This window comes from Ursus americanus, chromosome 18, assembly GCF_024610735.1.
Source record: "Ursus americanus isolate L20-20 chromosome 18, mUrsAme1.1.p, whole genome shotgun sequence".
Taxonomy (NCBI): Eukaryota; Metazoa; Chordata; class Mammalia; order Carnivora; family Ursidae; genus Ursus; species Ursus americanus.
In genome coordinates this window covers 15,636,166-15,708,254 of record NC_142144.1, presented here as the reverse complement: position 1 = coordinate 15,708,254, position 72,089 = coordinate 15,636,166, and the positions used below count along the sequence as shown (strand labels likewise).

Genomic DNA, 72,089 nt, shown 5'->3' with positions numbered 1-72,089 from the left:
ATACCTAATCTGATTATAGCTTGGCCCAGCCTACCTTCAGCATGCTCAGAACACTTATATTAGCTTATTGGACAAAATCAACCAACACAAAGCCTATTTTATGACAAAGTGTTGAATATCTCGTGTAATTTATTGAATAATGTACTGAAAGTGAAAAACAGAATGCTTGTATGGGTACATGTGGTTGTTAGTGTATCTATTTTTTACCCTCATAATTGCTTGGTTGACTGGTAGCCATGGCTTGCTACCACCACCCAGTATCACAGGAGAATATCTACCACATATCACTAGCCCGGGAAAAGATCAAATTATGATTTCTCCTGAATGCATATTGCTTTCGCATCCCTGTAAAGTCCAAAAATAATAAATTGGATTATCATAAGTTTGGGACCATCTGTACTAGAATTATTTATTCTGATGATGGCTATGTTGATAATTTCCAACTTGGGTCTATGATTGGTAATATTTAGATGAGTATTCTAGGACTTGTCTTATAGTGAAAATGTGAACGCAAGAGTTCAGCTAATGAATCACAGGTTAGGCATATATTCAGCTTTGATAGATACGGGTTGTATCCTGAAGTATCTGGTCTGGTTTATACTCCCACTGGCAGTGCATGAACATTTGTTGTTATTGTTGTTACTGTTCGTTATTATGGTAGCTGTGGTACACTAACGCTTTAATTTGCATTTTCCCAGATTACTAATGAGAACGATCCCCTTTTCTTATTTATTGGCTATATAGATATCTTCTTTCATAATGTACCGATTCAAGTCTTTTGTGCGTTCATCTATTGCCTGATCTGTCTCTTTTTTTCTCTTATTTATTTGTAGATGTTTTTATACATTTGTAGGACATCGTAGGAAATTCTTTATTGGATGTACACACCCCCAATCCCTTTTCCCACACTAGTATTGAGTTTGTACTTTTTTTTTATCGCTATCTTTTGATGAACAGAAGCACTTAATTTTATTGCAGATCAATCTATGTATTTTTTGATCATTGTTTTATCTTTCTGTTTAAAAAACCTTTGCCTATTCCAAGGTTTAAAAAAATGTCCTCCTATGATTTCCTCAAAATCTTTATTGTTTACTTTTCACTCTTAGGTCAGTAATCTATGTGGAATTTAATTTTGTATAAGATATGAGATAGGAACTCAATTGTTTTTTTCCATGATGATATCCAATTAATCCTCCGCCCTTTATTGACAAGATCGTATTTCCTCAACATTGTAATGACACCAATATAGTGAATTAGGTAATCATATTCTTGAAAAAAATATTCTCTTCTACTGGTCAACTTATCTAAGAATGAACATTATGTGGCATGTTTGAGGAAACCAAGTATTTGGAAAGGGGTGTTGGTGGTATTTGTTGTCCAAGAAAGTCCTCAATTTGCAACAAACCCTAAAGATTGGCTCTGCACACAATAGCAGACAGTTACAGCTTCTATGAGTTTAGCATTCTTGGAACGAGATCTGGTTTGAAAGCTCCATGCAAATAGCTGCAATTTTATTTGCCAAATGTGTGAAAAATATGTATCTTCTCATTTTCCTGAGAACACATAAGTTAGGCTCATTTTTTCCATGCATCATTAGGCATAATGTGTTTGTTCTCATGCTTCTTGGAAACCAGAGCTCAGCCTGGTCACAGAGAATAATGATCAAGGCTGTGGTTCTTGTGAAGAGCGGGATTCTAATCTCAGTGCTGCCCTGGTTCAGTATGAGATCAAGGGCTGAGGCATCTCAAGGCTTGAGGCCTTGTTTTCCTCAGAGTAAAATGAGGCTAGTACAATTTTATATACAAAATAGATAAATTAAATACCCAACCAATAATTCCCTCAAATAATTATAACTGTGAAGATGGAAAAAATGTGTGACAGCATATTAAGATGTTAAAAACTCCCTTACATAAGGATATTAATCTTGTGTGCTGCTTTCCTCCTAGGTCATATTTTGTCCTGGGTCTATAAAGCCTTTAACTATAGGTGACGTGCTATTAAAGAGTAATAAAGATTGTGACGCAGAGAAATTGACAACTGCCTTCACATCACATGTAAATTTCAAAGGACTTCATTCTAAACTTTCCAAACACAACCTCCTTGGCATAGACAGATTCCTCCTGGCTTCAGGCTACTCTCCTGTGGGATGTACCAAACTTGAAGACATGATTAAAATGATTATTTTTACATTTTAATCCTTTTTTTTTTTCTGTCTGTGATGTGTTTCTTCTCTCTCCCCAGAGTCAAAATTTTGAATTAGGAAAATGGAATTTTGCTAATGTATTAACAGAAGAAAAAGGCATGAGATTTCATATGGACACTTAGCCTCTGGTGTTTCCCCATCCCAATTCATCTTAATGCAGGAAGTCTCCAGTTCCTGGAGCACTAGCATTTAATTGACAGAGGGGCGGTGAGGTAATTTCTCTCCCACCCTCTCTCTCTCAACTTTTTTATTTTGAAATAATTAGAGATTCCAAGGGAGTTTCAAAAATAGTACATAGAATCCCAAGAATCCTTCACCCAGCTGCTCCCAAACTTGTATAACTCACTATTCCTATATCAAATCAGGAAATCACCATCAGTATAATCTTGTGAGCTGGACTCCAGACCTTATTCAGTATGCGATTTTTAAGCACATGTCTCTGTGTGTGGGTGTGTATGGAGGGGTGGGTCCATGTGATTTAATCTCATATCTAGATACATAGAACCATCACTACAATCAAGATACACTACTATTCCCTGGGCGCCTGGGTGGCTCAGTCAATTAAGCGTCTGACTCTTGGCTTCAGCTCGGGTCATGATCTCAGGGTCCTGGGACTGAGCCCTGCGTGGGGTTCCACGCTCAGCGTAGAGTCCACTTGAGATTCTCTCTCCCTCTCCCTCTCCGTCTGCCCCCTCTCCCTGTGCTCACTCTCTCTCCCTCCCAATCTCTCTCTCTCTCAAATAAATAAATCTTTTAAAAAAAGATACACTACCATTCCCTCATCACAAAGGAACTCCTTTGTGCTGCTCCTTTATTGTGATTGCCAATGTGAGTGTCCTAGCGCTCTTTTCCCTGCAGGATAAATTTCAAACTTCTTAACCTAGTAGTCAAAACCCTTCAAAAGGAAGGGATGACGGTAAACTGGCAGTGCTTAACATATTCATCAGACCTGATTTGCTTGTGGGCAGAGTCACTGAGTTCAAAGACTCATGCCCAGGTGTTCTCCCCCTAAACTTGCTCTAGGGATGTAGGTAAACTTTGGCAGAATACTTCCAGGCATCCTTACTGTCTCTAGACCACTTTATCTCCATGCAGGTGTGTGGCAAAAATATTTTACAAGGACCTGGAAAATTGGGGCAGGTCTGCCTCTTTCAGATTTCTTTATTCAGTTCTGTTACATGCCATTGGATAAGTAAGCCAAGCTGCAATTTTCTCCACAGAGGCCATTTAATTCAGAATTAGGAAGTGGGATTCCTGTTCTCCCATACAACCTGTTTCAAAAATTACATTGAACATTGTGTCATGTTTCCCTGAGTATTAATCAAAAAGCATTCTGTAAAAATCCAACTATTTCCCCTAACCTCTATAGCTTGTTCAGATGGGATCATAAAGAGATTTTATCTTGCCTCCACCAAAGGAAATACACGTAGTGTGATCATCAGATCCCCTCTAAATTCCTAATATCCAGCCATGTTCCAGATATGTTGCTAGGCTCTGGAGACTTAATAGTAGACAAAACACACAGTACCTACCTTCAGGGCAGTCTGGAGGAATAATTCTTTTCTCTCTCCCTCTCTCTCTCTCTCTTTTTTTTTTTTTTTTTTTTTGGAGAAGGCAGAGAGGGATAGGGGGAGAGAGAGAGAGAGAATTTTAAGCAGGCTCCACACCCAATGTGGAGCCCCATGCAAGGCTTTCTCTCACAACCCTGAGATCATGACCTGAGCTGAAATCAAGAGTGGAATACTTAACCAACTGAGCCACCCAGATGCCCCTGGAGGATAATTCTTAAGACAATATTCACATCTGATTATATCAATATAGTAGTGTCTGTTTCAATGTATTCCATGTCGTACAATATTCATTATATATTGGATGGATGGATAGATGGATGGATAGGTGGATGGGTGGATGGATGGATGGATGGATGGATGGATGGATGGATGGATGGATAGATGGATGGATGGGTGGATGGGTGGATGGGTGGATGGATGGATGGATGGATGGATGGATTCACCAGCAAGTGAGTGATTGAAGGAACAAATGCCAAATTGAGAGATATTAAGAAGTTTTTAGTCTGTTTGTCCCCCTAAATTCCATTTTGTACGATTTGGAATGAGCTGACGTTTCCACCATACAGTTCTTTGAATTGTATGTTGGAAAGTTACAGCCAAAGGCTGAAATTTCTCAGTGGTTTTTCGAAGCTGCTTTACAACCAACCTGCCTTCTTTTTGAAGGCTGCATCCAGTAGCAGATATTCGGCACTGCTCTCTTCCTCTTTCTAATTTACAGTGCAACCAATTCAAGTAGTATGCAAAAAGAAGCATTACTAAAAAATAAGTATTACAATTAGCATACAAAAGAGGAGCTGCAGAAGCTGTTTCTGGGTAAGAGGTCCTGAGAGAGCTCAGCAGCCCATAGGCGGCAACAGTGGTAAACATCCAAGTTTACAACCCCTTTGGGGTGCCTGAGCAAAGAAAGCAACTTCCTATTAGTGGTCCTAAAGCAAACTAATTTTACTTCCCTGGAAACTCATTTGGAGAACAGCACGATTTGGGGGAAAAAAACTCTATGGGCGCGGCTGAGAGAAAACTATCACCCATCCAGAGCTCTGTAGAGTGACCCTGACAAAATGTTAATTGTGGGTGGGTCATTTGTTCCAAGCTGAGACTGAATGCTCTGTTTAAAGCGAATGGAATTTGGTTATCTTGAGAGCAGTGCTTATGCCACCTAGCCTTCTGTGTGTGGACTTTCAACCCAAGGGCGCTTGAGCAACTGAGAGCGGCTCTGTTGTTGCAACTGCTTATTTTTTACCACATGCCATGCTCAGAATGCTGTCTCCTCTGCACGGTGTTCGCAGATCCTCATGGCCATCACTCATTCTCTTCTGGGCTTTCTCAGTGTACTTTGGACATTTGATAGGCCCTTAGCGTGGTCTGTACGGCCGTCCAAGATTGGAACCCTGTGCCCAGCAGCAGCTTCATCTCTCACCATGCACCTTTTACTCACTGTATTTCAACCAACTCGAAGGAGTCGTAATTTCCTAAACCTCCCATGCCAGATCATGCCACCGTGATCACGTTGCTTCCCTCTGCCTGGAACGTCTTACCTCACCACATTCTACCAGTAAACTTCCCATTTTCAAAACTGGCTTCAAAACTTACCTCCTATAGAATTGGCCGCTTCCCCTCTTGTGGCCTCCACATTCCCATGGATATACTTTGGTGATTACATCTAAGTCATCTCTGTTCCATTTTTTTTTTTTTTAATCTGTAACCTCAGTTCCTCAACCATGCATGCCCCACAGCACTCAACATTGACTATACGTGGAATAAAGGAATGAGTGTTGGTAAGGCAATCTTAAAACCTTGGGCAAGGAACATCAAAGTGCCAAGCCTCAGTTTCCTCATGTGGGAAACACTGACCACAGGGGAGAGGAGTAAGATCTAAAGGAGCTGGCTGGTATAGGTATTCGATACCTGCTAGTTGCCTTCCTTTTTCCTCACCTTGAGTTGTGATGATTGAAGCAGAAACTGCATTAAGTAAGGCTATGTGGCATTATTGACCAGGAGGAAACAGAGCAGTGTCTAAGGGGTACTAAGATGAACACTGCTCCTGTGTGTGTGTGTGTGTGTGTGTGTGTGTGTGTGTGTGTGTGTGATGATGGGAGATAAAAACCAATATCTACTTTTAGAGGAAACATTTTTAGTATAGATATATCCTGACTTCATTGTTGGAGAATGAAAATACCCAGACAAACAAAAAGTAGTCTTCTCAGGCTCTGCAGATCAGTAGGCTATGCCTTTTTGAAAGAATGATGTAGATATATTTGGGGGTGTGGCAAAGGCTAAGATGAGCTTCTGATGTTGAGCACATCCCCCCAACTCAAAGAATCTGTCTCAGCAGCCATGTTTCAAAGATGTGACCCCACCCCTATGGACATACTGGATCGAATCTGTTAAAAATCAAAATTCAGCTGAATAAATTTGAAAACCCAATTGGCTTTGTTCAATAATTCATGAATCAGGGAACATCCCATCTAGAAGAAAAAAAGGAGCTCCTGGGAGTTTTACAAAATGGGAGGTTTTCATAGAAAGGTGGGACAAGGAAGTTAAAATGGTAAATTAGTTCAGGCACAGTTTTCTTTCCTTAGAGAAAGCAGAGGGTCTTATCACGCAGATTTACCTCACTAGTAGATCAGGAAATGCCCTTCTGATTGGTTAGAATTCCACTCTCTGGGGGAGACTGAAACTACAAGTAGGTTAGGTATCAAGTCTTGGTGGGGTTTAGCAAAAGTGAGTCCTTTTTCGGCCTGCTGTTTCTTTTTTTTTAACAGACCCAACCCCAGCCAGGCTCAGTCAGGATCTCCCCCACCATCGCGGCACCTGGGCAGAGAGGATCCGGTCACTCCTCACTAGGAGCTTGACTGACCAAGACATGAACTCTGGAGCACTGGAGTGGTTCTCTTTTCAAGTCTGCTTACGGAAGTAGAGACATTCATTCTGGATTTCACAGGCCGTTATTTCCATGGGATACAGAGGGGTTATGAGAAAGGGGGAAAAAAAATTCTGCAGTGATACGGGTGGTAAATTCTCCTTTAAACAAAGTTGAGTTTAACTAGGTACCTCACTACAGTATTTCTCAAAGCCTATAAATTACTAACATGTTTTGTGATTCCCCAAGATATGTATAGTATAGTAAAGCATGGTAGAATTACCTCCATCTTTTAGATCATGGCATCTTTTAGAGCCTGGTGGTCCATGGAACACACTTGGGAATTATGTGTATGTAGATTCTGAAGAAGATAGGTTTTAGTCCTGGTTCCACCAGTAACTCTCCTTGTGATCTTGAGTAAAGCATTTGACCTGTCTAAGCCTCTACAACAGCTACGTAGATTTAAATCTACCTATGTATTTACTGTCATTTACTGTCTTCATATGACTGAAAGAATAGCCCCGATCCTCGTGTTTATTGGTCAGGGTACTTACTAATAGCAAACAAGTAGCACATTCCAAGGCTATTTAAGGAGAGCTCAGTCCAGGGACTATTAACAGTCAAGTGGGTAGGATGAAGGGACACAAAAGAGGATTGAGAAAGCACCCCAGTACGAGAAAGAGCAGGGTGTTCTCGATGCCCTTGGGTCTGAAAGGACAGGGAGATGAAGAAGTTACAGGAACCTACAGAGACATCAGTTGCTGCCATAGGAGAGGACTACTTAACAGGAGCAGTGGTTTCTGTAAAGGGAAGCAGTGAAGCCATACTGACCCAGAAGGAGAGACCTGAGGAACATATATCCCAACCTCATTTTTCCCCTGCCCTCCACATATGTTGCCAACAGTCCCATTGGCTGAACCCATCAGTATTCATGGGGCAAAGGAGCCCAATGATAGTCAATAACAGTTTCCTGGTGCACAAAGGAGGGTAGAACAGGGTATGGAGTAGGTCTGTAGGTGCATAGATATAAACAGTTGGCAAGCTGGCAACCAAACCGATTCACAGATAAATCGAAAGAAAGGGAATCAAGATGATGACACAGCTCTTTGGAGAAATTGTGAAATCATACCACCGAGGATGACATCAAAGCGAGCCTCCCTGGGTCTCTCAAAAGTACGGCCACATTGCTAAATGTTTCGGAGGGTTTTCCCTAATTTGCGGAAATCAGATATTTAAAAGCAGACCCACTTTGAAGTCTCCCAGCAAGCAGCAAATCTGGGACTTGATAGATCTGGTTATTAAGAGTCAGTCCATCTGAGCAATCTGTTTGCCTGCCTTTCTTGCTGTGTTGGTAATTTTGCAAAAACTGCTGAACTTGCTCTTCTCCTCACAGCAGATTGTAGACAGAATCAAGGATGTATGTTGGTTGTCTATCACCCTTTAGGAAGAATCCCTACCCACTTCTTTCAACTACTCTCAACCTTCTCATTCTGGACATTTAGAAAAGGGAATACAGGGAGAATCGTCATTAAGTAAGTAATTGTATATATTTGCATCTCACCCTGATGCAGGCAGAAAGTAATGTCATTTTCCCCAACTCTGTTATCATATACTGAGACAGGCTCCAGCTACAGTCTTGGATCATTCCAGATTGAGAAATTTTCAGTCAGAGACAGCTCAGTGGCCTATAAGATGAAAAAAGATGGTGGGGAGCTGAGAGGGAATCTCAAAGATGGATTAAAAAGTGGGGAAAAAAAAAAAAAGAGGAAAAGAGAGAGACAGAGAGTTAAAAGCCAAGGGTGGAAAAGGGAGGGGGACAGGCAAAGAGAAGAGGGAAAAAAAAAAAAGTACAGCACAGTTCCCAAAAGTGAAACTTAGTTTCTGGATATTGGTTGCCAAGAATACAGCCTCAGGAACTAAGAATCCTTTCGCATTTCTCTTTCCATCTGAATTATTATTGAACTGTTGGGCACAATTAATTGTGAATTACACCCAACAAGTGCCTACCACCACCAGCACCGAAGAGAATGTTCACCATATGCCAGATCATAAATGTCTCCTTCCCATAGGAGTGACTTACCTCCTCAGCAGGAATCTATTCATCTTATTCTTAATGATGCTTACCCCATTTTTTTTTTTAATAAAGCACCATTTGAAGCAGAGAATGTGAAAAACTACTGCCATAGTCTTGGGAAGACATATTAGAATTGCAAGCAACCTTGACCAATTTGAAAGACAAATTTATTCTGATATAAAAAACATTAATAATAAGGGAAATTGCAGAGCAGTTTGTACCGGTTGACCTACAAAATTCACCAAATTCCATGCTGGATGAGCCTGGCCATTCTAATGGAGAAAAAAAATTTAACAATCTAAATAGATTTCACAGTATTGAACAATCAGAAAGATGGAATTGGTATTGTGAATATGAAGAGACTATGGGTGGGGTAGAAAGGAAAGGGGAAGTTAATGCCTTTCAAGTTCAACACCTGATTCATGTATTATATTAAAGACTGTCTAATTCATAGCTGAACATTTGAACCATGTGATTAAGAATTTTGAAAAATTTCAAATTTCTTGAGAAAGATATAAACCCCAAACAGAGCACCAAGCGAATTGTTTTGTGCCAGGAATCAAAGTTCCCCAATGCTGCTTGCTCCTCTCATCCCACTGGCTCTCTGACCTCCACCAGATGGACACTGCCTATTTCCCTTTCTCTCTAAACTGACCTTCCGGACAACGTGCCATCACCTGCTTAAACTCATGTCCTGTGCTGGGCACATCCTACTCAACTGCTCCTGTCCCAGATCTGCTCCCATCTACAAGTGTGAGTGGCAATGAATCTCAGTAATTATATAGAGAAAAGGAAGGTAGATCACTACCATCAGTTTAATGCAACCACAGTTCACCTTGGAGCCTTAGATAGGTAAGGCCAGAGCTTGAACCAGTACAAACAGATGGAGTAGTAGGAAGGGTACAGGATCAGGGGACAGTAACTCCTATTCAGAGCATTTTTCTTAAATGCCAGAGGAGCTCTTTTGCCAAACTCATTTGTCTCAGTGGATAGGAGAATTTAAAAAGTACTTGTCATAAGAAAACACAGAAAATAGTAAGGTCACATGATCCATTGGCCAACACTTCTACATCTATTCCTAGGGTGTGTGCAGGAATTCCTGGCCAACAATGAGTTCTTCTTTAATGACCGTGCTCCTCTTTGTCCTAGTCCTGATTCCTGTTGAAGTATTCCATCTTTGAAAGTCCTTAACATCTCTGCACCTAGCACAGTGCCTCTGATGCAATCTATGTGCTCAGGATTTGCTTGATCAATGAAAGTTTTATCTTCTGTTAAAGGCAGGTATTTCAATGCAGAATAAGTATGACAGTTTTTACCCTTTCTCAGCATGTTGTCATAGCTATTATATCATAGCATTATTGCAAGAGTCAACTAAGTAAAGGTTCTTAAATTGCTTATAACAGTAACTGTATATTTCAAATTATTTTTATTTCAAAGCTTCACTTTCTATTCAATCCTTTCTAGACTTCCTCCATTCAAGACCACTATTTACCCGCTATTTATTTTGCAAGAACTGACGTTGTGCTTTGTTTGGGGTCACAGCTGATGCATTTTCTGCAATGTGGGAAGATCAGTAATAGCTAGAACACTTCCTTTGACAGACAGACTAGGAAGGCCAAAGACTGATCAAAGTTACGTTTCCCATATTACAGGCTGAATTGTGTCCCCCATTCATATGCTGAAGTCCTACCGCCAATACTTCACCAGAGTGTGACTGTATTTAGCGATGGGCTCTTTAAAGAGTTAATTAAGTTAAAATGAGGTCATTAGGGTGGGCCTGATCCAATACGATCAGTATCTTTATAAAAGAGATTAGGATACAGACACGTGCAGAGGAAAGACCATGCAAAGACCCAGAGAGGAGATGACCATCTACAAGCCACGGAAAGGGGTCCTCAGAAGAAACCAATATGACTGACACCTTGATCTCGGACTTCTAGCCTCCAGAATTGTGAGAAAATAAATTTCTGCTGTGTGAGCCACCCTGTCTGTGTTATTTTGCTATGGGAACCCTAGCCATTGAATATACCCCAAGACTCTGGGATGTCTAAGCAGAAAGAGGTGAGAAACCTAGATGCAAAATGAGGCATTGCCATTGGTTACTGTGTCACTTGGAGAAACATTCTTGGGCCTGAGAAGCTGGAACTCCAGACAGACTGACACCTGGATTCCAGCTTCACCCTTATCATCAGCAAGTGACTAATCTCTGTGAACTTCAGTTTCCTCACCCACAAAGGGGGAACAAACAATTTACATCATAGAGTTTATGTGAAAGTTCATTGTAAAAAATATATTTTAAGTAGATTGTATCATACTGCACATGTAGTGAATACTATTAAAGTAGCTATTTTATTATTATTGATAGTATTACTATCATTACTTGATCTGTCAATGCCTCAGTTTTAATATTTATAAAAGAAGACACTTCTGCCTGACTAGCAGGGTTGGTGTGAAGCAATGCGTGAATACTGATGAAAGTATTGATGAAAAAATATTTCCATGATGTACCATGATGTGAGTGGTCTGTCCCAAGTACAAAGGGTAGCTCGCGTCTTCTTTGCAGAGAATTTAAAGACAGTAATACAACTGAATAAAATGTGGGCTCCTTTAACAATGTCAGTGATGAAATATACTCAGGGTGCATCTCTCCCACCCACCTCCTGTGAGATATTGTAAACGAAAATGAGCCAAATGAAAATGAGATTAAAAAATGATTGTTATAATTATATGCTCTTCACATCTTCCGAACACTCTATTAAGTGCTAAGCTAAGCACTTCACAAATTATCTTGTTCAGTCTGTAGGCTCACCCTATAAAGTGGGTTTATAAAAGGGAAGTAAGGTATCTATAAGGTCACAAAGTACACAGGAGGACATGCCCTTGGAAGCCAGGGAGTCTGACTCTTTGAGCCAAACTGGTTTTATGATAGTCCTCATCATGATTTAGAGAACTGCCTTCCTCCCTCTTCTTTCCTGTGCAGTGTACAAACAAGGAAAAAGCATCTCAAATGTTTAGCAGGACCCCATATGTAGCCTGCATATCTCCAACTTGATCTTAGTGACTGTCATTCTTGATGTGACCTATTCATACTAGCCCACTGTCTGGATCTCACTCATTTGGTGATTTATGGACCATGTCAGTGTAATTTAGTGTCTTAATGCTCCTAGTCAAGGACCTTCAAATGTCTTCTAAAGCCTCTGATGTCCTTCAGAAAGAAAGAAGTAGAATTCACGTGTTCACAGCTTTAGTGATCTTTCGATGAAAGGAAAAGTAAATTGGGCTAAGAGTCAACAGACCTGAGCCCCTGGCTCTGAAACTTACTAGTTATGTGGTTCTGCCTCTGTCAGTAACTTCTTCTAGCCTCCCCATATTGCTACAGCTGCCAGTCTTCAGCTTTTGACTTATTTACATATTTACCTTTTTCTCTGGATTATGAGTCCCTAGGAAAATAAAATGCAATCCTATATAAAAATGATGTCTGTTTATTTGAGATCCTAGAATCTAGAGAGGCCATAGTTGAGAGTCTACAAACATTTGATTAATGAATGTAATAGAGGGTGAAGTTAGACAACATTCTTTTTATTTTTTTAAGCTTTTAGCTATTTATTTGAGAGAGAGAGAGAGAGCACAAGTGAGGGGAGTGGGGGGGAGAGGCAGAGAGAGAGGGAGAAGCAAACTCCCCACTGAGCAAGGAGCCTGATGTGGGGCTTGATCTCAGGACTATGAGATCATGACCTGAGCTGAAGGCAGTTGTTTAACAGACTGAGCCACCCAGTCGCCAGAAGACAAGTGTATGAATGGGCTAGCTGGTGTCTGTAGTTGTATGCACACCTGATTGCATATATGGATAATCCTGGGGAATGAGCTCAGAATTTTGCCTTATTTTAAGAACTACTGACCAAAAAATATGAATGTGATTCTATATTTTAGAATAAAGAGAATGATATCATGAAGCAAAGACAGACCATCTGTGGGACTGAAAGAAGCTCAATACAAAAGGGTATTTCAGAAGTGAAGAATTATATCAAAATTTCTCCTAGGAAGGGACACTCTCAAAAAGAAGTAGCTATACTTTTATGTTGCATTCCTATGGCTTTCAAGATAGATATACGAATCTTATCTAAAAGGAATACTAAAGTTTATCTGCTTTGGTCCTTAATATTCAGTTGAGGAAATCGTGGCTCAGAGAGGAGAAGGACTTTGTTAAAGATCAAACAGCTAATTAAATTTGAGTTTTCTGATTCTTTTTTCTTTCTATGAACCTATTCTTTCTGTGATTTTCCCCCAAACAGTGGAACTGTTTCTTTAATGAAATATATTACCTACGGAACCCCAATATGAAAACTGAAATAATGGAATTTTTCTCATTGAAGGAGTTCTTGGGGTTCTGGAACTGAACCATATTCCCTAAAGCCTGGGATCTGGAAGAAATCCTAGTTTGAAATCTACTGGGCTAATCCATGCTACCTTTCATACTATTGCCGGTGTAAATTAAAAATGCAAATCAGTTATGAAAACTTTTGCATGATCGTTAAATGAATAGATCCTTGAAGATGAGAAATTGAAGGGTGTCCCCAGTTTAGAGCTCACTTTTAAGGACACAGAGGCACAGAATATACCCCTCCTCCAAAGATTTCTAGCACTATGTCCTTGGTCCCTGCATAAGCTGTCAGAGCAGACAATTGCCTGGATGGATGATGGATGACATTTTTTAGATTTTTACTTACCCTCAGCGGTCTTTGGCATGACATATAAAATGTCTGTTTTTTGGTTCCTGTCTCAGTCTTTTCTTGCTTGCTTATGTAAGGGTTGGTGTATCTCATGGGGATTACTCTTGTTCAGGAGTGGTGCTTACTTGGTCTCCCCAGTCTTGTCACCTGAATGGTGATGGGAAAACTGTCCTGGGTCCAAAATCATTGCTCTTTAACAGTAGCCAAGGAGGAAAGCGAGTGGGCTAGCATTCAGTGTAGACCAGCCCCCTCCACAATGATACTTGCTTGGATCTGTTTCAATATTGCTCATTGCAGGATAGGAGAAATGGAAACCTTTTATTGTTTTTTTTAATTTTTTTTTTAAATTTATTTGACAGAGAGAGAGACAGCCAGCGAGAGAGGGAACACAAGCGGGGGAAGTGGGAGAGGAAGAAGGAGGCTCACAGCAGAGGAGCCTGATGTGGGGCTCAATCCCAGGACTCCGAGATCACGCCCTGAGCCGAAGGCAGACGCTTAACTGCTGTGCCACCCAGGCGCCCCGGAAACCTTTTATTCTTGTACACCACAAGAATAGTTTTTCAGATGCTTTTTCTCACCATCTTACCTGACTGCTAAAAATCCTTTTCACGGGCCCTCCTTGCCCTCAGAATAATCTTAATTTCATAGGATAGATCTCAAAGCCCTTCCAGATCTGTTCCCTACCCACATCTTTAGTATCCTTCTCAACCAGTTCTTTAACCAAAACTTTTTCCTTAGCCACACTGTGCGGTTTTCTTCTCAACCTTCAGACACTGGCTCCCTTTCACCTCCAGGCCTGAAGATGTGCTGTTTTCCCTACTTGGACACTTATTTCTGCTAACCCTACCTCTCTCTGTCCTCCACTCTCAGATTAAACTTCACCTTTCTCAAGGGTAGCTATATTTTTAACTTTCTGAGGAACCTCCATACTGTTTTCCAGAGGGTCTGCACCAGTTTGCCTTCGCACCAGGAGTGTAAGAGGGTTCCCCTTCCTCTGCATCCTTCCCAACATCTGTCATTTCCTGAGTTGTTCATTTTAGGCATTCTGACCATTGAGATGTGGTATCTCAGTGTGGTTGCGATTTGTATTTTCCTGATGCCAAGTGATGTTGAGCATTTTTTCATGTGTCTGTTGACCATTTGCATGTCTTCCTTGGAGAAATGTCTGTTCATGTCTTCGGAGGCAGACAATATTTCAATCTTGCTCACAGTGGTATTCGCACAGAGCCCTTCCAAGAGCCCCGATAAATACGCATACTTTAAAGAGTTAATTAATCAGTTATTGGATGTGAAGCCTAAGTAAAACAGAGGCAGAGATATTCAGGATCAAGACAGGAAAGAAATCTCTAGATGGTAGCTGCAGCCCATGACCTGAAAAGCAAGATGTTGTTAGTAGCCAGTTGAAGCCGTTAAAATGAAAAAGAAGTTGGGAACAATTCAGACCAGGAAATACCAAAGATTATTTGTGAAAGTGGGACCTTAGGCCAGGGAGTCAGGGGAGACAATGAAGATATGGGGACAAGAACTGCAACCAAACTGGCTAATTCTGCCACACTGCCTCTTTATTACCTGGAATTGCTTTTATTGGCTCGTGCAAGGTGATTGTTTTCTAGAGCACTTTAAAGGTCCCTCCTGATACCTGATAATAACTTTTAGGCCTTTGTTCAGGGACTGTGTGATAAAGATAAATCCAAGCCTGCATTGGTGTAACCCAAACTGGCCCAACAATGGATTCAACTCTTGCGTGTTCCACCTTTCCCAATTTAATAGGCCAGGAGTGATTGAGAACAATGTGCTGGTTCTGAATTATAATAAAATGAAAGGTTCTTTTCTCCTTCCAGAAGTCTGATAGCCACCAAATTCTTATCAAATATTCCTTTGAATGTGAAATAAATCTTGGAGAGTATCATCAATTTAACCTCGATTATTAATCATAGTATTAAGCTTGTGTTGCATTTCGGAGACACAGAAAAAGAAAATGCCACACATATAAAAATTGTATATAAATAATTGTATATGTATTATATATACTATGTATATAAATTATATATATGTAGTTGTATATGTGTTATATATGTGTATATATAATATACATAACTGATTGTATCTTTTTTGTATATCACACTGAGATATATTTTCATAAAATGGAAATTTTAAGGAAATAATCTGATTAAGTTTTGCCTTCATGTACCTAGGAGACACCTAGAAGGATTTTGTTTTATTAATCATATTTCACATAGTAAGTTCCTTCCAGACTTACACTCAAAGTTTCCATGATTCTGAGCTACATGCTTTCCCTGCTAATAGAAAGTTTATCAAACGACTGATTTCCTTAGTGTTGTGTCTGCAAAACCCTTCATAGCTATTAATCTAAGCCTTTTTCCTTTTCATTTTAAAAACTCACGTTTCTCCAAGGAAAATTCAATCCACTTAATCCTCATTGATTGGCAGTTAGTGCAGCAAGATGATGTTTTGTGAGAACTCTGGGTGTCTAACCAGCAGTTTGATCAATTTGTTATGCTTCTTGTCATGCTAATCATATTTTGCACCTGGAAACCATGTTTCCCCTCAAGTCTTCTAACTGCATTTAAAGCCTGTGTCATTTTTAATTTGACAATGGAGAAACTGAGGCATGAGCTATCGAGTATCCTAGCTTAGTCAGTTTTATTCACAGCTCTGTGCTCCTGGAATTCCTACACAACTCATTCTCATCTTTTCCTTTTAAAAGAAAAAGTGTCTCTCTCTCTCTCTCTCTTTTTTATCTTTATGACTTCAATATGTTATTGTGCCCTTGAAATACTTATTTAAGTTTTCAAGATCCCTGAACCTTGGTTCTGTCTCCTATAAAATGGGGGAAACAATATTTACCACGAGGAGTTTTTATAAAAATGTATTAAGTTGACTTATGACAAAGGACCTAGTGTAGTGCCAGGACTATAATAAATGTTCAGGAAATATGAAGGTGGGGGATACAGAAGGGAAAGGCATAAAAGTAGTGAAGGCACTCTAAGAACTTCCTAAGATAGGCCTCTCTAAGTCTAGTGCAGGTGAATCGATGTTATCTGCAATGTTTTTAAAAGTATAGACTCTTTTGGCCCATTGAAGACGAACCAAATCAAATCCTTAGAGGTGCAACTCAGGAATCTGCATTTTAACCTTCTCTCCCACACATGATGCCTGTATACACTTGGATAACTAGTGTTTGCAAGTCTGTAGGCAATGCTGTAACCTTTGCATGGAGGATTCTAAAAGTCCAAGGAGGTCCTAAGCAGAGGAAATTCATTGAGTAGACAGGACCTTTTAAAGGAGCTGGAATTGACTAGGTGGGAAGATACTGAGCAAATGGAACAGAAGGAAAACTTGCAAGTCTACCTAGTGGGACCCTGAGAGGCAGTTTCAGGGATGGGAAACATCTAATGGGGCAGGTACTTGTGAATGACTAATTCCAGGACTTGCTCCTGTCCTTGCTTCCAGATACACGGGTTTTCTTCTCAATGGTGGGGAAGGGTGTTGGTCCTTTCTCTAGAAAAGGGGATGATTTGAAGAGGTTGCAGCCTTCTTTGGGCTCTTTGGTTTGAGTCAGCCTTCATCTTCCTTCCTGTTGTTCTAGCCTAATATTATGTCCCACCCATTGTGTTTGTTGTTCTGTGTGTTTCATTGACATACTTCCAAATTCATTGCCTCTTTTTAACAAGGACCTAGGGAAGAAATTCATGTCTGCTTTTTATACCAAGAACATTTGTATTTCTAGATAATTTGCATTTGTCAATCATAAATGTGATTTACCTTCAATTGATTAAACTAGCTGCTCTTTTCTAGCTGACTAGTAGGAAATTTGGAAAAAAAAACTAATGGAACATCATGCTTGGTTTACTAGGGTCTAATGTTTATCTCCATTTCTTGTTCACCCAATTATACATGCCTTTTTGTGTTTTATATGCCTTTGAATGCAAATTTAAGGGTTTTTTTTTTTTTTGCAATAGTAGTATATAACTAAAAACTCAAAGATTAGTTAAATCCCCACCTTGTACACTAGTTTGTACCATTGGACCCTGTCTAGTTCCCTGTTTAGTGTTGGCAAAGTATATAATTCCCAAATTTCAACTTAGTCTTTTTCTTTTGCTTTTAAGTAAAATAAGTAAATTCAGGCAGCATAAGCAAAAAGAATGGAATTTATTATAAGGATGTTGGAATGGCTTATGTAACCCATGGTCAATTCTATAGATGGGGTCTCAAGAAGGACTAGGACAGTGGTTCCAAACATATCTGTACATTGGAATCACTCTGATTTAACAATACTGATGTCTGTGTCCCATCTCTGTAGATTATGAATTAATTGGGCTATAGCGTGGTCTAGACTTTGCAGATTTTAAGAGATTCCCATCTGAAATAATGGGCATACAGATTTTAAAAACCACTGGATTAGAAACAGATCCTGGAAAGTCTTCAGAACTCTTTTTTTTCTTATTTTATCACTGATTTCTGCTTGATTTTTTTTCTCTGTTTGGACAGAAGCCTTTTCAGCTCCGTGACCCACATAGTAGAAAATACGGTCATGCTTCAGCTCACAAATTTTCATGTTATAGGGTCAACCGCTAAGAGATCCTCAAGCTCAATTCCACATTTTAATGACAAAAGATTAGATTGGCTCATATAGACCTAATTGTTATCCCACAGACAAATAAATGTGAGGATGGTGAGTGGTGTAATTGTTCAAACATGGGTACTAGTTGCCTAACTCCATGGATTGGAGAAAGGGCCAGTTTCCAGAGAAGGTGGAGTTACTGTGAGCTGGAAGGACATTCAGGAAAAGTGTACACTTTTATAGAGTGGCCCTGCTAAGGCCTAAGAAATCATCCTGTGGTTGACTACATTCTTCATTCCCTAAATGTAGATTCCCCTGGGCTCCATCTATCTGTTGGGATGTCTCTAGATTAGAGCCACAGTCACTGAGAATCGAAATGATCATAACAAGCATTTACTCAGTGCTTATTAAGGACCAGGCAATGCACATGACATTTTCAGCAGCTGTACTTTACATTCTCACAAGACTCCTGTGGAATAGCACTATTATCTCCATTTTATGGATGAGGAAACTGAGTCACAGAGAGGTTAATACCTGGCTAAAGACTTTCAAATTAAACATAGTGGTGCCAAGTTTTGAAGGGGGCAGATAGCAGAGCTGTAGTTGTTAATTGCTTACAGTGATGTAGAAATAGTTGCTCCCTCCTCAGAGAATCTCTAGGAGAACTCAACCGTATACCAGTGGTTACTAAGTTCTCCTGATCATCACAGTTTAAAATACTCATGAGAGCCCAGACCAGTGTGTTGGACCAGATCTTTGGACGAATCTCTAATAGCCAATTGGTTTATCCAGTTTGAAACATCTCAGGTTGAGAAGATCATAGGCTTAAACTGTTAGGGCCTTGGTATATTTGAAACCATTCTTGTCAATTTCCACCCCCACTACCTACATTACCTCTGATATCCCCATTTTCCAAAAATGAAAGTCTAGAGACTCAGTAAAGCTAAGTGTCTTATCCATAGTCAAAGAGTGATTGGAAGATTTTAAAACTTTAACAAAAAGTCTCTATGAGTCAAGTTAGTTCTAGTTGATAAATTAACTCGATACAGATTTAGCACTGAGCTGTAAAGATAGATTTCATTTGCCCTCAAATTAAGACAAACAGGATTCTTACCCTCCCCCCCCCACACACACTGCCCTTGTTGTTTATAGTAACAAATCTCAAGATAGCTCCATGTGGCTAATTCCTGTCCTTGGAAGAGTTCACATTCAACTTTGCCCCCATTGGCTTGTTCAGCTGCAGCACTGTGCTTAGCTGCCTCTTGCAATGTTTGGTAATTAAATGCTAATTTGTTGGTGTGCTCTTTCATTTACTTTATAGTTGCTTTCTTATAAATATTTTCATTAGTTTCATTCATAATTAAAATTTACCACGCAGTTTCCAAAAAGTATGTCTTCACTGGAAATAAACAAGAAATAACACTGATTATTACCACTGTAGGATAGAGATACACTCATTTCATGTTTCTAAGACCTATTGGAGCCTCCCCCATGGCTCTATCCTATCAGCCTCATATCTCTGCTTATTGTTTTAAAGTCTTGTCTGAGAGGCATCTGGGTGGCACTGTCAGTTGAGTGTCCAACTCTTGGCTTTGGCTCGGGTCATGATCTAGGGGTCATGAGATCGAGCTCAGTGTTGGGCTCAGCAGTCAGTGTGGAGTCTGCTTGAGACTCTCTCTCCCTCTCTGTCTCTGTCTCTTTCAAATAAATGAATAAATCTTTTTAAAAAATAAAAATAAAAAATAAAGTCTTATTATATATGAGGTAACATGAGGTAGTCCCCTCAATTCTCCTGCTTCTATGTAGCGTTAAGAAATTATATACCTCGCAATAAGGAAGTGTTAGTATTTCTCACTACCTTTAAGAAGGGAGCTCTTTTTGGTATTTTTTATAGATTTTTTATAAATTTCTTCCCAGTGACAAATGCCACGTGAGTAATAGCTATCACTGGTCACTTAAATATGGAATTGGGCAGGGGCGCCTGGGTGGCTCAGCAGTTAAGCGTCTGCCTTCGGCTCAGGGCGTGATCCCAGGGTCCTGAGATTGAGCCCCTCATTGAGCTCCATGCTCCGTTGGGAGCCTGCTTCTTCCTCTCCCCCTCCCGCTGCTTGTGTTCCCTCTCTCGCTGGCTGTCTCTCTCTCTGTCAAATAAATAAATAAAATCTTTAAAAAATAAAAAATAAAAAAGGTAGGGGCCTTTAAAAAAAAACAAATATGAAACTGGGCAATATTGGGAATATCTCATCTCCTGAAGATTACTAAAGATATCAAGGTATTGAAAACTGTGTGGTATGATCTGCATTGGTTGCTTACTATAAGCTACAGATGTATGTCTTCACTGACAGTTTAAGCTCTGTTTGGGGGTGCCCACAATTAGGATATTCGGATAGTCTTATCTCTTGAAACTATTTAATTTCATTATGCATATTGAACCGAAAGGTTCTGTAAAATTTTTCTGCCTACATAAAACCTGCCTGTGAGGTCTACATTGGGTCTTCATACCTTAATGATTATTGATGCTTATAATAACATTTTATTTTATTTTTCTATATTCCCCTTGGCAGAAATTGCTTATTTTCCACCAAATCCATTCTCTTCAACCTTACAATAATTTAATGCAAGTTGAATCTATGGCCCCCAGCTAGAGGCTCCATTTTACAGTGACTTACAGCTAGGTATAGCAATGGAAACCAGGTTATTGACAATGGGATGAAAATGGTTGGCTTCGACTTCACATTTTCACTCTCCTGTCAGCTGGAGCATGGATGAACCTGTGACATAGCTGTAAATGTACAGATAGGACCAGCACTACTGAAGGAGCAGAAGACGCAAGCAACCCAGGTCCTGGTGTAACTTACTGGAATAGAGTCACTGCCAACCAGAAATGCTTGTCTGGTGTTACATGATAGCTTCCATGTTCTTAAGGCCTTTTTATTTTGTGGTCCCTTTCTCGTAGCAGCCAAACATATATCTTAATATAATACACTCCTTCAAACCTGATAAAAACACAAGATTTCTACCTATTCAACTAACCTGATTCTCACACTAATAGTGAGAGGAAGGGATTTGTCATTTATTAGCTGTGTTATTGGAATTAGGAAATTACGGCTCAGAGATGTTAATTGATTTGCATGGTGCCAGGTAATGTGGTAGATCTGGAACTTGCAGGAGCTCTGATATAAAGGCCAAAGGTCTTGTTCATATACTATCTGATCTCTGCTCTCGTATAAGTTGCAGTTTAAGATACAGTGAGGTTTGGAAAGCAAAAGAAGACTTTTCTGTCTCAGAGAAGAGATTGACATTTATATAATTAGCTATGGTACTGAATAGAAAATGAGATGATTGTAAGAAATGTAGATATAAAATCACATGAGGACCAAAGGTAGACGAGACTAGTAATTGGGGACATTTGGATACAGCTCTGTGGAGAAGGTGGACTTTGAAGCAAGTCTCAAAGGATGGGACGCGGTTGAGTAATTACAGTGTGGTATAGGAAATGTATTTCAGACAGAGGGGGAACGGTAGGCAAAGGCAAAAAGGCAGTCCAATAAATGAAGATGTTTTCATGTTGGGAGGCAGCCACATGTCATTGGATGTATTTGGGCTTTGTAGGCAGATATGGTTTTACATGCTTCCACTGTGGATACTAGCCGTGTGACTGTGGGCAAGTTGTTTGACTTTCCTCAAAGGCTCCATTCCTTCTGCAAAATGGAGGCAAAGAAATCTACCTAGGGAAAAAAAAAAAAATCTATATGAATACATCTTTTCCCTACTGGGGAAAACAACAACAACAACAACTATATTAATATGTCTTTTGATGATTCTTACTCTATTGGCATGGCTGAACCACATTATGAACTTTCTTTTGCAAACTCTGGCATGAGCGCCTGCTGCCCATTGCACTGACTTAAGGTTGCCTATAATAATAACATGCACAGGGGCGCCTGGATGGCTCAGTCGGTTAAGCAGCTGCCTTTGGCTCAGGTCCTGGGATCAAGCCTATCTCAAGGTCTTGGGATCAAGCCCTCTGTTGGGCTCCCTGCTCGGTGGAGAGTCTGCTTCTCCCCCTGTCCTTCCCCTGCTTGCTCTCTCTCTAAACAAAATCTATTAAAAAAAAATAACATGCATAGAATCTACTTGATACAAGGTAAGGATCCTGGAATTTTTTTCTATTTATTTATTTATCTATCTATTTATTTATTTAAGAGAGAGTGCACGAGTAGGGGGAGGGGCAGAGGGAGAGGGAGAGAATCTCAAGCAGGCTCTGCACTGGGGCAGGGCTCAATCCCACAACCCTGACATCCTGACCTGAGCGGACCCTTAACCAACTAAGCCACCCAGGCATCTCCCGGAATTTGTTTCTTAAAGAACTGAATTTATACAAATAAATAAATACATCAGGTGACACCTCGAACTCAGCTTCCTATATCATCATTCTCATTTTTGCATTTTCATATGTGAATCCCCAGTTTCTAGCTTCATTTCTTTACATCTTTGCACTGTCTCTGCTTGCACACATTTATTAGCAGTAGGAGTAGTAGAAGTAATCTGGTCTCTGAGTAAATCCATGAAGATGTTTTCCCCCACCCCCATGCTTTGCACAACACTCCCCAGGGAAAAGTGCTTCTATCCTTTCTTTGCAAGTTGGGTTTGAAGAGGATCCAGCAATCCTCTTCATTTGCAGTTATAAACATTGTTTTTTCTAGCTGCTGTTTTCTGTTGCAGTACCATTGAATTTTTTTTTTTTTTTTAGAAGAGCGATAACCCAGGTAAAACTTTGTTTCCCTTACCGCAGGCGGCCAGGAGTGATGTCATACTGTGGTGAGTGTGCAGTGGGTCTGAGAGCAGATGGTCCAGGTGCTTAAGCATTCAGAGCAGGAGATGCAGGGTAGTGGGATCATTTGCAACTAACTGCAGCATCAGCAACATTTTTTTTTTTTTTTGTCTATGTTGTTTTTAGTCCTACCACAGTATTGCTAGAAACTATATCTTTTCCAGTCAGTGGGCTGAAGGAACTAGAAGAGCATTATTTATTTTATTTTAGTTTGTTTCTGTCTCAGATTTCTTCTCTTATTATGGCTTTTAAATGAGTCAATGAAAATAATAATGTCCAAACGCAATTTACTTGCACTTCTTAAGTTCTTTGTGGAAAAACCCATAACCGTGGTCCTTAAAATATTTGATTCATGGTTTTCATTGAGAAAAACAAAGGGAGTTCCTGACATACAATGCAAACCATTTGAAGGTGTTCATTGATCCCCTTCCCTAAAAGAACCTAGCCCTGTTTGTGGCCCTGGTCTGCCCCTAGTAAACTGTGTGACCTTGGTTAACTTACTCATTTTCCATGTGTACACTAACTTGTGTTTCCTGGTGAATGAAGAATTGTGATGAGATGGATTTTTAAGGCTTGTTTTAGAGCTGTTATTCTGTGAAGCAAAACAAGATAAACCGTAAATACAGGGAAATTGGGCAGGTGGCAGATAAATGCACTGGATTTCAGCTTAGGAAAGTTAAAAGACTTGCCAGGTTAGACTAGCACCTGAGCCGCTAAGCCTTTCCACCCTCCGTTATGGTAATCTCGGTAATGTCTCATGTTTGAGAGAGCAATGCCTGCATCTCTCGGCAGAGTTTAGCATGGCGTTCAGTAATTCCACCCGTCCGTCTCTCACATTCCGCTTTCTGCAGTATCTGCAGTATAGGATGGCCCCAGTTGCTTCGTTCGATTCATGCCCCAGCAGAGAGTGCCTTCACACTTCAGTCCTGCTTTGTCCTCAAGCCCTTCCTTTGGCTGTACCATCTTACAAGCACTAAGCAGGCTTGCATCTTGTCAGGCAGGAAGGGGGAACCTTTTATGCATTTCCTAAATCCTCTGATTTTGCAGATTTCTCACTCCCATTGTTTGTGTGTTTGTTTTGGTTTGGGGGTTATATGTTTACTGCTTTTGTTATTGTTGCTGTTATGTTCTTGCATATTTTGCTCAGCAAAGAAGACAAGGTTTGAGTTGGAGAGCTGTGTCAAACTTGCGACAATAGAAAACTCTTACTTAGATATGGAGAGGACAGTGGGAGAGTTAACGAGGAGGTCAAAGGCTAGATAGGAAGTTAGAAGTCAAAGACAATGTTTGGTGTGGGAAATAAGTGCTGATAAGGGCACAGTTGGGGTTCACTATTTTTAGCGATAATGATGTTACCATTTCTTGAATTCCTCTTATACTAAAAATAGCTAGCTTAATATTTTACATCTATTATTAACTCTCCGGAACCAGTGTGCCTGTTTTATTCTGGTCCTACTATTGCTAGCTATGTGATCTTTGACAGATTACTTAACCTTTCTGTGCCTCGGTTGTTTTTTTGTTTTTTTTTTTTTAATGAAGTTTTTTCATAAGTGGAAAAAAATAACTCATAAGGTTGTTGTAAACAAAAGAGGAAGCTGAGCTGGAGTCACCCTTTGTCTTAGGCTTCATGGTCTTCAAAATGTTAAAGGTGGGGACGCCTTGGTGGCTCCGTCAGTTAAGCATCTGTCTTTTCTGCGTTCTGCCAGATCATAACCGAGGATCCTGAGATTGAGTCCCACATTGGGCTCCTTGCTCAGCAGGGACCCTGCTTCTCCCTCTGTCTGCTGCTCCCCCTAGTTGTGCTCTCTCTCTCTCTGACAAATAAATAAACGAAATCTTAAAAAAAAAAAAATGTTAGAAGAGGAGCATATCAAAATTGCTGGATTAATCATCATCATTCTCCCATTATTATTTTCACTGTTATTCTCTGTTACTCTTATGCGATAAGAATAGTTAGGGTAAAGTGAGTGAAAAAAGATAAAGGGAGGCATATTACAGATTTGAAGAGTTTATTGATCGGAATCAGACAGCACTAAACCAGATGTGTCTGGAAGCCCCTCTTGGACAGGAGCTTTGGGAAAGATACTTACAGAGAAAAGGTAGAAACAAAGTAAGGAAAATTATTGATTGGCTGTAGCTTAGAGCCTTGTTGGCTATTCATGATTAGTTGTCGTTAGGTTTCAATTTCATAACCTTGAAGCATTCACAGGCTTTGGTTTTGGTTTGCTTATGTAGCCAGCATAGGGCCACCTCAGTCTAACAGCCTCCTTGCTAATTAATTTAACACTGTCCACATTTTACGAAAAAATAAAACAAAACAGTAGTAACAACAAAAAACTTGATGACTAATGCACTAATTTTTTTCAGCAAATAAATTATGTGTTTCTGTGCAGATCACGGAAGGGGACAGGAGGCCAGAGCTTAGCAGCCTAGTCAGTAAGACTGCAAGTCATCCTCACCCAGTCCAGACCTGGCCATCTTTCCTGGAGCAAACCTGGAAAGATTCACTTCCCCCAGGCTTCAAGCTGAAACCAGCTTCCCAGGTCAGAAGCCTGGGACTCAACTTGGCCACTTAGCACCGAGGTTCTTTTCCTGCTGATCAATCCTGACCTTCTGTTTTGAAGTTTAAAAGCCTCCAAAGCCTTCTTGGACATCAAATAGCTCTTACCAAATGCCATTTGGGCAATTTAAATGCAAATGAATCGGCAATATTTGGACTGCTTCCAGTTAGCTTGCTTGTGCTTTCCCAAACAAAAGAGGAAGCTGGGTTGGAGTAACCCTGTGTCCTGGATGGCCTGGTGTGGAAGTAAAATTGCACCGGACATTTGTTAAAAATAGCAGTACAGATTTTATTCCGTCTACTGTAGCAGGTGAAAGAGACCTCATTACAGGACTGAGCTCAATTCTGCTGAAACAAAAGGCAGGGCCGTTTTTGTTTTTGTGTTTTTTATATTTATTAGTTCTTTATTTTTATTTTTTGCACTGGGGTGCGTTAGTGGAAAATTACTGGAGCACCTTGCTGGGAGGTTGGTCAAGGTGATTAGGCCATCTGTGTGCGTGTGTGTGTGTGTTTGTCCCTTGTCTTAGTTTGGTTCCTACCTTCCCATGGAGACTGGGAGAGGGGGGCGCTATCCTCCTTAAGGATTATGTTTCAAAGCAAAGGCTCCCTGGTCCTTGAGGGAAGACATTCCTGAATTATAAAATGGTAAGAAGCTGGGGGAAGATTTACATCTCAGAGGGGCACAGAAAGAATTTGTAATTGCAAGTTTTCTAATATAAATGCTCTAAGAAAAGGGAAGTCTGGGGTCTGTCCTCTGGAAGAAACCTGTCTGAATTTAATAACACTGAGGGAAAAGTTAAGGTTGTCTTATTCAGTGGTCTTCAAAAACCTTAAAAAATATAATTTAAGACATTGGACACCCTGCTCTGAATGTAGCTTGCTTTGATTTTGAAACAAGTGGAGATGTTTTTCATGCTAGAACGAGATATAATAAAGGTGCATAGCCAGAAAGAGACCTACATCTAAAGTAAGGGGAAAGAAATCAGGTCTCTAGTTTTGTCTTTGCCTCTAATTATATGGGTGGTCTTGGCAAATCACATTCGTCTTTCAGGGCCTCAGTTTCCCCATTTGTAAAATGAAGCAACTAACCTCTATGGATACCTCAGGGACATTTCAGATCTTTTATTCTCTATGATTATACGACTCTGTGGAACTCTGGCGAAGAGGAAAAAACGCTTAACGAAGATAGCTGCATTTCTTTTAGGGATAAAACTCTTTCTTTCTGAACAGTCTTAAATGGACCTTATGAAAGGTTTTGCAAGGGAAGGAGGACTGGTATCACCTAGTTGGGACTTGTTAAAACTGAGGGATCCAACGAGAAATAGCCCCACTCATACGTAGTCAGCTAATTTCCAACAGGGACACAAAACAATTCAGTGAAAAAAAGGAGAGTATTCTCCATAAACGGTTCTGGAACAACTGGATAGGCAAGTGAAAAATACAGTACCCATATTATACATATAGAAATTCCAGATGGACCAGGGACTTAAAGTACAAGCAATAATTATAAACTTCCAGGGGAAAAAAAAAGAGAGACTGTCTTAAAGAATATGGGGTGAGCAAATATTTCTCAGAATATAAAGGCATTTTTTAAAAAGATAAAAATTAAATGTAAAAACAACAACAAAAACCTGAGGGACCCGAATTCTGAGTACAAAAATTCTTTTCACAGGGAGTTTGGGGTCCTCTTGGTTTCCTAGGAAAAATATATCAGGGCATAGAAATCTGGTGAAGGTAATGATGTTAGTAGCTGTAGCCTTCTCACATGTTTGGAAGTGTTCCAAGCTCTAAGTGTTTTGCCTGTTCTAACTCAATTAATCCTTACTACAGTCCCCTGCAGTGGGTGCCACTATTCCCAGGTATAGATGAAGAAACTTGCTTAGAGCCTCACAACTGGAAAGCTATGTCCCCAAGGTGCAGCCCCAGGGAGCCTGACTCCAGGCAGTGTGGCAAAGACCATCTGTGGCACAGACGGTGACGGTAGGTCCCAGGCCAGGAATCACTGAGCCAGGAACCAAGAAGAGATTCCTGTGGAGAGGATAGGGAATGATCCTCTTCCTTCGTTTTAGCTGCGACAATTTCTGATGTCCAAAACGTTCCTCTTTCTTGGTATTTTCTTTTCCCTCCTTTGCCCCTAACCTTTTCTGGGGGGGGGGGGGGGGGGGAACCATAGGCTTGCCCAGAGGCATCGGGTTAGAGGTGTAGGAGGACCCAACATTCGAGGCCAAGCATCTGCATGGGCTGCAGGTAAGTCAGGAGAGGAGAGGGGAGGGGAGGGGAGGGTGAAGCTGAGTGAGGGGAGAGAGGCCATAGAGATGGTGGCAGGATCTAGGGCAGTCAGTGTGAAGTAGGGGACAGAGGCCATCCAGAGCAGGTGAAGACCAAGCAGTGAAGAGGAGTTTGGACTGGAAGGTGACAAGCAGCCCACAGGATCATTTCAGCATCACTATTTAGGGAATACTTAGGATGGTGAGAAGGTTTCCATAAACGTCTAGGTTCCCAGAAATTATGTGATGTGGGGTCCATCCCTCCCCACTGTGGGGAAGAATGGGTCCCTTTTGGCTGCTCTGAATTTCGGAATATTTAGGTTGTAGGCAATCTCTCCATCTCTGGAACTGTATTGCAAAATCACCTTTCTGAATCCTTCTTGGTCTTCAAAGATCAGTTCAGATCTATGGCTCATCATAAAGATTTTGTTATCCTTCCAGTCGGCATTGATTTCTGCCTTCTTTGAACTCCAAGAAGCACTTAGAGGCTAAACCGCCCAATCTAGCACTTGCTCTAACTTTGCATTGTAAATTAACCACTTTGTGTAAGGCAGTCATCTCTCCCAGACTGAAACAGGGAGCCGGTCTTGATCTCATTTTCCTTTTACAAATTGGCTAGCACCAGACTGGGCACACAGTGCGTACATCAAATCTGGTTCCTCAGGCAGTTAGTTGTCTATCTAGCATTGTAGCTAAATGCACATAGCACTTTACAGACGGGTTTCATAAACGTTTGTTGAATCTAATGGTCCCTACAATCTTAGTCTTAATCTAATAAAAGATTTCAGGTACATTTTTTCCCGCATGTGCCAAACTTCTCTCTCTCTCTCCTTCCCTCTCTCTTTCTCTCTCCCTCTCCCTCTCTCTCTGCCCATACCCCTGCACCTCAGCCACAAGATAGATACATGCCATCCAGGATGACAAGAGCGTGGATATAGGATCCATGTCCCGATGGCAGATCTGCCAGCGTTTTGAAGTTGAGCTTAAGGGGAAAATTGAAACACAATCTTTTCTCTATGCAAAGTGTGCTTTGGTTTTGCATAATGCATTGTGCTTCAGGTGCCAAGTTCCAGACACAAGGAGAATTAATGGAATAACATCGGTAAAGGGCTTTAGACTCCTCAGAGGAAGTTCCCCAGCCTCATTAAAGGTAATATTATTCCGTTTTAGAGTTTAGTTAAAAACAACAAAATAATATTTTCCTGTCTTTACTGCTAATTTCTCCATGTTTGGCATAGTAAGTTGTGCTCTGCGTTCACGAGCTCTATCACCCTTGTGATTCACAGATTTGTACTTAGGAACAGCCCACGCCAGGGTACCTGTGAGTGTGAACTGTGGGGATATACAGGAGCATGCATTTTTTAAATTAGTTCTGTGCCTATAGCTCTTGTCGCTGTGCACTTTACTACCTGTGACTATGCTTTTATTTCCTATTGAATTGCCAATGTCTTGGGGGTGAGGGACCCTCCTGCCTTCTTCATCATTTTGTTCCCAGCGACTAGCACAATGCCTGGCTCATAGTGGAAGTGTCATAAAGAATAAGTGAATGAGGGGCGCCTGGGTGGCTCAGTTGGTTAAGCATCTGACTTCAGCTCAGCTCATGATCTAAGGGTCCTGGGATCCAGCCCTGTGTGGAAACCAGTGTGGAGCCCAGAGTGGGGCTCTTCGCTCAGCAAGGAGTCTGCTTCCCTCTCCCTTTGCCCCTCCCCCTGCCTGTGCACTCTCTTTTTCTCTCATTCTCAAATAAGTAAATAAATAAATAAAATCTTTAGAAAGAAAAGAATAAGTGAATGAATGAATGAATGAATGAATGTACATTTATCCAATCAAAATTGGATGAATCCAAAAAAGACTGAGCAACTACAGGAATCCAGAGAGACCAATCAACCTCTCCGTTTGGATAGGAACATTCTATGAGCTTACGGGAAAGGTTTTCAGAATGTTAACTAAGATCTGCCATCTTCCACTGGAAGCAATCTAAATCTATTACAGTGTGCACATTTCAATGGAGGGCACCAAAGACCAGGCCTTGACCTATAAAGCCTCTATGATCTGGCTTCTATTTCTTTGATCTTATCTTCTATTACTATCCCCCCTCAGACTGCCTTCTGCTCCAGTTACTATGATCTCCTTGCACTTCTCAAATATACCAACGCTATCCCAGTTCAGGGCCTTCTCACTTACCATGCCCTCCATATGGACGGTTCATCCCAAGATGCCCTTTCTCTTCATGGAGTCACGTGAACAGTCTCCACAGAGAGGCCTTCAGGAAACACCATCATTCCACACTGTCTCCTTCCCAAAGGCCATCTCTTATTCTTCAGAGCACTTACACCACCCAACATTTATTATATACTTAGTCATTTGTTTTTAATATGCTAATTCTGCCATTCCCCACTCCAGTGTTTGCTCCATGAGAGAAAAGGTAGTTTTTGGCTTATTGCTACTACTGCATAATAACCTGCATGTAGTAGGTATCTAATACACGCTTGTTGAGGAGATGGATAAACAAATAAATGAATGAATAAACTTCAGCATGCACTATGGGCCTAACACTGGACTAGGAGTCAAAAGAACTTCTGGTTTTAGGTCACTCTTCTGTTCTTTCTAATCTAGGTCTCAGTCATGTGATTTCAATTTTCTGAGTCCTAAGTCCACCATTAAGGAAATATAGTTAATACTGTCTGTGATATTGGGTACCTGGGTGGCTTAGTCGGTTAAGCATCTGCCTTTGGTTCAGGTCATGATCCCAGGGTTCTGGGATTGAGTCCCGCATCAGGCTCCTTGCTCGGCAGGGCGTCCGCGTCTCCTTCTCCCTCTGCCCCTTCCCCCGCTCATGCTAGCTCAAGCTCTCTCTCAAATAAATAAATAAAATCTTATGGGGCGCCTGGGTGGCACAGCGGTTAAGCGTCTGCCTTCAGCTCAGGGCGTGATCCCGGCGTTCTGGGATCGAGCCCCACATCAGGCTCCTCCGCTATGAGCCTGCTTCTTCCTCTCCCACTCCCCCTGCTTGTGTTCCCTCTCTCGCTGGCTGTCTCTATCTCTGTCGAATAAATAAATAAAATCTTTAAAAATAAATAAATAAATAAATAAATAAATAAATAAATAAAATCTTAAAAAAAATACTATCTATGATGTCTAGGTTACAAAATTGTTTTGATACTACAATAATTGTTTCTAATAATAACAACAATGATAGCTAAAATTTACGGAGCACTTAATGTGTGCCCAGCATTCTGTTTAGTGTTTGCATAAATGCTCTCATTCATTCCTTTCAAAAATTCTATTATTTCCACAAGCTTTTCCTTGTTTGTAAAATAAAGATAACAATTATCTTCATTTTGCAAAGAAAAAAAGGCAAACAAGATAAATGTAAGGGGGCGCCTGGGTGGCTCAGTTGTTTAAGCCTCCAACTCTTGATTTGGCTCAGGTCATGATCTCAGGGTCATGAGATCGAGCCCTGAGTTGAGCTCTGCACTGGGTGTGGAGCTTGCTTAAGAGTCTCTCTCCTTCTGTCCCTTCCTGCTCACATGCTCTCTCAAAAAAAAAAAAAAAAAAAAAAAGATAAATATAAAGCTATCTTTGCAAATGGTAAAGCCCTTTAAGAGTGATAGGTATGCTCATCTGTGTTCAGTTCCATAGTGAAGCTCCTCTTTAGGATTTTATATCAGTGCCTTCACCCATACTCTGTGTAGACACAGAATAGGTGCTTGGCACAGATGTGGTGTGCGGACAAATGTTTAATAACCGGCTCTCTGAGGGGGAATATCTTTTTGCAGTATCTGCCAATTTCCATGGTGTAAGTGCTCCCCTCCAGTTGGTTACGTGCTACCAACTTGAAGTCTCTGAACTTGTAATTGGATATAGATGATGACAGTCATCTCTCTTCAGCCAGAAGGATGGTCCCAATGTGTCACTGCTACACAGTCTTCTAGTAGGTATATTCCCCTCCAGTCCTGGCCTCTCTCCTTTCTCCACAGTGCAGCCCAAGTGGTCTTTCTACATACAAGATACACTCTTTGGTTTGAAATTCTTCATGGCTTGCCACTCTCTCATTGTCAAGTTAAAGATCAAGTATCTAAATATGTCTTGTCCTACAAGACTCTACATGAGCTCACCTTGGCCTCCTCCTTAGCTTTGACTCTTATGTCCAAGCATAGTCCTCTGCTTCCTGCACTCGTCTTGGAGGAGCAAAAGTGCAGGGAGTGTGTCTGCTATGCTCATCATTGTTTTCTCAGTCCTTAGCATAGTGCCTGATGCTTGTTGGGTGAGTCTATGATTGTACGATGTTATATTCTGAGTACAAAGTCTTCAGCCTCATTATACTATGCGACTGTGCATTTGCCCAATATATGCACACATTTCCAACTTAAGGGGATTTAGCTTGGCAGAGAGCATTATTGAAGTTGCTTTATGTCTGGTGCATTATTATTCAATCGCGTTTCCCCTGGTGCAAAGCTGGCAGGCTGCTCCTCCGTGACAGATATGCTTACTTTGCTTGAGTCACCACCACAAGGTGCATTATCAGTTTTACTAATGTTTGCTCTTTTATACTCTAACAGGTAGTGTGATTCATCCAGTCAGTGCAAGTCAGGAGACGGATGCACACATAAATCTGTGCTGTGGGATGGTTTGCACACAAAATTTCATCCACAGGGGGAAAACATGGAAAACATGACAGCTGCATGCATGGGTAATACATGTGCATATAAACAAAGTTAAACACTCACACTTTTGTTCTTGATCATTTGATTCCAGAAGAATCACAGATCTGAAGGATTGGGATGGATCTTTTATTACTTGTTGCTAAGTACCAGTTTGCCAGACTGTGCTAGACTCAACACATCTGAGTCGGCTGGAGATAATTTTCATATTCAGATTCTTCAGTTCAGAACTTAGATACATGTTTTTTTCAGGAGAGCTAGGATGGAGTTTTTAAAAGCTCTGAAAGCTCCAGAGAAGATTCTTAGGGGCATCCAGGCTTGAGAACCTCAACCTGGCCTTGAGAGCAGGTAGACCTCATATGGGCAGAGGAACAGTGTTTTATTTCACAAACCAACTCTAACCAATTTGACATGGTTGCCTGGAGTTCTGTGTGTAGAAAGAATCTGAGGAAGCATCTTGAAAAGTGCCATGATTGATTAGTGATGTCTTTAATGAGCCTGCATGGGAGGGTAGTGGTATGTACTCCTTGTAGTTGATGACCCCTACACTGTCCAGCCACATAAGTTCAATCCCCTTTACAGTGACGTAAACTGTGGTCTCTCGGTGTCTCCTGGGACATTTGCATGGAAAAGAAATTCCAGTACTCTCAGGGTAACATACTCTATCTCTCCATGGCTCTTTCTCATTTGAACTAAAGCTCTCTTTCTGAGGATCCATTCAGATTGAATTGCTTTTCCTTGGGACCAGGCAAAACAAGTCTACAACTTCTGCCTTTGATGGCCCTTCAGCTATGGTGTGGTTGTGATCGTAATACCTTCATTCACATCTGCTCTACTCCAAGATAAACTGAGTCCCATTCTTTTTTTTTTTTAATGTTTTTTTATTATATTATGTTAGTCACCATACAGTACATCCCTGGTTTCCGATGTAAAGTTCAATGATTCATTGGTTGCGTGTAACACCCAGTGCACCATGCAATACATGCCCTCCTCACTACCCATCACCGGTCTATCCCATTCCCCCGCCCCCCCTCCCCTCTGAGGCCCTCAGTTTGTTTCTCATAGTCCATAGTCTCTCATGCTTCATTCCCCCTTCTGATTACCCCCCCCTTCTTTATCCCTTTCTTCCCCTACTGAGTCCCATTCTTTTTATGACAAGTTGTTGACCCCTTCCTAATGGTGGTCATTTTCTTCTAGGCGTGCTTCAGTTTGGTAATATTCCATTACGCGTGTGCTTCCCAGAACCAGACATTCTTCTCTAGTCTGGTCTAAGCATCTGTAGAAAGAGTAAGATAACCATCACAATCAGTTGGTTAGTTAATTAAATAATTACTTAATTATGGTAGCTTTTCTGGCAGGTATATTGTATTGCTGACTCAAATTCTGCTTACTTTTGACAATTTTTTTTCCATATGATTTTCTACCAGTCCTCCTTCTTACTTCTGCACTGGAGTACTGGAGTATCAAAACGTGAAGCTTACGTTTTTTTGTTTTGTTTTGTTTTGTTTTCTCTTTAAATTGCATCTTGTTACAGTAGGTTATTCTATATAGCTCAAGAATATTCAATATATTGATAAAGCTCTCAGTATTGGAAGTTAAGCAGATCTGAGTTTGAATCTTGGCTTTGCTTCTAAGTAGTATATGAACAGGGAGATTTCCTTGAAATCTTTATGTTTTAGTCCTTTAAAAAAAAACCCTATAAACCATACAACATTATCTTTTATTATGTATGGGTTTTTAAAAATTATTTCCTTAATCTCTCCAAACACAGGCAAAAATAAGTGTATTGTTTAACATATTAGAACTTGCAAACGTTGGTCATTGCCTAGAGAAGAGAAAATTATCCCTTAAAACATGCTTAACCAGGAGGCCAAGTCATCTGCCAACCTCCGAGAACATGGAGATGAACATGACAGACTGTGCCCCATCTGCACCTTCCTTCACCATCATTCGATAACCCTTCTTCAGGCCCAGATCTGCAGCACATTTCTTGCCAACCATCATTAAATGTCCAAGAAGACTTTCATCATCACCTTCTGATACAGGAATCTGGGGTATATGTTTCCTGGGTATCACCAGAAAATGTGTTGGTGCATGAGGCGAAAGGTCATGGAAAGCAAGACATTGGTCATCCTCAAAAATGATTTTGGCTGGGATTTCCTTGTGAATGGTCTTCCTGAAAACTGTGTCTTTGCCAGCCCACCTGGCCTGGGCCTTGGCAAACTCATCTGCCATCTTGGCCTTTCTTCTATGTGGCTGCCCCAGGAGAAGCTTAGTCTTTTTTTATTTTTCCCAAAAAGTCTACCCTCTAGAGTTATTAGGATACAATATTCCCAATGTGCCACAGTCTGGAATATGGCAAAGATTCAGGAAATGCTGGTTATTGTTTTCCTGTCATCAAGTCCATTTGCTGATTCCCAGAGCTTCCTATTAGTTAACCTGTGAACAACACCGTTCTGAATTGTGTGCATCTACTTTCACACAGTTCTACTCACATGCAGATTTTTTACATTACAGTGCTATAAATATCGTTTCTCTTATGATTTTTTTTCTTAACATTTTCTTGTTTTTGGCTTACTTTATTGTAAGACTACATATATAGTTCGTACAAAAGTATGTGTTAATTGACTGTTTATGTTATTACTAAGGCTTCTGGTCAACAGTAGGCTATTGGGAAAGTTTCTGAGGAGTGAAAAGTTATACATGAATTCTCATCTGTGCAGGATAGTCAGTGCCTCTAAGCCCCACATCATTCAAGGGTCAGCTCAACATGTAAGGTCAAGAAAATGTCTTCATGTCTACTTTTATTAGTTCAGCAGTACAATCAAAACTTATTATCTGCTTTATGCTAGACTGCTAGACACAGGGGGTTCCTTGGTGAATGGAAGAGACAAAATTCCTACAAACATGGAACCCGCAATCCAGTGGGGAGAAATATGATGAAATAAGTAGTTATAATAGCGTGTGCCAAGACTATGCTAAAAGATACATAGTATTTTATGAGAGACTTGTCTAAAATAAAATATATGTTGGAGTGAGGTAGGCTATTTCCCCTATCTCTGGGCTCCATATCTCCCTAAGTCTCTAGTCTGGAAGGTTGATGTCTATATCATGTTTGAAAGACTAGCACAAAAATCTGCCATATGGGAAATGCTATGGACTTCATGAATTGCAAGGCCCATGACGATAGAATGTCTTTTTTTTTTCTTCTTTGTATCTCTAGTGCTAAGCACAGTGAGTCACATGTAACAGGTCCTCAATAAATATTTGTTGAATGAATAAATGCACCCAGCTATGTGTTTCAAGTTCATGAAAGCATGCAAATGGCCATTCACTGACCTAAAGGTTATTCTCCAAGGTCCATGCTGAGTAAGAAAGAAAAGGAATTGTCAGCCCTGTTCTCCTTGCCTGACCCACTACATTCTACTCTGATATCCTTTTGTTCTCCATGAATAATAATGAAAGAGTGAACAGCTGAGATGTAACAGTTTAAGTTTTAGAGTTTGGAGCAGTTTTCACTCTGGATTTTTAATGGGAAAGTGTGTGCGTGTGTGTGTGTGTGTGTATGTGTGTGTGTGTGTTTAATCAGACTCTCAGCCTCTTCATTTGGGCAGAGGTGACAGATACCCTCTGCAGATCTCTTAGGCCATAACACCTTTCTGGTAAATGAGGCCATTGCAGACAGGAAGCATAGCATAAATGCTACACTGCCAAGCTGAACTACAGTGAGGTGCAATGAAAAGTAGTTTCGTTCATTACAATCTGATTCTCCATCTGTCTGGGGTGGTCCTTTATATCTCTCCATCACTGCACCTATTTTGCTGGCTCTGATGAAGAGGTGAATCGATTACATTCCTGAGCACAGACAAAAACACAGCCTACCTTGTCCCCCCCCAGCCCATCCCAATCCTGAGCTTAGCACCTAGAATCCTCCAGACACTGAAAGAAACTAAGGAACTCAGTAGCAGGAGGGAAACCCTATAAACTTACTAAGGCAGCTCACCTGTGAATATTTAATTACTGGAAAGGTGAGGGCTATTATTCAATGAGAATTGGCATTCGGGAGCAATGAGGACAGGTATTCAGGATATGGCCACTGCCCTTATGCCTTGCTCCAGTTATACTTAGGGGTGGGAGGGTGTGGACATCAGCAGGCAAAGGATCGGAACCTAGGATTGGATTCAGTTAATGTGGAAGGTGATCAGTGGGGGGTTAAACCCAGTTTTAGGGAGCAGTAGGAATCCAGTATATGTGATCAGCACAATATGTAAGGAGACAAGTATACCAAACATATTATGTGGTTGCCCCAATGTGTGTATGTGTGTGTGTGTGTGTGTGTGTGTGTGTGCGTGCACGCGTGTTTTCTAACACCACCAAGCAGTTCTCAGACACCAGCTGGGTGTCCCATAGTCCAACTCAATTCTGACACTATCCACTTGAAGATAGCATCAGTCCCACAGGTTAAGGCCTCAAGCCTATAAGCCTGCTACCCCAGGCCCCACTCAGATACAAACTGCAAGTCCAGGCTGTCACTTGTGCTTCTGACCCAGGGGCTGGAGATCAGAGGTTCCTGCAACCCTCTCCTTGGGTTTAATTCATTTGCTAGAATGACTCCCAGAACTCAGAAAAATATTTTGCTTCCTAGATTAATGGTTTATTATGAAAAAAGACAGCTCAGGAACAGCCCAATGAAAGACATGCATAGGCAAGGCATAGGGAAAGGGTATAGTGCCCTCTCCACACTGCCCCTCCCCAAGTCCCTCTCTGTGTTCTCTGAACCCTGTCCGTTGGGGTTTTTATGGAGCTTTCATTACATAGGCATGATTGATTAAATCATTGGCCATTGGTGATTGATTCAGCCTCTAGACGCTCTTTCCTCCCCAGAGGTCAGCCAGGTGGGGCCGACATTCCAATTCTCTAATCACAAGGTTGGTTCCCCTGGCAACCAGCTCCCAGCCTTGGGTGCTTTCCAAAAGTCTCTCATTAACATAAACTCAGGTGTGGTTGAAAGGGGTTTATATGAATATCAAGATACCTCTATCACTCTTACCACTTGGGAAATTCCAAAGGTTTTAGGAGCCAGAAACAGACATAAAGACCAAATACATATTTCTTATTATAAATCACTCTACCACAGTCACCAAACAGGGTTGTGACTCCAGGTTTACTACAGGAGATACAAGGTATTGATAGAGTTCATATTAAAGGTGTCTCTAAGAAGAACACTCCGTATAATCTAGAAGATAGCAAGAGCGTTTCAGTGACATAAATTAGCAGATTATAAGACCCATGAAGACCTGTAATCTTGGGCCCAGAAGGCAGGGAAATTGATACGGGTCAGACAAGATGCTAATTCAATAAAATTATTAGAAAAATTAATGTAATTTTAAAATACAATTTTTTATGCAAATAGTCCAAGATAATTCAATGTTAAGAGATCATTTTTAACTTAAAAAAAATAAGAAGTATTTCTATAAACCTGACAAGTGATTAATTACTAAGAATCCTTAAAACTCCTCATATGCACCATTATTTTAACATACTATTCAAAGCTGATATTAGGAGTGCCTAGGTGGCCCAGTTGGTGAAGCATCCAATTCTTGGTTTCTGCTGCGGTCATGATCTCAGGGTCGTGAGATTGAGCTCCGTGCTGGACTCCTGGCTCAGCGTGGAGTCTGCTTCAGATTCTTTCTCTCCCTCTCCCTCTCCCTCCTCCTCTGCCCCTCCCCTCTTTCTCTCAAATAAATAAATAAATAAATAAATAAATAAATAAAATCTTTAAATTTAAAAAAAAAATGTAAAGCATAATTAGGTACAATCAGGTTAATTGTAAACCATGATTTTTTGTTGTTTCTTAGTTTTTGTAGTTCTTGCTCTGGTGTCAGACTTCACATTTCCATTGAGAGCACCAACTTTCTCAGTGGAACAACTGAAGTTGTCTTGCTCATTTTCCAGCTAGAAAGGCAAATGGGAAGTTCATGGAAGGTCCCAAAAAGCTATGCCAAGGCACAAAGGTAAAACTCATTGAAATAAAGTTCCTAGCCCTTTACTTCCACTTAAAGTAGGAATGTTCAACTTTTATATGTTGAATGTGTTAGATTCTGTATAAAATCTTAATTAAATTTTTGATACTTTTGAAAGTTTGTAAAATGTTGAACTTCAAGGGCCCCACTCCTGCTCTATGACTCCCACTTCTAAAAAGATAGAAATATACACATTCAAGTGTGCATGATTTGAGAGGTCACCTATTACATGTTTCCACAAGAAGTTGATGTGATAGAGTGGTGGATAAGAGGGCTAGGAAATAGATCTAGCTTCAAATGGTAGTTCTAGAATTTCTGCATAATAATAGCTAATGTTCATGTGGAGTTTACCATGTGTCACACACTATTCAGAGCACCTAAAATAAACTCTTATCATCATCACACAGATTATAGAGTAGATATTATTATTTGATGTTACTAATATTTTCTATTTCACAAGTAAGAGAGGAGAGGCACAGGTTAAATATTGTTTCTAAAGTCGCATGGTTTAATAAGATGCAGAGCTGGTAATTTCAACTCCTGCAGGCTGCCTTCAGAAGCTGTGCTTTTAATTATGAGGTTATCCTGCCTGGAGTCTGTATGTCAGGAGCAGGGAATTCATCCCGTACCAGCAGCAGGATAAAGCCTCATTCACTTTTCTCTCTATGTGCACACCATTTACTTATTCATCTGTTCACTTGGCAACTATTTATTGAAGTCTTACTATGTGCTACAGCACCACTCAGATACCTTTCCTCATTCCTCAATATTTACTTAAATAAATTCATAAAAATCAGTTAATTTCAATAGAAACCATTTTCTCCTGCAGTTTTCACTTCCTTGGAGAGACACAAAGCACTAGGTAGTGTAAACCACTATGGACCTACATCTTCCATGGGTTTACTTACTGACAAACAAATGGGACCCAGCCTTTGTGAAACCCAAATATACATTATAGCTTGGGGCTATTCTTCCAGAGTCTTCTACTGATAGCTCCCATGGCCTCATCTACGGATGTGAGTGGCCTTAGAAATCCTATAGACTCAATTAAAAGACATAATCTTTTCAGTTTCTTGAGGGGGTAGTGGGGTAGAGGTGGTATTTTTTCATTTGTAACAATAAAATTGTGTTTGGAGAATGGACACCTCAAAATGCAATTACTCAAAGGGTCCTCTTTTTTAAAGTTAAATTCACAAAAGGGTAGTTTATGTCCTCAGAGAAATCAATTAATCCACCTTCTTGAAAATGGGTGTCCTTCTGGCTTTCGTATTGGGTGCAATCTCATTTTATTATTATATTAAACCAATAAAACCGTTCCAAGCATTCTCTTGGCAGGGAGCGAAAGAAAAAAAAAAAAAAGCATCCTGTGTTAGATAAAGTCTTTCATTATATACGACCAAAATGCCATGTATTTTGCAATGGTGAAATGTATTTGTTCATTTTACACATGTGATGTGAATCATTTTAAAAGCCATAATCACAGCACAGCAGATGCTAATAAATTTTCAATCTGTTAGGCTTTGTTTTCTGGAGAATGAATTTGATTTGCGATGCAAATGTTACATGGGTGATTGTGTTTAGCCATGGAGATTATTATGGGAGGTCTGGTATACTAACCTCTGGGGTATTTTTTTACTATCTGATAATGTTTGCAGAGAATCCACTTTCTAGGGTACCGTGCTTCACAGCACTGGTCTCATTCACCTGTCTTAACCCCTTTTAGGATTCTCTTCCCAGTTTTGTAGTATGCATTAGGACCTATTGATCAGGAATCTGAATCCTCTGTAGGACACCAAATGATTGGAATCTTAATCCTGAGCTATCTGCTTTTCTTTCCACTGTCTCATTCCTAACTGTGGACTCTGTGAGTCTTACAATTCTTACGTTGCTGCCTCCTTTAGCGACTTCAGTACTTAGGTAGTTCCTGCTACTCACTTTTCATCCTGATGTCCAAATCTTGACCTTGGCTCACATGGTGTTAATGGCCCCATAATTTGGGATTCCTAACACAATCCTCTTTATGCATGCTGAAGAAGGCCTGAGTTTGAAAGAGGATCAGTGATGAGAGTCCTTCAGAACTGAGGGCTACAGTGGAAGTAGGTAACTAGAAGTACCTGGGGCTGTTTGATTCTAGGGAGAGCAAGCCCAAGACAGAAACTAAAAGAAATCTGTGGATAAATGCAGAATCCAAAATTTAGATGCTTACCACAGTATAGAGAGGGACCCAGAAACTACAAGTGAAGTAATATGAGCCAAACTGGAATAGAATGCACTGTGGCCAAAAAAATCAGAAAATTGGAAAAGTGAAATGATACAACATCAAGATACCATCCCAAATTGTTTCAGAAGAATGTTGCTTGAAGATTTAATGTAGCACCAACAAATCTGTATCTCCACTTCTCCATAAGCCATTGTGTTCATTCTAAGAAGATTTTATTGTATTGTTTTGTATTATATTGTTTTGTATTGTATTTAAGATTTATTTATTTATTTATTTTGAGAGAGAGAGAGAGAGGTAGGAAGGGGTAGAGGAGGAGGGAAAGGGAATACCAAGCAGATTCCATGATGAGCATAGAGCCTGACATGGGGCTGGATCTCAAGACCCTTAGATCATGACCTGAGCTGAAACCAAGAGTCAGATGTTTAACCAACTACACCACCCAGGCATCCCTCAAAGAAGATTTTATTTTTTTTAAAGATTTTATTTACTTATTTGACAGAGAGAGACAGCCAGCGAGAGAGGGAACACAAGCAGGGGGAGTGGGAGAGGAAGAAGCAGGCTCATAGCGGCGGAGCCTGACGTGGGGCTCGATCCCATAACGCTGGGATCATGCCCTGAGCCGAAGGCAGACGCTTAACCGCTGTGCCACCCAGGCGCCCCTCAAAGAAGATTTTAAATGCACTAATTGATACCTGACAGTGAGTTCCAGCTAATGTGTTCATTCTAAGAAGATTTTATTGTATTGTTTTGTATTATATTGTTTTGTATTATATTTAAGATTTATTTATTTATTTATTTTGAGAGAGAGAGAGAGGTAGGAAGGGGTAGAGGAGGAGGGAAAGGGAATACCAAGCAGATTCCATGATGAGCATAGAGCCTGACATGGGGCTGGATCTCAAGACCCTTAGATCATGACCTGAGCTGAAACCAAGAGTCAGATGTTTAACCAACTACACCACCCAGGCATCCCTCAAAGAAGATTTTAAATGCACTAATTGATACCTGACAGTGAGTTCCAGCTAATGGTGAAAAAAAAAATCTTTGAAAATGGAAAGCAGAAGAGATTCTAATGTAAGTTAAAGTTTAGAAAGGTGGAGATAACTTACTTGAATTCCATGTGCTCACCTCCAAAATTTACATACAAGCATATTTATTTTTAATAACTTGTATTTATATACTTGTGATATTATGCCTTATACATATCCCGGATTGCAAGTCTGTAGCACATTTCATTAATGTTTTATAATTTAATCGACAGTTCTCCATTTAGGAGTCTTTAATGTTATATTCATATTTCCTTTATTATAAACAATGACACAATGAACATCTTTCAACAAATGCATAATTTATATAATTGACTCATTTCTTTTTTATTTTTTTAAGATTTTATTTTTTATTTGACAGAGAGTGAGAGAACATAAACAGGGGGAGCAGCAGAAGGACAGGGAGAAACAGGCTCCCTGATGAGCAGGGAGCCCAATAGGGGCTCGATCCCAGGACCCTGAAATCATGACCTGAGCCAAAGGCAGACGCTTCACCAACTGAGCCACCCAGGCGGCCCTAATTGACTCATTTCTTTAGATACAGTTCCCAGACGTGAATTCCTAGCAGTCTGTAACAGTGGTTTTATAGCTTTGGTCCATTGTATGGATGTGTTTCCCAAAGAGTTATAAACATTTACACTAGTGCCAGAATTGTGTATGTACCAAGTTCACTGTAACCTCTTCAGTATTAGCTAGTTATATATGTATTTTATGTATGTATGTATATATTCATTTATTTAAGTATTTTTAAGTAGCCTCTCCCCCTAATGTGGGTCTTGAACTCACAACCCCAAGATCAAGAGTCCCATGGTCTAGTGACTGAGCCAGCCAGGCACCCCTATAATTTAATTTAATAGATGAAACCCAGAGCACCCTACACCTAAGTTATAAAACGTAAGAGCTTTTCAGCATAATGCGGTATTAGAGTTGGAAATACTCAGAGGTAATTTAGCCCAATTCTCTTATTATTTTAATTTACATTTTTATTAATTTTTAAAAATTTTTAAAATTTTTTATAGACTTAATTTTTTTAGTAGGTTTAGGTTTACAGGAAAAAAAGGAGTGGAAAAAACAGAGAATTCCCATATATTCCCTCCCCCATACCTCCAGTTTTGTCTGTTGTTAACATCTTGCATTAACATGATACACTTGTTATAACTGGTGAGCCAAATTTGACACGTTAATTAACTGAAGTCTGTAGTTTATATGAAGGTTCCCTCTTGGTGTTGCACATTCTATGGATTTTGATACTTGTATAAAACATGCATCCATCATTTCAGTATCATTCAGAATAGTTTCATTACCTTAAAAATCTCTGTGCTTCACTTAGTCATCCTTCCCTCTGAATCCTGACAGTCTCTGATCTCTTTGTGGTCTCCATATTGTTGGTGGTGGTGTTTTTTCATCTGAAAAATCATATCACACAGTCGGAATCATATAGTCTGCAGACTTTTCAGATTGGTTTCTTTCATTTAGCCAAATGCATTTTAGTTTCCTCCATGCCTTTTTGTGGTGTGCTAGCTTATTTGTTTTCATTGCTGATTTATATTCTACTGGATGGCCATATCATGGTTTGTTTATCCAATTCACCTGTTGAGGGCATCTTAGTTGCTTCCAATTTGTGCAATTATGAATAAAACTTCTATAAACTTTCCTGTGCAGGTTTTATGTGGATATAAGTTTTCAACTCATGTGGGTAAACACCGAGGAGCATAATAGCCAGATCATATGTTAATAGTATATTTAGTTTTGTAAAAAACTGCCAAACTGTCCTCCAAAGTGGCTTTAGCATTTTCCACTTCTCTTAATGTTCAAGAAACAGCCTTAGAGAAAGCCAGTGATTTATTCAAGGTTATAGAGTGCATTACTATTCGAGCAGAGAATTGAATCCAGGTTACCTGACTCCTTGTTCACTGGTCCATTACATCACCACCAAGTAAGTCCCTTGGGCTTCTCATGGGTTAAATCACTTTGCATACCAACAAAAGAACAGTACTTATTAGTGTGTACGTTTTATTGTTGTTGTAAAACACATACCTGCATGTTTATGTTTTATACATCAATCAAAAACATATTGCCCTTTTAAAAATGAAGTGTAGATGGTATGGTAGATATTAATGTCTTTAATTGCGTGTTTGCTTTGGCTGTTCAGGAAATCTTCCTTCCTAAGAGAAATTCAGGATTCTTTGGCATCTTCTCATCACCATTGTATCCACTGTGAGTATGTGGTGGGCAGAATTCTAGATTGCCCCCCAGGTGCAATGGTCATGATTATGTTACCTTAGATGGCAATGGTTTTTTTGCTTATATAATTAAGGTACTAATCTATGGATTTTGAAATAGGAAAATAATCTAGGTGGGCCTATTTTAATCACAGGATTCCTTTAAAAGTTACCTTCTGCTACCCTCTACATTTGGTCAAAAAGTCAAAAGATTGAAAGTGTGAGAAGGATTGGATGTGTCTTTGCTGGCCTGAAAATGGAGGTGGGCACATGTAAGGGCTGGGGAGTAGATTCTCAGAGCTGAAAGTGACCCCTAGCTTAGAGACATCGAGAAAATGGTGACCTCATACATCCAACTTCAAGGAACAGAAGTCTGCCAACAGCCAGAATGAGTTTGGAAGCCGATTCTTCCCCAGAGACTCCAGATAAGAGTACAGCCTGGCAACAGCTTGATTTTGGCCTTGAGGGACCCTGAATTGAAAACCCAGTGAGCCTGCAGAGACTTCAAACCTACAGAACTGGATGTTGGTTTAAGCTGCTGAGTTGCAGTAACTTTTCACACAGTGATGGAAAATTAATATGGAGGATAATTCAGGATGACCATATTTCTCTGGACAAGCTCAAGAGGCTAGATACCCTCCCCCCCACCTAATACACAGAATAAACATAAGATTGAAACTCAACCAACTAGACATTCGCTCTTAGGATTTTGTATTTGAGCACTTGACTCCAGGATGGTAAGAAGAGTCAGAAGCCATGAATTACAGATGAAAAATTCTCATTAGACTATTCCTAATTCTGGATGACTGCTGTGCTCCCGATGGCTAGCCATTGTGGCAGGCTTCATCCTTGATTTTATTTTTTTAATTTTTAATTTTTTTTAAATATTTTATTTATTTATTTGACAGAAAGAGAGACAGCCAGTGAGAGAGGGAACGCAAGCAGAGGGAGTGGGAGAGGAAGAAGCAGGCTCCCAGCAGAGCAGGGAGCCTGACATGGGGCTCGATCCCAAGACCCTGGGACCACGCCCTGAGCTGAAGGTAGACGCTTAACGACTGAGCCACCCAGGCGCCCCTCATCCTTGATTTTGAAAGTGAACCTCCAGATATCCATGGGAATGATAAATTTCTGGATATACTTCCCAGTAATTCCATTTTGCTTAGATTACCAAGAGTTCTTTCCTGTTGCCTCTAAGAAATAAGCCAACTGATAGAAATGCTGAACAAAATATAAACCAATTATTTTCCAAATCTTATGGTCACATTCAGCAACCAAACCAATTTCTTTCCAACCTCATTTGCTTAATGGAATATTTCATGTCTTCATAATGCCAGTACAAATCTCTGTCAGGACAGCCCCATCTGCTTAGTTTTACCCATTAATTTCTGGGGCTAATATCTGATGCTCCAAGTCTTGGAGAAATGAGAGTCAGGTATAGTGGTAATGTTGGACATTTAGGAATTGTGAATTAGTCAATATTTATCATTTTGTTCATCAGGTAGAGTCTGAGAAGAATATTCCTGTTATTGTGAGGAAACATCTGCTATCCCAACAGTATAGTTCTACTAAAAGCTGTTAATCCTAGAATCTCTCAGTCCTATTCACACTGTAGGCATGTGACCAAGACTGAACCAATAATATAACTCAATTTTCTAGTTATAGGTTTGATTCAGAGATGGACACAATACCCCAAATGGGACAATCAGAATCATTCCCCAGCCCTTTTCTCAAAATGAAGCATGTTTAAACCTAAGTATTTCATCTTCTTTGAAATGATTGCAAATGGTATTATATTTTAAATTTTGGTTCTGTATGTTCATTGTTAGTATATAACAATGTGATTTATTGTTTTTGTGTGTTGCGTTTATTTATTCTAGAAGTTTTTGTAGATTCCTTGTGCTTTTCAGAATAATCATCTGCAAATAAGCAGAGTTTTATTTCTTCCTTTTAAATAAATATGCAGGCCTTTTTTTTTTCTTGCCCGATTGCAGTGGCTAGAATTAACAGTATTGTGTTGACTGAGAATGGTGAGAGTGGACATCCTCACCTTGATGCCAATCTGAGAGGGAAAACACTGACTCTTTCATCATCGCATATAATATTAGCTGTAGAATGTTTGTAGATGCTCTTTATCAAATTGAAATTGTTCCCTTTTTTTTTTCTTAATTTGCTAAGGAATTTATTTTTATTTTAATCATGAATGGGTATTGGCATAAGCAGATATTTTATTTATTTATTTATTTTTGAGAGAGAGAGGGCAGGGGATGGGGCAGAGAATCTTAATCAGGTTTCACACCCAGTGCAGAGCCAGCCGCCAGGCTCAATCTCACAACCCTGAGATCATGACCTGAGCAGAAATCAAGAGTTGGATGCTTAACTGACTGAGCCACCCAAGCACCCTCTGAATTAGTTTTTTAACCTGGTTCTAGGTTTCTTGCTGGAACTAGAACCTTTTCCTAAATTTTAGGGACATACTTCTCCACCCTTTATCTCTGCTTGCCCATTTTCCTGGACTAGGAGCTGGACTATGCTTCTAGTATCCATCATGCCTTCAAGAAGCAATCACGTGGTTGTCTTCCATGCCCTCTGGATACAAAGATGTATACGACATGAGGGCTGTTTTTAAGGGACTGATGGACTAATGGGGGAAATGAAAATGATATTAGAGTGTATGCTTTAGATAGCTGTCGTTAGAAAGTGTGCAATGGTCGACACTGCACAGTAATATGCTCTGAAAGATTAGGATAGGCTTTTTGGAGGCTTAGACACTTTCACTGAATTTTGAGCTTAAGTGTGATCTAGCCAGAAAAAATTATGGGAAGAAGATGGCAGGAAGCAATGGAAGGCATTTTATACATACACAACTGGCTTCAAGCCTTGCAGAACTAAGATTCAGATTTGAAAAGGGGCATGCAAATGTCTAGGTTGCAGCAAAAATAGGTTAAAGTAAAAATGAGGAAGTGCTTGGTGGCAAAGAATATTCAATAATGAAATTGTGCTATTATTGGAGTTAGAATTAAATAGATCCTGGAGACCTTTAAAAAGAAAAGAGATACCTTTTGAATGCTTTAACTCTAGGCCTACACTGAAAGCTGAGACAGAAATATAATGATGCAGTTAGTATTTTAAACAGCTCAAAGCACTTTCATGGACATTATTAGATTGCAGACATCCAAAATTACTGAGCCCTACCCAGTCTTTACACTTCCTCTCTCCAAATTCCCATCCTACCATAATCATGAACTCATTCTCAAGAAAAACAAAAGTGTCTGTAGGCAGCAGGTAAGCAACCTGAACTATTACATTCGGCTAAGGTAAATGAGAGGAGATGATATTTCCCACAAAACGGTATAACTCAACCTCCTGGGAGCTGTTTGGCCATTAGTTGTTAGGTTATTGGAATTTATTTCCTCAACCTAAATACAGGCATATAAAAAGGGATTTTTTTTTTAACTCAATAATTACTGGCAATAAAGACAGAAAAGAATGAAGCCCACAAAGCCAAACCTAATTTGGGTAATTCTACTGAAGAGAATCTTCAAAGTAGCAGGTAAATATGAGACCATAAAAAGGCATTATTATTTGGCTAATATACTCATTGATTGTCTACTATGTGGCAGTCATTGTGCTAAGAACTGTAAGGAGTACGGATTAAGTTGACCCTGTGCATTTCCTGCAGGAAATGGGAGGTGAAAAGCTAGTATGTATGAAAGGCCCAGGTACGATACTGGTGGAAAGAGGAAGGGAGGTGAGAAGTATTTTGTCAGGAAGTAAGGAGGTGATGGAGGACTGTTTTACTGCAGAGCCAAGAGGCTTGGGTAAATTCGTGGGCAGAGCAAACACAACATGTAGAGAAGGCAGTTTGGTTAGAATGTAATGTTTAAGAGATGAGTAGGGAGAATAATATTTTTAGTGCTGTACTGAAATATGCATACAGTACTCTGATGCCATAGGGGATTTATATCCTGTCGATCAAGCTTCAGAAAGCAGGTTATTCTACCCTACTCCCGAAGAAGTCAAGTCTTCAGTCTCTTGCCTTGATTACTCTGTTTGCAGATGTCCGTTTGGCCAATTGGTGACTATCATATTTTTATCTTATAATGCAAATACTTTGAAAAATATGTAGTTTATAAGACAATTTTACTTTGCAGTGCTAACAATCTCTATTTCCAGGGTCTATGATTCAGTTCCAATAATTAGAAGTGTCTTGATCAACCTTCAAGACATTGTTTCATTGTGTTGAGGTGAAGATGTTTATTTTATTTTTTAAAGATTTATAGTTATTTATTTGATATAGAAGAGAGAGAGCATGCACACCTGAGTGGAGGGAGAGTCAGAGGGAGGGGGAAAAGCAGACTCCTCACTGAGCAGGGAGTCTGACACTGGACTAAGTTTCAGGACTCTGAGATAATACCTGAGCCAAAGGCAGATGCTCAACCAACCAAGACACCCAGGTGCCCCAAGGTAAAGATATTTAGTAGGCATTGTACTAGGATGCCATTTATCAGTTTAGTAGCATTCTTCAGCATTTGTCATATACATACCAACCAATATATAGTCATTTTCTCAGTGATTCACTTTCCATTGCTTACAATTAATCTCTCCACCTAGATATAAGTAATAACTCAATGCCATTTTTGTATTTAAATCATAAGTATGCCTTTCTTAGACTTGTTCAGAGACAGTAGGGAGACGGAGATAAGTGAACCAATTACATTTCCTCCCTGATATTTTAAAATATGTGACCCAAGGAGAGTTAAACATTCTGGAAGGAGGCAGAACAGAGATATCATGAGTCGGTACTGCCTTAAAAAAGCGAAAGCCACGAGTGAATCAACGCCTAAGAGAGTCAATAGTACTGGACCTGCACGTTTTCCAGTGCCTAAACTATGTTTCCTCGTCCTAAGAAGCTTCACTTAATGGTTATTTCCTCATTTTCATAAATATTCTCCCCATAAAACATTGTTTCTTGAGGTAAAATGAATGATACCAAAATCTTAGTTAACACAGTTAGACTTGGAGTCACTGGGTAGAGAATGTGAATGTGGGCCCCTGGAGATGAGAGGATTTTTTCTTCCAGGTAAGGTGTTGGAGCAGGCTGGGATGGTGATCGTGTGTCCCTGGAAGAGAAATTAGTTCATGCAAAATAGGAAGATGCCTTGAATGGGGAGTAATTCAGAGGGTGTGAGGGCAGTGGAAGGGATCACCGTTGGTTTGTTCTCAAGCTGGAAGGCCACAGAAGTTCAGAGTCAAGTTGATCTCATTCCTAGTAGTCGCAGGAGTCTACAGAGAATGAGGAGTAAGCAGAGGAAGCCACAGGTGAGGGAGAAAAATGGGTGTAAAGCCAGACAAACCAACCAACCAACCAACCAACCAACCAACCAACCAACCAACCAACCAACCTGGGAAGAGCAAGAATAAATCAGAAAAGAAAAAGAAACAGGAAGAGAAAGAGAAGAGACAGATTCCCCAGTTCCAAAGCTTTGTCCTTACTGTGCATTGTATCCTATCTTTGGATACTCTAATTATGCTTAAAGCTCCCCTACCCTGCCTCCATGCCTCCATCCCCATTACCATGCACACACACCACTTGTGCTACCTCGAATGAATGGATCTTTCTTCTAACTACCACAGTACCACCGCCTGCGTAAGCGTGGACTGAATCCAGTTTAGCTCATTTAGGGTTATACATCATGCTAAGAGGTTTGGACTTTACCCTGCAAGCAGGCATCTAGGCTAGTGCTTACTTTTTCCCAACATTTTGTCATGAAAAATTTTAAGCATATAGTAAATGTGAAAGGATTTTCAGTAAATACCCATATACCTGACACCTAGATTACACCATTAACATATTATCATACTTGCTTTATCAAATATCTATCCATCCCTTTTTCCCTTTTCCCATCCATTAATCTGTCTTATTTTTGGTGCATTTCAAAATAAATTACAGATATCCATATGCTTCCACCTAAATGCTTCAGCATGCATATCATTATCTAGAGTTTGATATCTGTTTATAATTTCGATGTAAAATGTACATAAAACAAAGTACACATTTTATATACCTCTGTAATCAAACCCTTATCCAGATGAAAGAATTGTGTTATCCCTCAGAAAGTTCTCTCATGCCACTTACCAGGCAATCCCTTTCCCCACCCTATAGAAACAACCAATGTCTTCATTATTTTTCTCTCTAGATTTGTTTGCCTTCATTACAATTTCATAAGAATGAAATCACACAGGGGTGCCTGGGTGGTGCAGTCATTAAGCATCTGCCTTCAGCTCAGGGCATGATCCCGGCATTATGGGATCGAGCCCCGCATCAGGCTCCTCCGCTGGGAGCCTGCTTCTTCTTCTCCCACTCCCCCTGCTTGTGTTCCTTCTCTCTCTGGCTCTCTCTCTCTCTCTGTGTCAAATAAATAAATAAAATCTTTTAAAAAAAATGAAATCACACAATATATGCTCTTTTGTATAAAGCTTTCTTCATGCAGAAAGATGTTTTTGAGAATCATCCATATCGTTACACGGTAATTCATTCCATTTTACTGGTGAATGACTAGATTTTTTTTTAAATAACTGTACCATTTATATTCCTATGAAAAAATATATATGACAATTCCACTTGCTCTGCAACATCACCAGCCTTTGATGTTGTCACTCTTTCTGATTATAGCTGTTCTAGTGGATGTATAATAGTATCTTAATGTTTTTCTAGGGATGTACTGTATGCTGACTAACATAATATAATAAAAACATATTATTGTTAAAAAAATAGTATCTTAGTGTTTTTAATTTTCAGTCCTTGATTACTAATGTTGTTGAGAAGTTTTTCCTGTGCTTATCGGCCAATTGTATATTTTCTTTCATTAAATATCTATTTATAATTTTTGCCCACTTTTGTCCATTTTTATTGGATTCGTTATTCATTTTTATAATGAAGTCTGGTAATGTGTAGAAGTTTTATTTTATTTTTTTTAAGATTTATTTTAGAGAGAGTGCGTGTGCATGGGTCAGGGGGCAGCAGGGAGGAGCGGGGTGGAGGGGGAATCTCAAGCGTACTCCCCACTGAGCCTGGAGCCCGACTCAGGGCTTAATTTCACAACCCTGAGATCACGACCTGAGCTGAAACCAAGAGTCCAAGAGTCAGATGCTTAACGGACTTTACCACCCAGGTACCCCTGTTTTGAAGTATTAAATGATGATATCTAATTGATCATTTTCATCATTTATGGTTATTTCTTGTTGCTGTCTAAAAGACCTTTGTTCACCTGCAAGTCTTAAAGATATTCTCCTATGTTTCTCTATAAAAGCTTTATTGTATTTTTGCCCTTATGTTTAGGTCTGTGATTCTTTATAAGTTAAGTTCTGTGTATAGTGCGAAGTAGGAATTGATGTATATATATATATATATATATATATATATATATATATATATATTTTTTTTTTTTTTTTTTTTTTTTTAATGAGTTCCTTATTATACCAACACCATTTCTTGGGAGAAAATACCTGTCTGTCTGTCTGTCTCTTTCTTCTACATTGGACTCCCCTGTTGCCTTTGTTGGAATGGTTCAGGTTCTTTATTGTTCCACTGACCCATATGCTAATCCTAATTTTACCACTGTACCATCCTGATTACTACAACATTATAGTAAGTTTTGAAATTAAGTAGTGTAAGTCTTGCAACTCTATTCTTTTTCAAGATTGTATTTTATATTCCTGATCCTTCATAAATTTTAGAATCAGCTTGTCAACTTCTATGAAACAATCTTCTGGAATTATTTGGGGAGAATTGACATCTTAACAATATTGAGTTTTCCCATGCATGAACATGTTATATCTTGTTTATATCTTATTATAGGTGTCCTTTAATTATCCTCAGCAATGTTGTGTAGGTTCCTGTACATAGCTTCTACATAACTCTTATTGAAAGTATTCTCAATTTTTCTTTAAATGATGCTATTGTAAATATAATTGTTTTATTTTAAATTGCATTTTTGCTGTAATGTATAAAAATTCAATTGATTTTTGGATTACTCTTTATCCTAAAATCTTGCTTAATTCATTTACTAATTCTAATAGCTATTTTTCAATTCCTTGGGATTTTTTTATATAAATAATCATGTCATCTGGCTCATTTGTTACAATGAAGCACCATCTTTTTCTGCCCTCAATAGAAATGCATTGTTGGAAAGAGAAGAAAGAATATGGTAAGAAATGGAGTTCATAATCATTGGATAGATGTTCTAGTTCTTTTTCTATTTAATTCTGAATTGGATAACGGTAGAAAAAATCCAGAATTAGATGGAAGAAATTCAAATATCTACTCACTCTTCATCTAAAGAATCAGACTTCTTATTCACATTTTATAACTTAGTAAAGGGAGAAACAGCACCTTTCAAAGCTCCTTTTTCTCTTTCATTTCTGAACTCCTGAAAGCCAGTCATGTTCCCAGACTCCCTCTTCAAGAGCAGAATTTCCGGCTATATCATGTTGGGTAAACAGCTTTATTTCCCATTGAATGAGATTTCTTCCAGATAGGACAGCAAGAGAAAGTGAACTGCAGACATGGGAAATATAACAACCACCCATTAGGTGGTATAGAGTTCAAAAGTAAAGACATCAGAGGAGCTCAGCTGGCAAAGGTCAGTTGCTTGGTCATACAAGTCCCCATGGGGTGCCACAACCTTTGTAGGTCCAGATCCATTCGAGGGCTGTCCCTTGGTTTGCCTGTCTCAGATACTCATTGTTAAAAGTGTTTCAGAGTTTATCAGATTCAAGAATGCTGGTTCACACTAAGGAAGCTCAGAAGAGACCTATGACTAAAACCAGAATAACAATGCATTAATTTACACTGAGAAATAGAAATCTAATGTAAATTGAGTTTTATGTCACCCTGGGCAGTGCATTCTCTCCCGATAGACCAGATAAGTAGAAAGATAAATTAGCAGAAAGTATGCCTGAACAGCACAGAATTGAAACAAGGCAGATGAGTCTGTATGATGCAAATACTTAATTGGTTTAGTTTAATAGACCCTGAGTATCCATCTCCGTAACTGGCATACTCCAGCAACTACAACCAGACAGATGATATTTTTAGGCCAGAGAATGTTGTTTCCTGCACAGAGCAAGTGTAATGACTTCTCTGTACTTCCACTGAAGAGCACTTCCAACCTATTTTTATGTATCCTTTCTGTAGTTAGGTTTTTACCTTCCATTAGATTACTAAGCTGATTTGGAACAATTCTATATTTTTAGTTACTTGGCATTTTCTTGCTCATACCCATCAGGGGTTGATTTCATGGCCTACACATTAGTAAATAATTTGATCTACCTTCTTTCAAAGTTCTTATTCTCCTTGGAGTGTTTTGATTTGCGTCCAGATTAAAGCAAGGCACAGTTCTAAGAATGTCCCGTAAATTCTTACTCAGTCTTCAGAATGGTCCTGAGAGGGAGACATGATTACTATATTTTCCTTTTACAGACATGAAGACTGAGAGTTAGAGAATGTAGCTGATTTTTCCGTTGTTAGTTGAGACATATGTATATACACGCACATACAAGTATGTGTACATATTGGACATCTCTTATGGGTCAGGCATGGCAGAAGTGATGGTGTAATAAACAACCTATCCTTATTGTCTGTCTTACAACAATTAGTGAGACTTAAACAGTAACACTGTGAAATTTAAACATGTGAGACATTTTGCAAACTCCATTATGCTATGTCAATGTTGGGAAACTTTGTTCCGTCTGAGGCTCATTTTGTGTAATGACTTAATGAATGTGTGAATGAATGAATGACTCTGCACTATCGTTAGCAGTGCTTCTTTCTATAAATAAAGGAAAAGCAAAGTTGAATAAGTATGTTCAAATCTTTAGAAATTTCAAATGACCAGGGTCCCAGTTGTTGCAACTTTTAATGAATTCCAGCAGTGTTCTGGCATTGTGCAGGAGACAGAGGAGACATGACCCAGACTAACAGACACACCATCAAAGTGGGACAAAGGCCATCAAGATAACAGAAGGAGAAGGTGAATAACTTGTTCCAAGAGGAAACAGCTGGAGCTGGTTTCTGAATGCTAAACAGTTTTGAGTTTCTCTTTGATTCAAGAAAGCCAAATCCTCACAACTTCAACTTTGAGATGTGTTCTGAACATCCATAAGACCCCCAAACTGAGTTGGGAATCTCCTGTGGAGAGGTTTCCTTGGGTTATTTTCTTAACTCCTCTCTTCTGCATTGGCTTGTCGATGTAAGAGAAATGGCCTTTGTCTGATATTTTCTTCTCTGATCCCAGCACAATGCTGGAGGGGCAAAGGTCTTGCAACATATAAAGGGAAAATATAAGACAGACTGACTGGTAAGATGTTTCAGTTTAAAACAACATCAGTAGGTTCCATTTATTTGGTTCTTAATATATACTAGATATTGTGATAAGCACTTAATATAGTGTCTTACTTTACCATTAAGTCCACTGTGAGTGGGTGGGCTATCCTAGGCTACATGGTATGGGTGAGGACATGGAGATCCAGAAAGGAATAGTGACTTACCCAAAGCTGGTAACCTCTGAGCAAGAAGTGAAATGCACTCATGGAAAGTTCTTAGGAGTCCAAGAACGTAACCGCTCCCCACACTGACCCTTTCAGGTAAGGGCTCATGAACTGCATTTGCCACAAAAATTTCCTTCCTGGCTCTGGCTTAATATAAGTGTCCTTTTTTCCTGTATCTTCTAAAGTATCTCTTTTGACTTTATTAGAGCATTAAACATTTATTGTTATTTTAGGTGTCAAAATATGTATTTCTGCCCTAGATTCTCTTCTCTTTGAAGGCAAGGATAATCTTTAAACCAGTTCATTCCACCACAGTGGCCTAAGACCTTCTTCAAGACAATCTTTAGTGAGCATTGGCTGAATTGACGTGATTGACGAAGGTTAAGTAGTACATAAGCTAACATGAAAATGTCATAAGTTACCTGTTTCATGAATTTTGCTAAGATTATCAATCAGAGATGTGTCCTAATTCATAAGCAGGGACACCTTACCAATCTCTGTTATAAACAAAAAACACACATCCACTATACCCTTGTTATTTTGTCATACACTGTGGGAAGATACAATTCCTCTCCTAAAAGAATCCATAGCTTTATGGAAAAGAGCAGAAAACCACACTTCTTGAGGAATAGGAATGTGTGCCTTTGTATTTTCAGGGCCTATCAAAGGGTCTGTCCCAGGCAAATGCTCAGTATAAGTTGGTAGACTGACATTTAAAAACAGAGGAATTTGATGTCAGTAGGATGACCAAATAAGATGTCCTTCTCTCTCTCTCTCTTTTTTTTAATGCAAAACACATTTACCTTTTGTAATGCAAATTCACCTTCCACAACCAAAATTTAGCGTCCATTGACAGACAAAAGTTACCTTGTGGGAGCTTTGGGATTCAGGTGGGGGATTTTGCAGTCCACAGGGAGGAGAGGTTTTTTGAGAAGGCAGAATCATACCCAAGTGACTGACTTGCTACCAGTGATCACAGCTACAGCTCTGTACTCCTGAAGTCTCAACTACAGCCCATATGCCAAGGGACTCAGAAGGAGTCATGCCCACCCATGTATCAGGTAGTAGGCACATAGGCGTCCAACTTGGCTGTGGACCCTGAAGAGGCTTGCAAAGTGCCCAGCCTTTTTCAGCCACCGTCCAGAAACCTGGAAATAAGCCCTCCAAACTTGGTCAGACTGTGGATCCAGAAAGGTCCTGTAACTGGGCTCCGGCCTGTTATAGCCACAGTCTATGAACAGTCCTGCAGCACAGGGACCAGGACGAACTCCTATCTGTACCCTTGGAGACCCTGTAAGGGCCTTATCTGCACATCCGGCCCATTACAGTCACACTTTGCCAGCAGCCCTGGGGGTCCTCCCCAAGGGAGACACTCATGTCTGCGATCCCCAAAATTCTGAAAGGGTTCTATATTTGTATCTAACGCTCTCCAAGCTGTGGTGCACTGACAGATCTGCCAGCCCAGGGACCAAGCAGGAGACACCCCAGCCTGCAAGTCTGCCCTCTAGGAGACCTTGAAAGGGCCCTATGCTTAGCTCCAGCCCTCCCATCAACAGTCTATGACTAGTATTGCTGGCACAGGGAACTAACAGGAAATACTCCATCTACACACCCAGAGATCTAGAAAATGCCTTACACTTAGTTCTAATTCCTCCCAGCTGCAGTCTGTGAACAGCCCTACCAGCACAGAGACCAAATGGAAGACACCCACATCTACACCTCAGGTGATCTGAAAATGGTTCTATACTCAGCTCCAGCCCCTACAGCCATGGAAAGGGGCCAGTCCAGCCCACTCAGGGACCCAACGGATGACACACCATGTCATCCATGCCTCCAGAGCCTCATCTGCAGACTTCAAGGTTGGTTGCGGAACCTGAAACAGCCCTGGAGCTCTATTTCAGCCCCTCTTGGATCACAGTCCAAAGCCAGTCCTATCCACCTGAATATGCATCTGGTGATCAAGGAGCAGCCCTCCCAGGAAATTGGTGGGAGCCACACCCATCTGCACATTGGGTCAGAGGCTGTCTGAAGACCCAACTGAGGACCCTGAAGCAGACACTTGTCTCAGTGTCACCCTACCAAACAAAGTACCAGAGTCTCATCACCCAGGGACCAGACCGGATCCACACTCACCTGAACCCCTGGTAACAAGCCCACCAACCACGGACCCCAGTGTAGACCCAGTGACAGATTTGTAACCAGTTCTGACCCAGTACAACTGCAATTCTGGCTGTAATCCCGTAAACCTGGAGACAGGCAAGAGAAGGTCTTGACCCGCTGAAACTACCCAGTAAATACTGGAAGCGGTGCTTGAATATAGATGGAAAAAAAAAAAAAAAAAAAGTCCTGCAGCTGAAGAATATTAATGATAAAACTGAAAAGTGTGTGTGTGTGTGTGTGTGTGTGTGTGTGTGTGTGTGTCAAGTTATCATGTTGTAGCACTTAAAATCTTAAATTTACACAATATTATATTTCAATTATATCTCAATAAAGCTAGGAAGAAAAAGAGTATGAGTCATAAACTACACACAACAAAGCTCAATTCCAGGTCCTTAAAAGACCCTTTATAAGCTTGACTTTCTTCGTTTGCCACAGAAAATCCAGCTCAATCTTCTGTCTGAAGCTGTCCTTATCTCCCTCTCAATCCCATCTGAATTAAGCTACTTTACATCTCTCTAAATCCAGAGGGTGCATTTCCTTTAAATTGAAAGGTCCTAGTTTCCTAGAATCAGATTTTGTTACAGAAGACCGGTGCCTTCTGAGGAATTCACATGTAAGAAACAGGACTACAGAGAAAGTCAACTGACATAAAAATGTCACTCTACAAAATGGGCTGATTAAATAGTAAAATGTCATTAATTCAGATTCTGTTAGAATTCAGTCTAAGCTGAGTGAAATTTACTTTCCTATGCCTATGAACACATGATTTGGCAAGAGAAATAGTCTGGTAATATTAGAGGAATATATATTTTAAAAATTGACAAGATGCTTCCAATTATACTTTACCTGCAATAATCATAATGCCACCAGCAATTCATTCATATGTTTTTATTGAATCATATTCCCTAAAAACCTTCAAAAGCCAGCACCTTACTTATCTAGTTATTTATTTATACACTGTCTAGTTCCAAAAGGAATTTGAAGTGGCCAACATAATTTTTTTAGCCCAATTCAATTGAGGCACCATGTATTTGTAGATTTCGTTACAAAGAAGACCTGCATATCTGTCTCAATTCACAGAGCACAGTCCTCTGAAGTAGGTAGGAGAGAGTTTATAGAGCCTTTTCATAAGTGAAGAAACTGAGGGTCATATACCTTGATGACTTGTCTAAGCTAATCATATGGGTGGTCATTGGGAGATGTAGGCAAGAGCCTTGTGAGGGCCACAGTCTGGAAACATCTCCATTGCACTGGCTACATCCCATAATTAGTATACATGCTTGAAAATAAAGGTCTACTTTACAAAAAAACCAAAATAGCACCTTTCATTCGGATGCCTCATTATTCCATCTAATTTCTAGGACCCCAGCCTTGAGTGTGAGTAGCACTGAATCACAGAGATGGGACAGGAAACCCAAGCTCAGGATATTCAGGCATGGGAATCAGTGAAGATCAGACCCAGACCTTGTCAGAAACATCTCTCCTTTCAGTTCCCTTCTCCCCACCAGCCCATGCGCTGCTGCCATCCAAACTCTTCTTAAACTCGTCTTACCTATGAAAGGAACAGCTTCAACAGCCCATCAGCTGGACCCTCCCTGGATCCAGGGCTTATCCCCTGGAATTAACCCTTCATCCTTCCAATCAAAGTTGGGTTTTTTTCTTCCTTTTTCCATAGAGATTTAATCAAATCACCTGCTCCTGCTTAAATACCTCTACTTTCTCTTTGTATTAGGTTATAGAACATAATGAAATTTCCTTAGCTTGGAATGTAAAATCCTTGAGGGTCTGGTCCCATATTAACTTCCTTTCCCACGCTGCTCTCGGATGCCATGTGCTTATTTAATGTGGTCATTCTTAGGGCATTTTACATTCGTTCCTCATGCCGTATTCGTTCCTGTGATGTTTCCTGTTACCTTGGATGTGCTTTCCCTTTATCACACTTTTCAAGTGCAAAATTTCTTTGCAGCCTTTAGGATACTGTTGAAATGATCTCTCCTTATCCTTATGGAAAAATGTACTGACTGTCCAGGCAACATCATGAATTACTCATTGTGTTCTCAGGGAGGAAAAAAATGATGAAGCATCATTCACCATTTATTTAGATTTGTTTACAGGTGTCTCTTATCAAGCAGCTATGCATGAAGAAGATTGACTTAAGGAAAAAAAAATTGGAAACATATTCAAAATGTGTGCATAACCATTTTTCCATTCTTTATATAAGTGAAAAGTGAAACAATATGTCCAAAAATTGGACAGTGGTATAATTAAATCTTTCTTTTTAACCATAACTTCATCTTTAGGATTCTTATCTAGTCTCATACCTTTTAAATCCATGTAAATGTTGGTGACCCCTAAACGTATGCCTCCAGCTTGGATCTTTCCTCTCAGTCCAACTGCTGATTTGAGATCTCTCCTCAGATGTGCCACATAGATCTCAAACTGAACATGATCAAGAGTGAATTCCTGATGTCCCCTCCCAACCCAGTCCCGCCCCAGTATTCTCCCCCATCTCAGTTGATGGTACCTGTCTCCTACTGGCTCAGTCACACACCTTGGGCCCTTGACGCCTCTCATTCTCCTACTCATCCTATCTAACCCATTGGCAAATCTTTCACCAATACCTTCAAAATACATACCTAATCTGATCCTTCCTTACCACTTCCATGACTGTCACACTCACCCAAGATATTTCTTACCTAGAGAACTTCAGTAATCTCTAAAAATGGTTTTCCAAATTTTGCCCCTGCTCCCTTCTATCTGTTCTCAACCCACTGTGACATCCCTTACAAATAAAAATCCAGATCTTTCCCGTTTCTGCTCCAAATTCTCAAAAACTTCCCATGTCACTTACAGGGAAATCTAAAGTCCTTCTGATGGCCTTCCAGGCCTACATAATCTGACCATGGATTCCATCTCATATACCCTTGTGTTCTCCCCTTTGTTTAATTGGCTCCAGCCATGCTGGCTTCCTTTCTGTTACAGAAACGTGCCAGACCCGCTTTTGCACCCTGTTTGCACTTTGACATCCCCTCTGCCTGGTGTTCGTCCCCTAGGCATCTGCATGGCTCACTCCCCCACCTACTCACTCTGCCATGCGTGGTGGCAACCATTCTGCATTCCCAGCCAGCCCATCTAAATCTGTACTCTTCAGCTCTTGATGTGTTCTTATCTCTTTATGGGACTCAGTTTTCATCTTACTATGTAATATCCTATCAATTTTACTTTTTATCTTATTCATTGCCTTTACGTCCACTAGAAACTATGCTTCCTAATTCAGGGATTTTTGTCCAATTTCTCTCTACATTCCTAGGATTTTGAATAGTGCTGGAAAAAATAAATAATTGTCAGAAGAAGAAAAAGAAAGGAAGGAGGAAGGGAAGGAAGGAAGGGAGAAAAATTCATCTATTATTGTTATTAGGTCACTCATAAGAATGAGGCTGATTTATACTAATGATAAGGAAATATTTTCAAAATATACTATAGGGAGAAACTAGATTTCAGAATGGCATGCATAGTATTATTCCAGTTTTTTTATGTAGATAATTTTATAAAGTTGTAGATATATAAAATGACGGCCGAGAAGGGCATATGCCAGTAAATAGTGGTTGTCTCTGGAGGCGGTATAAAATGGCACTTACCATCTTTGTTTTGCATTTCTGTATAATTTGCATTTAAAATACGTATGTATTAAAATTTTAACAGTGGAAATTTGATATTCAGTGATGGCGTAGATACATATTTTTTGCACATTGAAAGCTGTTTATAATATACTCGTCATGCTGAAGAGCTGTTTAGAGAATAGTTAATAACGTAAGCGTAAATGTTCAATTTGGAAATCCACACACCCCTCAAATTAAATGTATTTTTTTTTTCGTATTTGTTGCCAAAACACATTTGGTCACAAAACCTAACCTGAGCTGACATGAGTTTATTTTTAGACTTTAGCACCATATCATGTGAATATTCATGATTTTTACTAATTCTGCCCTAGACCTGCTGTGGGTGATATGTCATATAATAAATATGCTCCAAATCAACTTTCTAAAATCTAAACAAATTTTGAAACACATCTAGCCTCAAGGCTTTTTACATAACGCTTTTTGGATATATTTTATGTATCTTCACACCAAAACTACTATTTCTGGTTGGTATGATTTTGATTAACATTTTTTTTTTCCGTGCTTGCTCAGTTGAATCTTGTACTTTGCTTTGCTTTCTACAAGAAACTTCTTGTGCAATAAGTCTGCAATAGGACTTCTTGTGTAATAAATAAAATAACATATAATTTAAATTAAATTAAAACTTTAGGTAGTGCCTCACAGACATGGAACAAAGTGTTTTAAAATTGAGAGAGCTCTTGCCTTAGCTAAGTGGGGCTTTGTACATTGCCTCATGAAACTAACGAACCCTAAGATTTGGTTGACTCAGTCTCCAGGTTAGAGGAAGGTAACTTAGTAGATTATACAAAAATGGGTAAATTTGGATGAGATGGGGATATAGAAGAGGCCAGATTCCAAGAACAGTCTGGGACAGGTTCTGCCGCAGGGACAATACTGTAGTGTTGACAGATGCACAATCACAGCTGGGTTGTAGCGGTTAAGCATAGGGCAGTAGCATTTCCCCCATCCCAACACTGAGGGCTGGTTTCCACTAAAGACAGGAGGGACTGCTGCTGATATTAATAGAAGGAGCATGTTCTTTTCCTGTTCAGCTATTTAAAGAAATGTTCAGCTGCAAGGTGTGCTGATTTATGCAGCTTATCTTCTTCAACCCAGATAGAGCTCACTGCGTCTCCCTCCCATTACATCTCCCCCTTAATGGATCTGTAACTGACTTTCATTTTGTGATATAAAATTTACAAGAAAGAGGGTGTGTGTGTGGGAGGGGGGCTGTTATTGTTTCTAGGTGCTGCTGATCACACTTGTGTGGGGTAGGAACACCCTTAATTGGGTTCTTGGCTATAAATGCCTCGTAAACAAATTTAGAAGACAATCAGGCAGTGTTAAAGGAGAGGTGGGAAATTATTGTCACCAACTAGGTGACCTTAGATTGTAATAAAAATGATTCTTCATGGGGATTAGAAATGCACCCAGCTCCTCAGGAACGGTTAGACATGTGGCCAGCTAAAACGTAACAGAATTAGACCCCAAAATGAATGCAGCATGCAACTTGGACTTCAGATTTTTAAAGAATAGTCTCACATCTGTTTCTTGACACCCTTTGCAGCCTTCAAGGCAGAGTTCAATAATTGTTTCCTCCTTAAAGCCTTCCTAAATTCCCACCACTTGGAATTAATTTCCCCTTTCTCTCAGTAACTGCTGTTCATGTTTTCTGCATCTATTAGACTATTTATGATACTCTTCCCACTGTTTGACTCTAGAATGATAATGTTGATTATGGAGCTTCTCAAACTCTACTTATCTGTGCATTTGTTTGAGATATTTAGCCAAATCTGCATGCTGTCCATATTTCATTAACTTAATATTCTCTTTATATTTACTAACTTTTTAAAAGATTTTTATTTATTTATTTACTTGAGAGAGAGAGACAGAGACAGAGACAGAGAGCACAAGCAGGGGGAGGGGCAGAGAGAGAAGCAGGCTCCCTGCTGAGCAGGGAGCCTGAGGCCAGAGGGCTCCATCCCAGGACCCTGGGATCATAACCTGATCCTGAGCTGAAGGCAAACGCTTAACTGACTAAACCACCCAGGTGCCCCCATAGTTACTCAGTTTTAAAAACATTTTTTCTTTAACCTCATCCTAAGTAATCACATCTATGAAATTAAAATGGTACTGTAATTATACATGTGAATATGCATGTACATATATTTGAAAGCAATTGAATTTAAATAAAAAAATCAACTAAAAAATAAAAATATAACTATCAAAATTTTGAAGTATTTTTAATGTATCACCTCAAATCATTTAGAATATCATCAGTAGTTCACATACTACATATTAAGTTCATACCAATTTTTTGCAAAACACTGCCCCATTTTGCACTGCTAGGTCCTAGGGTATAGGAACCATGTTTTACACAATGCAGTGTCTTCAGTATTTATTGCTGAGCACCTGCTCTATGCAAGATAGTATGCTAGAGCACACAATTCTCAGTATTCAAGACAAATAGTATTTTAATATTATAACATTTTGATATAGTTCTAAAATATAAAATATCAAAAGTCAAAATGAATGCCAAGCTTCCATGACAAACAAAACATAAAGACAGCATCAATTATAAACAGAAATGATGATGTCTGGCTTAGGGACTTGTTTAGGAAATCATAGAGGGTAACATATTAAGTACCTGGTCTATTTCCCTCTAACGCCCATGTTTTCTCAGTCTGCACTACAATCATGGAAACCTTACCTTTGTATCTTCATGTTTTCCTGATGGAACTTTTCTAGAGGAGCACTTTAAATCCCTTCCACAGCTGTCTCCTTCCCAAGGAGGAGGAGTCACACTTGAATAACAGGATAGAGAGTCTACAGGTAGGTGCTCCTTGGAACATCATGCCTCCAGGTGCCCCTTTGAGTTAACTCTCCTGTCCCCTGCCTCTGCCTATGCTGAGTTGGGTAAGGGTAATTCTGGGGGGAAGGTTCTGCAATACTGCTTTAACAATAATAAACCTATACTTTGATCCCACCTGTCTTAACTTTTGGGACTATTTCCTTAGTTACTTCTGAATTTAAGGGAAAGAAAAATGTGCTGTTGATTGGCCTCCTCAAACAGTAACATTATAGTGCCTTCCTATTTTGAAGTGCTTTGCAAACTCCAAAACATTAGAATAAGCCTATTTTGTTATATTTTTATGAGTTATTTGTAATATAGATTCACTGCTATCCTTACTAATTATTTTGTATAACATATGTACAAATACATGGCTTAGTTCCTGAGAAACAAAAGATACTCAAGACGTTTTGTTTTCCTTTTTCATGCCCTCCTCCCACCCCTAACTCATAATTACCAGTGACATAATATTGTGGTGTTTTCTATCCTTGGCCCCTAGCTGCTGACTCCATCCCTCTCCCTTCATCCCCTGGCCCTCAAGGAAAACATCAAGTTTAGCATGGTAATGTAATTAAGGTCATATTCTGCCTTCAGTCATCAGTGGGCAAATGCTATATGACTAATGAGACAGTCTTAACAGAGTCTCCTAAACTGTATCTTCCAACCAGACCAAATAGGCATGGTCTCCTCAGCCCCTTTATGACAGGAATGAAAATCTGTCCTCCCCTTCAGGCTTGTGGCAGAGTCAGGAAGGTAAATAGAATCATGGTTACCATCATGGGCGTTTTCTGAACATGTGTTCTAAGAAAAATAAACTACATTCACCCCTCTCTCTCTCTCTCCTGAGCTGCATTGTTGCTTCCTTTCCAAAAGCTGAACTGGGGTATCGGGATGGGAATTCAAATACCAAGCAGACACAGTGGCCTCAGACGATATGCAGGCATTAATAAAGGACGGGAGAGCCATTACAGGGTGTCCGGGTGGAGAGGAACCTCCAGAGTCAGGAGACTGGAGCAAGGTTACGGTTCAGCTGTGGATGGGGGTTTAACTCATTCCATCTCTTGCACTATAGGTCTGTGTTTCTGCTCTCCAGAGGGTTGTTTTCCCCCCTCTGTATTTTTTCTTTCATATACTAGAGATTATGGTAATGACTCTGTGATAGGGCTCATGGAAGAATGAGGTGAGACTAAGCATTTGGACAGTTCATAGCATAGCATCATACAATGCCCAGAATAAGTAGTGAATAAATATTAGTTCTTTTCAATATTTTAAAATCATAGACCTGATCCTTTTGTGACTAATCCTGGGCATCAATCTTCCTACGAATTTTTAGCCTTCAGCCACATCCTTGGTCTAATCCCAACAATGATATAACCTCATTATTTCTCTCTCGCGCTACTGGAGAAAAGCAAGCAAACAAATAAACTTGAAATAGTTTCCTGCTGCTACCTCTTTGGACCTTCCCCTGCGATTACCTCCAAAATATTGTGGGAGTGATCTTCTCATCCTAACGCTCTCCTGCTTACCATCCTTCAATGCTTTTTCACTGTTACTAGAAAAAACGGCAAAATCCACCACATGACGTAATCTGTCCTACACAATCCAGTTCCTCCCCTCATGCCACCTCTCTTGCCTTTCGTCTTTGACCTCTAGCCATGCCTGTCTTTCCTTCTTGAAGTCACTCTTCTTTCTATCTTAGGGCCTTTATACGTGCTCTTTACTAAACTTTCTCTAGTTAACGTCTGTGTGTTTTTCACAACCATGTAGGCATCAATTGCTCCCGGAAATCTTTCTTGACACCCCCTTTGTCCATCCCAGAAAATAATGAGTCCCTTTTCTGTACGATTTTTTTATTGTGTGTGTTTTTGTTTTTTGCAGCACTAACATAAGTTAAGAAATTATATGTAGGTGTGATTACTTTGACTGCCTTCAGTCCCTCTTTCTGAGGGTGTGGACTTTCTCTACTGAGCATGTTCTTACTTCCCCGGATCTGCAATTATTTGGAAGGCACTGCATTACTATTTTGTTACGGTACTAGGCTATAACTCAATGAAAAATATTCTGAAAAATTAATATTAAAATGCATTAAATCATCTGCTATGGTCGTCCAGCCATCAAATCATCAAATACTGGGATGTTAAATTGGTAGCAGTGTTTAAAAAAAAAAAGTTTAAAAGGAGGAGAGCTGAGAATGGGAATGCAATCGGGTTAGAGCTGGCAAAGAGTTGGCAGGAGCACTCTACACCCTTCTCTCTTCCCCCTGACGATGTTTTTACTCAGTCCTAACACTTTTCCACTAGGCACAGATTGGTCCTTCTCACTACAACTCTCCAAAAGCTAGTTGAAACCTGTTGGCCAATCCTAGCATATATTAGAACTGGAAGATGTCTTTAATGGTGAACGATGATGAATATTATACTATCAGTGTGATGGTAGAATCAGAAAAATGATGGTTTGGCTTTTTTCAGGTGTGTTTTGCATCCCTCTGGTTTTTCTGAAGGCCCCTTAAACCCATAGTATCTAGAACAGCCATGAATATATAACCAAACTTGGATGAGTAATTGAATAAATTAACAGTGAATGAATGAATGAATATAATTGATTCATATGGGAATAACAACAGTTCTACCCTTAATTTTGACATGAAGTCCAAAATGCCAGGTAGTATCAGCATCTCTGTCCCCTGACCTATTGCAGAGTCAGTTGAGGCTCTCACCACAGTTGGAAGGCCATATGAAATAGGACCAGAAAGCAGAACATTCCAACTTCCCCTTGCCTAGTGGGAGATTTTTTTTCAGGATCCTGTTCCAGTCTAGAATCCCTGAGGATTTTCACCATCCTGGTGTAACACTAAACAGGGAAATCCAGTATGATGTAGGTTGCCTGGCCTTCCTGGACTGCTCATGCCACTCTGATTCCAGGCAAAATGGACTCTGCCAGCTGCTGGACTTTATTCCTATTCTATTAGGATTTGCCTCCTGCCATCAAACAGAAACACTTCTGATCCACAGCTGAGCTCCTGCAATCTTTTTGACAGCTTATCCACTACTGGGGTTTAATCTGCCCCAGGTAGATCAAAAAGAATTGATATGAATTTTTCGATTGGGTGCCTCTCTTTTTTCTCTCCATCTCTTTACCGTTCGGCAGCTGAAGGGGATCCATCATGATAATTTCCCGTTATTAGGTTTGAAGTGTTTTGAATGTGAAATGCCTTTTCACTTAGAAAGAATTGATGCCTATAACTTGTAATGTGTTAGCAGTTTGGTAGAGTGCTTGACAGCCCAAACTGCATTACAGGTAGCTAATCCCCATGGCTGAGCTCCATTAAAGAATAGATCGTATCTGTTAATACAGCCATAGAGTGTGGGTCATTGTGCTGAAAGGCAGTCTAGCTGCTGGGAGAAAGATTATTATGTGACTTTATTCTATTTTAAACTTGGAGAATGTATGGTAGATATACTAGTCATGATTGATTAAAGATACCAGAGGGGATTTTATGACTCTTCTGGTATGTGCCAGGTTTATAATTCCCACCAGGAAGAAAAATGTCCCCAATGGCTTAAACGAGACCAATAGCAAATATCAAGCTATGGACAGCTACCTAGCTCCTGTACATTCTTCACTGTGACTTCGCCCATATTTCATACAGTTCTTTGGAAAAGATGAGAGCCCGATGGCCTGTGATTCTTAATGTTTATTGAAAGTACCCCATAAAAGAAAAGTTTCTGGTCCAATATTGTGGCCCTGATCCAATGTGGGTTATTCATTTTTTTTTCTACTAGACCAAGAAAAGTAAGTACATTTCAATTTATGTGCCATATCTAATGGATAGGGAGTGAGAATCTTGTGGTTCTTTATTAAGGTCTAAAAACTGTGACAATGAGTATGTGCCATGATTCACTAAGAATGACCACCGTGGGCACGCATGGGAGAGTAGAGGCCAGTGTGATACCTATTTGTCATCCTCAACATAGACAAACTCAAGCACAGTTTGACAACCATAATCTTTGGAGTAATTAAGAATATAATCAAGTTTATGGTTCTTGCTGATTCATACACTCTGTAGAAAGGTGCTGTAGGCTGAATATTTGTGTCTCTTTCAAATTCATATTCTTATTCTAATCTTCAGTGTGATGGCATTTGGAGGTGGGTCCTTTGGGAAGTGATTAGGTCATGAGGTTGGCACCTTCAGGAATGAAATTAGTGTCCTTATCAAAGAGACTCCAGAGAGCTCCCTTGACCCTTCCACCATTTGAGGGCACAGAGAGAAGACCACTGTGATGGGAAATGGGCCCTTTGAACTTGCCGGCACCTTGATCTTGGACTTCCCAGTTCCAGAACCGTGAGAAATAAATGTTTGTAGTTTAAGGCACCATCTATGGTATATTAAGGCACCATCTATGGTTACAGCAGCCCAAACAGACTAACACAATTAGAATACCTGGAGTCTGGATTTTCCAGTAGCACCCATTTCATTGTGTTAAATGTAGTTTTTAGAACACAGAGAATTATTAATGGAACTCCATTAAAAACAGCCCATTCATCAGTCTCATTGAATCAATTTCACTGAGCAGGCATTTGTATAATAACTTTGAAATTCCATAAGAGAGCAGAGAAATGCTGACCAGATGTCTAACCTTCAAGAATATTCACGTCATGGCAAGACAACAAATGCAGATGTGTGGAAAATTCAATAACCAGTCAGATGGGATTCAGATACCAGAATGTGAGCAACCTACGGTCTCATAAACTGTTTTATTATATGACCCACACAAAATGACTTCAAAGTCAACTCAGAGTTACTGCAGGTGCAAAAGATGTTTCTCAAATTCCACTCAGTACTTATTTCTTATGAACCAGAGATTGTTCAGAGATTGCTATTGGTCTTGTTTAAGCCATTGGGGATGTTTTTCTTCTTGGTGGGAATTATAAACCTGGCACATACCAGGAGAGTCATAAAATCCCTACAGGGAAACTTTGGTCAGTGGAGATTATTATATTTATCAAAGGTGGCTCATATTTTTTAACCATTTATTTATTCAAGTATAATTAACATACAGTGTTATATTAGTTTCATGTATACAATATGATTCAATGCTTCTATATATTTTTCAGTGTTCCTAAGTGTACTCTTAATCCCCTTTATCTATTTCACCCCTCCCCTTCCCCACTCCCTTCCCCTCTGGCAGTCATCTGTTTGTTTTAAATTTCCCAGTCTAGTGCTGGAGCTGGAAAATTCTAATATTTTTATTAAATAGTTTTTTTAAACAAAATGTATCAAATTTAAGGCTGTTCAGTTATTTAATAATCTCACTTACTTAATAATTTCTTATTTCAGACCAATTGGGAGTAATATAAATTGGGTACTTCCAATTAGTAGCCAAGTAGCTTTGGGCTAATTCTCTGTGCCTCTGTTTTCCCATCTGTAAAATGGAGGGAATAATGCTTACCAAATTAAGTAATAGTGAAAATTAAAAGGAATACTGTATGTGAGACCAATGTATTGGACACGCACTAAATGCCTTACCATTTCTGTATCCAAAATTCTCTCCAATCACAGAAGAGATGCAAAATCTCATTGGCACAGCTATCTTTTTCTGCGTGGAGTTCCACCTGCTGAAATGATTGAGAACCGCACTTAGGATACAGATAAGGAAGTGATTGTAATGTATCTTTATGTGCAGTAAGTCTAAAGAGCAGGCAGACAGGAAAATTCATTTATTTTCCATTCATGATGAATTAGCAAATATTGAATGAGTATATTTTAAATAAAATGTAGATATATTAGCTACAGATTTTTCTCAGGAAACCTTGCCTGGTAGCAATAGCTCAAGATAATTATGGTCTATGACTCAAATGCTTGTTTCTAAACCAACATCAAGCCTTACAAAGAGAACTAGCTTCTTTTTTGAAGTTTATTCCTTGTGTTCAGTGCTTTAGTTCATGTGATATTAGGACCCGTCGTTCCTCAACTTCTGGCTAAAATCTCTGTAGTAGGAATATTTGGGTCGCGTTGGTTCTTCCCACTTCTCGGTGACATTTCTCTGTCATTTCTCTCCCGAGACTCCCTGCAAAAATACTGACAAGCTAGTAATTAAGGTCCTCTCTGGGACACTGTTTCTTGTCCTAAGAGGAAAACAACACAAGTGACTGGATCACCAATGAAACCAAAACACCTCATACTCACAAGATCCAAATGTGGGCTTTTGCGACCCATCTTTCATATGCTCAAAATTATAGTCATTGCTTTGTAATTCTCACAAAGAGAAAAACAGGAACCACCCAGTGTGAAAGAAAACAAACACCAGCACTCGAATGTGGTAAACAAATGTTAAGACAGTGCAATGATTATACTCATAGTTTTTCTGTATTTTGGTTTTCTACTTCGTTTAATTTTTTGTATTTCACAGACACACAATGATAGAACTATGACTTTAATCATTTAAGCAACTGATCAAGTGCATTTTCAACATTTTTGGAATATTTCCAACAGTTAGATTTTTTTTTAAAAGATTTTATTTATTTGTCAGAGAGAGAGAGAGACCACAAGCAGAGGAAATGGCAGGCAGAGGAAGAACCAGGCTGCCCACTGAGTTGGGAGCCCAATGTGGGACTTGATCCCAGGACCCTGGGATCATGACCTGAGCCGAAGGCAGACGTTTAACCAACTGAGCCGCCCAGGAGTCTGAACAGTTAGATATTTTTATTCCCTTTTGGATTTTGATGCAATCTGCCTTTCCCCTATGCCTACCATCCAGTCTAAGACTCCTGGGTGTCACTCTCAGGGTGGAGCCGTGCCTTCCTTTTGTAACTTCTGTATCTGCATTCTAGACACTTGCTCAGAACCCTGCCCTGAACTTGCTGTGAAACTTGCTTGCAGACAGATTGCCTTGAGGTCAAGTATTTGCCCCTATATCTGGATTTCTAAGGAAGCCTTCTGGGTTCTATAAGGTTGTGCTCCATCTGTTTCCTTGCCTAGATACTCTCTTGGGACTTCTTGGTGATAACATCTTTTCTACATTGCCCCCCTGTCTGCTATCACTGTGCTAGCTGGAGATTATTTTAGTTTGCCAGCCTGGACTTCCTTTCATCATTGGTGAAATCGATCAAATCACTGCTCCTGGGGACATTCCAACTTTGGGGATAAGTCCCCTGACAGTTTCAGTTGGTCATTGTCATTTATATATGGGAAGTAAAACAAACAAACAAACAAACAAAAAAACACCTCTTTGAACCTTTTTTTTTCCTTTTTACTCCTTTTCTCGTTAATCACAATGAGGCTGAATTTTCACACTCTTTAAAAAAGTAAATACCACACCCCTTAGAGATTGTACTAGTAGTTAGATGATACTAACCTTAATAACTAAAGTTTATTGAATGCTTGTCCTATGACAAACACCGTACGCACTGCTTTATGACCCTTGTCTCCTTTAATACAGTAACCTGTACTTTTTAACTGCTATTTTTCCAATTAAGACAGAACAAAACCAACAAATAAAACCTGAGGCTTAGAGATATGAGATCAACTGCTCAAATTCATACTGTGAATAAGCAGCAGAACTAGAACTGAGGTCCACACCTGATGATATGGGAGCCCTGTTGCCTTCCCACCAACACATCCGACCTCTTGACCAACCGTGGCAGAATCCATTTGTAAACACATCTTCTTCACATTGATTCCTTGAGCCGCAGTGGTTTGCAAGGCAAGAGAATGAGCCAAGAAAGGAGGGAGGAAAAAGATCTCTTATCTCCTGTAAGCAACAGCTAGGCAACATAATGATCTTAGCACATTAGGACTTTTCTTCATTGCTAGAAGTTGCCAGATTTCAGAAGTTCTTTCGAAAATAAATTTAGAACTTTCCGTGGCATCCTTCCTTTCGTGCGTGTGACTTAACTAACAGATGTGTACATCTGGCGTCTAGTATTGTGTCTCCTGTGGCTGTTTAGATCTGGAGACTCAGCAGCACTTGTGGAGGGGAAGGGCGTGAAGATGCTTCTGTGTGGAAGCTGGATGATTTCTTGGACTGTTCTGCACCTGTTCTGTGTCCTCGGCTCCTCACATCCTTTGGCTTTGCCAGGCCCTTGCTTTTAGGAGCTCCGTGATGATGCAGTTTGCAAACTTGCAATTTCACACCACATTTGTCACCATAGCAACAAAAAAACACCCTACGAAGTGGAAAATTTGTTGAATCAGTCGCCAGATTTGTGTCTTCCTGGTGTCCAGTCAGACACATGACAGCGTCTTGGGTAATCTGTGCAATGGACTGTTTTTGCTTTTGTTTTTGTTTTCCTGAGGGCTTTTGAACCTGACCTTCAGTGCCTGACTTTCTCAATCCCTCCTTCACTGAACTTATTTTCCTCTGACCCTGGCTGGCCAAGAAGACCTTTTTCCCCTACCACGGTTTAAGTCCTGTTTTCAGTAGGTCCTCCTGGTGCACAAAATGAACCCAGAATGAATTAACGCCAATGTTAAATAGTGTTTATCATAGACTGCTGTGTTGTTCAAACAGCATGGAGATAATTGTATCCACATCTGAATGTTCTAACTTAAGAGAGAATTACACATGAATGTTACACCAGGTGGGTCCTGAGACTGGGTATCAGGATCCAACTAGGAAATCTGTGCTTGACGGTCTAAGTCTGATATGGAACATAAGAGATGCATGATGACCATGGTCTGAGAGAGAAGGCCAACCAGATAGATGAATTAGTCAAAATGCCAGGCTTAGGGAGGAAGTCAGGTATTCATGTCAGTACAGGGTGGTAATCTCAAAGTGTAGAGTGAGAAGGCACATATAGGTGAGTAAGGGTCTCCTTCTGTATTGCCTGGCTAGCTTCAGTATTTCAGACCAACTGTGTGCCAGACACGAGGACATCAAGAGAAAGTAGAGGCTTTCTCTGAAAGCATCCTTTATGTCCACAAACTACATGATTCACTGCTCTCAGATTCTGCAACTCTTCCCGCTTGCTGTCCCTACCTCTAAATTGCCCCTTCTCCATACAGCTGCAGAGTG

General features: G+C 39.9%; 1 pseudogene; it reads right to left on the bottom strand.

Annotated features, from left to right (window-relative positions):
• Positions 1-34,206: 34,206 nt before the first annotated feature.
• LOC123788103 (adenosine 5'-monophosphoramidase HINT1 pseudogene) lies at positions 34,207-34,583 on the bottom strand (annotated as a pseudogene).
• Positions 34,584-72,089: the final 37,506 nt, after the last annotated feature.